At 36.6% G+C, this 72,089-nt stretch overlaps 1 protein-coding gene and 1 pseudogene across 1 annotated transcript; one reads left to right on the top strand and one right to left on the bottom strand.

Annotated features, from left to right (window-relative positions):
- Positions 1 to 5,591: 5,591 nt before the first annotated feature.
- On the bottom strand, positions 5,592 to 6,703 carry LOC123812645 (annotated as a pseudogene).
- Positions 6,704 to 17,213: 10,510 nt separating this feature from the next.
- On the top strand, positions 17,214 to 25,223 carry LOC123812899 (dol-P-Glc:Glc(2)Man(9)GlcNAc(2)-PP-Dol alpha-1,2-glucosyltransferase). Its single transcript, XM_045829808.1, has 3 exons — positions 17,214 to 17,532; positions 18,788 to 18,985; positions 20,665 to 25,223. Exons 1-3 carry the CDS (start codon positions 17,350 to 17,352, stop codon positions 21,718 to 21,720), a joined length of 1,437 nt encoding a protein of 478 aa, XP_045685764.1. The 5' UTR covers positions 17,214 to 17,349; the 3' UTR covers positions 21,721 to 25,223.
- The last annotated feature ends 46,866 nt before the right edge of the window (positions 25,224 to 72,089 follow it).

Raw genomic sequence — 72,089 nt, 5'->3', positions numbered from 1 at the left:
CAGCTTCTTCCACTTGCCACTCTTGCACTTTGTGATTTCTGTTTTGTAAAGTTGATTTATTTGTAAAAAAGTCAAGAATTTCCAGTATTAGCATAGGAGACTAATGGCGGATAATTCTCAGAGTACTCCCCTTTAGGAGTAACAACATTCTAAACTAGAATCTAGGTTCTCCAGTTTCTTTTCTATACCAAATGTATCTATTTTATGTTTTCTCCTGTTTTCTGATAGAAATGTAAGTGGATGCTGAGCCAGATTATGGGTCGGTTAAGCTAAATGCTTTCAAGGGATATTCAATCTATTAATTGAATATTAATGAATGGCCTATTCATTTATTGGCCATTAAACATTACTGGAAATGTAATGAGAGAGAAAAATACACTTACCAGTGATGTTCTAACTGTGTCTGAAGTTTGGTTGATTGGAATTCTTTCTCTGCCACTTAAACTGGCAAGAAGAGGGTGGGCTGAGAGGCATAAAAATGGGCCTTAAACTAATTTTAAGGATGCGATGTTCTGGATGTTCTGTAGGCATTGCTTGAATAAGCTGGGTGTATTGGTGTCCGAATTCTGCTGCAACAAATTGCCATAAGTTGTATGGCATAAAACAACATAAATATATTATTACTCTATAGTTTTGAAGGTCAGAAGTCTAAAATGGGTATCACTGGGCAGGATTTCATTCCTTCTGGGGACTTTAAAAAAGAATGTGTTCCCTTGATCTTTCCAGTTTCTAGAGTCCACATGCATTTCTTGGCTTGCTCTCCCTTTCTCACCTCATTCTGGCCTCTGCTTCCATCATCGCGCTTCCTCCTCTCACTCTGACCTTCCTACTTCCTTTGTACAAGGACCCTTGTGATTACATTGCACCTAATTGAGGACAGTCTCCCTATTTTAAAATCCCTAACTTATCACATCTGTAAAGTACCTTTCATCATGTAAAACAACATAGTCACAGGTCTCAGGGATTAGAAACTGGAGATTCTTGGGGGAGACATTATTCTGTCTATCACATCAGAGTATGCTGTTCTGGAGAAAAGGGTGTATACATTTATTGTTGAATCCACCATTTACTAACTATAGTGTTTGCAGTAGGATGCTGAAGTTACAGATTTCTGCTTCAAAGCTGTAAAAGTGCAGTCATAGTTAAATGTATCTACCTTATAGAATTGTTGTGAGGAAGAAAGAAACAACATACATAGAGCTAGCTGAATAGGCTTGACATCCTGACTACATGCAACTTGCTAGGCTAGTGCTTCTAAAATTTGAGTGATTAATGATGCCTTTTAAAGGAAAAAATGGTTTCTTCCATATTGATAAAATGTTTAAATTACATTGTCATTTAAATAAGTGCATCATAAAACTAGGTAAACTCCATTTGCTTATAGTCCTTCAAAATATATGAAGCAAATTTACAAATTAAATAATCAGTGTAAAAGGTCTATATAATTCGATTTATTGATATTAATTTAATTTGGGAGCTAATTTTATTTTGGAAAAAAGAATCACTGCTTTGAACTTGAATTGCATACTTGCTCCTATGCATTGGACCTTTTCAGTAAGGCATTTTTATTTACTTTCATCACCTTTCAATATTTAAACTATTTGGAAACCTTCATTATTAGGATGGGAGACCATATTCTGATTTGGGCTTCACATAGTTAAGCCTGATTATACACATAAAAACAAAGAAAAGTGCATAGTTGAAATGGCAGTGTTCAAGTCTGAGATCATTTAGAACTATGCTTCTCAGTGCAGTGGCCACTAGCCACATGTGAATATTTAACTTTAAATTTTAATTATTTTAAATGAAATTTAAAAAAATCTCAGTTCATCAGCCACACTTGCCCCAATTCAACATTTAATAACTGCCTGTATCTAGTGACTATCATTTTAGACAGCATAAAAAGTTTTCATTACCATAAAAACTTATACAGCAGTAGTTTAAAATATACTCACATTTATCTTTTTAGTAATAGTTAATGTAAAAAAGACAAAATTTTAAAAATTTTATAGAAAACTCTGTACCCTTAGAAGACATCCATGAACCCTCCGGGGCTGAAAAACAGCTGTGGTGCATAGTAAGAGACACTACAGTGGATGACAGGCCATGAGTAAATTAATTATTTATATCTTGTTAACTGTGTCCCCCCTAGTCTTAGTGCTTAATAAATACTTGTTATAAGATTGAATTGCTGAGTTAAAAAGAAAGCTGTGTATATAAGTTGTTTTATTTATTTGTTTATTTATTTCTATTGTTGTTCAAGTACAGTTGTCTCCATGTTCACCCCACCTTGGCCCCCCACCCCCCCCCCACCCATTCCTGCCTCCCACTCATGAACTACCCCCTTTGGCTTTGTCCATGTGTCCTTTATATATGTTCCCTTGATGGATCTTCCCCTATTTTCCCCAATTATCCCTCTCCCCACTCCCCTCTGGTTACTGTTAGTTTGTTCTTTAATTCAATGTTTCTGGTTATATTTTCCTTGCTTGTTTGTTATGTTTTAAAACAAAGAAGTTTTGTGGCAGAGTAAACATACCAGGGATAGGAGATTGAATTTATATTTTTTATTTATCAAACATTATATTAATATATTTAAGATAAATATTTTTGGCATAGCTCATTATTCTACCACTATGTCTACTGTAAATAACACTAAACTTGTAGTTAGAAAGCCTTCCCTATTGTGTAACTGAGTTAACTACTCCAAACTCCACTCTTCCCATCTACTACATTGACCTGCATATTATAGTTAAAAGGGACTGTACAAGAAATCACTATGTACATTTGAAAAGAAATCAAAATTTAACTATTGGTATGCTATGAATAATGAACATCAATTTTATTAAGTTTATTTTGATTTATTATCCTCACTGAGTGGACACTGTCACAGTAACAAATTTTATGGAATCTAGGATAGTACCAAGAATTTCAAACGTTTGCTATTAATGTTGATGTCTTACATGTCTACTGACCTCAGAGTCAAAGTGTTTTTACAATGTTATATACAAATTGAAATTTTAAAAATTAATCTTTTATTTAATTAAACCATGGTATCTATAATCTAAAGGAAATCTATCTGTATTTTGTTGTTGTAGTTTTGCTTTTACACAGTGAGATCATTATGTAGTTTGAAAACTTATCCCCATTTTTTTGTGTTGTAAATTCATGTTTTTAAAACTTTTATACCTAAGACTACAATCATTTGAGCATTTCACCTGTTATTACATAAACTTCCCATGCTGGCATTGAGAAAATCTTCCTGTGCCACAAACAACTCTGACAGATTATTGATGTCTTTTCAGGAAAAATGAAATGAGCTTATTAATGATGAAATAGGTGCATATACCCTACTTTATGGAAAATAAGGTATTTTATTACTTGGTTCTTTGATTTATAAAAATTAAAGATTTTATGGGAAGTCCCATAAATGTGCCTAGTGAAATAGAATGGAATACTTATATTTCTTTTGAGAATACTCTAATTTAATAAATTTTGATTTCTTTGAATTTGAAGGGACCAGCCTAAAACTGTGTGCTATCAAAATGCAAATGTAACATCATATTGCCAGGGCCCTACTGTCTTCAGGAAAAAATAAAAGCACAATAATTTAATTCATGCTGGAAAATTATCCCATCAGCACAGATTTACTTTCAAAAACAGAATAAAATGTTGACTTGGAAGTGATCTCAGTCCACATCTTTTAAAATATTAACTTTTCTTATTTAGGGTGCAAGTAACTTCTAAAAGGTGTATAAGAAATAGCTATATATCTCTTAACCACATCTTTTTCAGCCAGACACAGTTTGATGTGAATCATCTTGAAAGATCAGTAAAGTGGGCATGATTCTGGACAATAAAATGTGTAATATATAAGTACCTTGGAGAACAAATGACTCTTAAAGAGCTGGCATGCCTCTGACATATCTTGAAAACAGAAGTAATGTTCATGTCCTTGTTCAAGTGATCTATTAAAGCACGTGACTGACTGCCATGGGGATTTAAATGCCATATATATATGGGGGAGGGAGCGAGGGAATAAATGTATATTTATATATCTTTATAGTTTTCTTCTGAAAATTGAACTTCTTCCATCCTTTCACGGTTTTACATGTCCTCACTCTATCACGTGCCACAGTCCCCTAAGTGAAATGCTCTGCTTCTTCCCTCATTCTTTTTTGTTTTCCTTGACATCTAACTAAATTATAGTGTTCCTTATTGTAAGCCTGAACAGCTTTGGGAAGCTTTCTCTAACACTAGAACTAAATGAATCTGGTTTATGAGTGTTTTTCCAAGTACATCCATTTGCTCTAAAATATGTCAGACAAATGTTTTTTATCTTCTGTAGCTAATATATCAATCAACTATTTTATTACTGAAAGACTATGTATCAAACACTCTCAAAGATTCACATGAAGCTTTTCTTTCTTTTATTAAATGATAAAAGTGGATGTTCTATACTAATAAAGTGAGTAGTTGAAACTTGAACTCTGTGTTATATGTTTGCATTAATTCATTGTTTTAGAAAGCAAATATTGCAATGTTTTAGAATTTTTTATTAGCAGGCCAATCTTAAACTTTGAAAAACATTTATAAGAAGACCAAAATGCAGTTATATGGTCTCTTTATAATAATAGTCTTTGGTCCAGTTTGGTCTGTCAAGCTATTTTAGGCTTGGAACAATGATAGCATCTGGGACAATCTTCTAAGATATGAGCCCCAAAAATCTCATGCTACATTTTACTCTCCTTCCAAGATTTCATGTGTGAAATAATTGACATATTATCTGCCTACAGGATTGAAAAATATAGAATCAACTTTAACTCTTCTGGATGCAAATGACTGATTATATACACATAATTAATGTTGCTAAAAGAAAAAAGGCAGTTATTTGGACTCACATACTAGTGCTCTCATTTTCACTATGTATTTTCACATTTATCTTTACACACTAATAATATTAGTATCACCCAAAGCAAGATTTAATTACACTTCCCAAACAAGACAATAAATTTGTGAGCATAATTAAAACTATCATAAATAATTAAAGCTAAAATTTTTCTTCCCAATAAATAAATGAAGGAAATTTGTGTTGCTGTGACCTTGATTTAGTCACATGGAATTTTTTAATCACTCATTTTTGATCAAAGAAATATTAAAATCTTTGATGAATTATCCCTGGGTTCTAGTTTATTTTCTTATTTTAATAAGACAGGATACATTATTTCATGCCTTTTTTTAAAAAAATGGCATTGCAATCAACAGATATTTGTTAAATGTTTAGTAGCAGAATGTCAAGCACAAGACTTATTACTTAAGTTTTAGCAAACTGTTTTCTAGACTGAATTATTTACAGATTGTTGGGAAAATGGCATTTCATAGATTTACAGATTGTTGGGAAAATGGCATTTGACGTGGACAAGTGACTTCATAATGTTTCCTAGGACCCAATCTTCTCCCATCCCTCAAGCAGTCCCTGATGACTTTTTCATTTATTTTTGTGGTAGGCATGGTATACTTTATTAATGGTACACAATAAAAGGTAGGGCTCCCTAAGTCCCTCCCCTTTCTCAGGGGATCTGGGGTGGAAACTCTCAATGTTGAGGGTGAGAAGCTCTTAGTGTGGTTGGTGATAGAGTTGGGAAGAGTCCCAGAAGCTGAGGGTCTCTCTCTTCCTGCTGTGCTTTTTCTAAAGCTGGTGGTCCAGGGGGCTCCTTTTCCTTGGAGGCCATGTAGACCATAAGGTCTATCACCCTGTTCCTATAGCCAAATTCATTGTCATATGAGAAAATAAGCTTGACAAAGTGGTCATTGAGAGCAATGCCAGCACCAGCATCTAAGGTGGAAGAGTGGGAATCACTGTTAAAGTTACAGGAGACAACCTGGTCCGTGGTGTAGTCCATGATGCCCTTTAGGTGGTCTTAAGATGCCTGCTTCATCATCTTTTTGATGTCATTATATTTGATAGCTTTCTCTAAACAAGAGATCAGATCCATGGCAAACACATTGGGGGTGGGGACATAGAAGGCTATACCAGTGACTTTCTTATTCAGCTCAAGGATGACTTTTCCCATTGCCTTGGTGGCAGCAGTAGAAGCAGAGGTGATGTACAGAGCAGCCCCACGGCTATTGTGGTACAGCTTCCCAGAGGGTCCATCCAGTCTTCTTGGTGGCAGTGGTGGCATAGACTACAGTTATGAGATCCTCCACAATGCTAAAGTTATCACAGATGACCTTGACCAAGGGGGCCAAGCAATTGGTGGTACAGGAAGCATTGCTGACAATCTTAAGGGAGTTGTCATATTTCTCAGAGTTTATACTCATCAGGAACATGGGTCAACTGCAAAAGGGGCAGAGATTATGATCTTTTTGGATCCACCCTTCCAGTGAGCTCCAGCCTTCTCCAGGGTAGTGAAGACACCAGTGGGCTTAACATATTTAACACTAGCATCACCCCATTTGATGATGGCAGGGTCTTGCTCCTGGAAGGTGAAGATGAGTTTTACATTGATGACAAGCTTATAGTTCTCAGCCTTGACTGTGTCAAACTTGTCATGGATGGAATCATACTGGAACATGCAGATCATGTAGTTAAGGTCAATGAAGTGGTCACTGATGGCAACTAAATCTACTCACCAGAGTTAAGAGCAGCCCTGGTGAGCAGGTGCCCAATATAGACAAATTTAATTACTCCAACCTTCACCATCATGTCTCAGGTTACAGCTTGTCCTACACTGCACCGCACTGCACTGCATAAGAAGATGCAGTTGCCTGTTGAACAGTGAGGAGCAGTGAGCCCCAATGGCTAACTAGTTTTCTCCCTCTTGAACATCTTAAATGATATTGTATACTATGACATTTCTCTACTCTCTTCTGCTTATTTATTCATCCATTTATTCTTTCATTTAGTAATTATTGAGAGCACTGTGTTTGACACTGTGCAAGACATATGACCTGTTCCTATATCAAGTGTTTACCTGATAATTTTTCACTGATCATTTTAGCAACATGATAAATGCACTACTTTAGGTAGCTTTACAGCAGTAACAACAACAAACAGCATGCATTTCTTATTAATGTGTTTCATGTAGATAGTTGTGGGTTGGCTGTTGTGACTATGTGTTTTCCCATTCCAGAACCCAGGCTTAAAAAACAGATCTGAAATTCTCCTGGCAAAAGGAAAAGAGCAGGAGCTAATTGGTCAATGGCTTTGAATGGTTCTGCTCGAATGTGGTATACAGTTGATTCTCATTATTCATGGTAGTTATATTCTACAAAGTGACCACAAACACTGAATTAGCAAGTACTGAACTATTTCTCCAAGGGGACCTGCAAACCTTTATTCACAGCACTTTACTCAACCAAAATGCCATTTGAGTTAGTTTTGTTTGTCAAAGCCTTGTATAATAAGCCAGACTCAGCATCCTTGAAAACCTGCTCTTCCACATAGCCATCTTCTATATAACACTTAACAGGTATTTAAAAAAATTTCTTGCACATGTTCCTGGTCTGATGAACCTGTTTCACCTGCAAGTTTACTTTGCTGCTGTTTTAGGTTTTGAAACATTTCAACCAGGCAACACTAGCTGAAAAGGGTTTAACATTTTCCCCACTCTGGTTAACGTGCTCTTTAACAAGCAGTGCCTAATGGGGGGAAGTATTCCTACTGGAAAATGAGCCAAAAATGTATTCCAAAATCCCTATTTCTTACAGGTAACAGCTCTGTCTCTCTGTCCATAAAAAAAATATGCAGAGATTCAGTGACCCAGAGAAGCTTCTTCTCTAATGCAGAAGTGTCATTGAAGATTTATGAACAGATAAATTATTGGTGCCCCTAAACTATCTCTCAATAGATTCACCATCCTAAGGTAGCACAGTTATAGAGGTCTGCCTGAGATGAAGGAAAGAATATACATGTTTATGTTATCCCAGGTTATAAGTAGTAGCTAATTTTAGTTGAAATAATACTGTTGGTGAATACCCAGATATGTGGACTTTTGAATGTTTGCCCTGGTAATCTATTCTTAATATAACTGCTGCAAATTCTTTTTGACATTTTAATACAAGCCAATAGTAAAGTGAAAACCATTAAGTTTGTAAACAGTTGCTTATACCAGGGATTGTCAAACTATAATCTGTGTGGCAAATCCTGCCTGTGACTTGTTTTGTAAACAAACTTTTATTGGAATACAACCATGCTTTTTTTGTTTATGGATTGCCTATGACTGCTTTCACACTGCAAAAACAGAGCAGTTACCACAGAGACCATATGGCCCAAAAGGTTGAAAATATTTACATTCTGTATCTTCCCAGAAAAGGTCTGTCAACCTTGGCCTTATACTTGTGAAGGGAACGTTGAAAAAAAAGATAAATAATAGTGAAATTATGGCATTGACTGGAGTGACTCAGTGGATTGAGTGCTGGCCTGCAAACCAAAGGGTCACCAGTTGGATTCCCCATTCAGGCACGTGCCTGGGTTGCAGGCTGGTCCCCAGTTGGGGGTGTGTGAGAGGCAACCACACATTGATGTTTCTCTCCCTGTCTTTCTCCCTCCCTTCCCCTCTGTCCAAAAATAAATAAATACAATCTTTAAAAAAACCCAATAGTGAAATTATAAATAACAGGTGGAAAAACTAACACCTCTTCACAGAAGTTCTTATATTTCCAGAGCTTCTGCCTAGGTCAATGTCATTGGATGTAAACCCATTACAAAACCGTGCAAGCTATTCTCCGTATCTATGAGTCTGTTTTCAATTTTGTTTGTTAGTTTATTTTCAGCTATTAGAGGGGATGGGGGTTGGGCCCAGAAACAACACATTGGGAAGGAGGCTTCAGACCACATCAGGGCATGAACCAATAAGCTCCACAAGCAACACACCCAAAGGGGGATTTTGGCAGGCACAAGACCCAGCTGGGGTCAGCCTTGCATAGCAGCTCACATGCTGTGGGTGGAGTTAATAATCACAGTCAGCCAGTCTGAGGGTCAACACTACCCATGGCTGGACCAACAGCAATCAAGATCCAACTACAATAAGAGTGTTCACAAACCACACAAAATCCATTTCAGGAACACTTATCTCAGGTGATCAGAAAGACTGTGCCACTGAGCCCCACAAGACACTTCCTACGTAAGGCTACTATACCAAGATTAGAAGACATAAAAGACCTACCTAATACAAAGAAACAAATACAGAGAGGCAGCCAAAATGGGGAGACAAGTAATCATACAGCAAATGGAACCAAAGGGGAAATCCCAAGGGGAGGAAAAACTAAATGAAATGGAGGAAAGTCATCCATCAGACACAGAGTTCAAACAATGGTTACAAAGATGCTCAAGGAACTTGGGGGAAGAATAGATGAACTCAGGGAGAACATAAAGAAATAATAAATAAAGAAAAGGACACAGAAACCTTAAAAATGGACAAGTCATAAGTAAAGAATTCAATATCTGAAATGAAGAATACACTGGGGGGAATCAACCACAAGTTAAATGAAGCACAGGATAAAATCAGCAATTTGGAAGACATGGTTGCAGAAAAAAACCAATTAGGCCTGTAAAAAAATAAATAAATAAAAAAGGAGGATACTTTAAGAGACATCTGGGACAACATGAAGCATAACAACATTTGCATCATAGGGTTATCAGAAGAAAAAGAGAAAGAGCCCTATTGAAACAATAATGACCAAAAACTTTCCTAAATTGGTGGAAGAAAAAGACAGACAAGTGCAGAAAGCACAAAGAATTCTAAACAAGATGAATCTAAGGAGGCCCACACCAAGAAATATTATAATTAAAATGGCAAAAGTTAAAGACAAAAAGAGAATCTTAAAAGCAGTGAGAGAAAGGCAATTAGTTACCAACAAGGGAGCTCCCATAAGACTGTCAGATGATTTCTCAACAGAAACATTTTAGGTCAGAAGGACTGGCATAAAATATTCGAAGTGATAAAAAGCAAGGACCTACAACCAAGATTACTTTACCCAGCAAGGCTATCATTTAAAATTCAAAGAGAAATAAAGAACTTCCCAGATAAAAACAAGCTAAAGAAATTCATTATCACCAAACCAGTATTACAAGAAGCATTAAAGACACTTATTTCAGAAGAAAGAGAAAAAAAGGAACATAGTTATAAAGAATAAAATGGCAATAAATACATACCTATCAATAATTACTTCAAATGTAAATGGATTAAATGCTCCAATGAAAAGATAAAGTGTAGCTGAATAGATAAGAAAACAAGACCCATACTCTGTCTACAGGAAACCCATCTCAGAATGAAAGACACATACAGATTCAAAGAGTTGGAAAATGATATTTGTGCAAATGGAAAGGAACAAACAAACAAAGCTGAGGTAGCTATACTTATATCAGATAAGATAGACTTTAAAACAAAGGCTACAGTAACAAAGAAAGACCTTACATAATGATAAAGAAATTATTCCAACAAGAGAATATAATCCTTGTAAACATTTATGCACCCAGCATATGAGCATTTAAATATATAAAGCCAATTTTGATGAGAATAAAAAAAGAAACTGACAGTAATACTCTATCATAGTAGGGGATTTCAACACCTCATTGACATCAATGGACAGATCTTCCAGACAGAAAATCACAAAAATCATAAATAAACACTCTAAACTTACACCTAAAGAAACTTTAAAAAGAACAACAAACAAAGGTCAAAGTGAGTAGAAGGAAGAGAATAATAACAATCAGAGAGATAATAAATAAAATAGAGTCTGAAATACCAATACAAAAGATCAATGAAACTAAGAGCCAGTTCTTTGAAAAGATAAACAAAACTGATAAACTTCAACTAGACTCATCAAAAGAGAGAGAGGACCCAAATAAATAAAATCAGAAATGAGAGAGGAGAAGTAACAACTGACACCACAGAAATACAAAAGATCTTTTAAAAATATTACAAACAAATATATGCCAACAAATGAGGCAATCTGAAAGAAATGATAAATTCTTAAAAACATATATTCTTCCAAAACTGAATCAAGAAGACATAGAAAATCTAGAGACTGATTGCAACTTATGAAATTGAAGCAGTAATCAAAAACAAAACAAAACAAAACAAAACAAAAAAACCTCCCTACAAAGTCCTGAACTAGATGGCTGCACAGGTGAATTTTACCAAACATTCAAAGAACTAACATGTATCCTTCTCAAAATATTCCAAAAAATTCAAGAGAAAGGAAGACTCCCAAGCTTATGATAATAATTCCAAAACCAGATAAAGACACTACAAAGAAAGGAATTTATAGTCTAATATCCCTGGTGAACATAGATGCAAAAATCCTCTACAAAATATTAACAAATCGAATTCAACAATATATTAAAAAGATCACACACAATGATCAAGTGGGATTAATCTCTGGGATGCAAGGTTAAGGTTGGTACAATATCCACAAATCAATTGATGTGATAAACCACATTACAAAATGATAAACCACATAAACAAAATGAAGGATAAAAATTATACAATCATATCAGCAGATTCATGAAAAGCATTTGACAAAATCCAGCACTAATTTATGATAAAAACTCTCAGCAACATGGGAATAGAGGGACCAAATCTCAGTATAATAAAGGACATATATAACAGACCCAAAGCTAACATCGTACTCAATGGAGAAAAAAACATTTCCCTAAAGATCAGAAAGAAGACAGGGATGTCCACTTTTACTACTCTAATTCAGCATAATACCGGAATTTTTAGCCACAAAAGTCAAACAAGAAGAAGAAATAAAAGTCATCTAAATAGGAAAGGAAGAAGTAAAGCTCTCATTGTTTGTAGATGGCATGATACTATTTAGGGAGAATTCTAAAGATTCCACTGCAACAACTGGAGCTGATAAATAAAGTAGTGGGATACCAAATAAATATTCAGAAATTGGTTGAATTTTTATACAACAATAACAACTATCAAAAAGGGAAACTAACCACAATGAGATATCACGTCACACCTATCAAAATGGCTATCATCAATAAATCAACAAACAAATGTTGGTGAGGATGTGGGGTAAAGGGAGACCTCATGCACTGTTAGTGGGAATGCAGATTGGTATAGCCACTGTAGAAAGCAGTATGGAGTTACCTCAAAAAATTCAAAATGGAACTGCCTTATGACCCAGTGATTCCACTTTTGGGACTATATCCAAAGAAACCTGAAACACTAATTCAAAAGAATATATGCACCTCTATGTTCTTTGCAGTGTTATTCACAACAGTCAAAATTTAGAAGCAGCCCAAGTGCCTATCAGTAGATGAGTGGATAAAAAAGCTGTGGTACATTTACATAATGGAATGCTACTCAGCCATAAAAAGGAGGAAATCTTACTTTGGCAATAGAATGGATGGACATGGAGAGTATTATGCTAAGCAAAATCAGTCAGAGAAAGGCCAGTACTATATGATTGCACTTATATGTGGAATCTTATGAAAAAAAAACAAAATAGAAATAGACTCATAGATACAGAGAACAGACTGACAGCTGTCAGTGGGGAAAGGGGTTTGGGGGCTGATGGAAAAGATGAAGTGATTAAGTAAAGAAAAAACCTCATAGACGTAGACAACAGTATGGTGATTACTAGAGGAGAAGGGCATTGGAAGAGAAGAGGGTAAATTGGGATAAATGGTGATGGCAGGAGACTTTACTCATGGTGAGAGAGACAGAAAGAAAGAGAGAGAGAGAGAGAGAGAGAAGAGAGAAAGAAAGAAGAAAGACACTAAGAAAACAATTCCATTTACAATTGCCTCAAAAATATTTAATAATAAATTTAATCAAGGAGGCAAAAGATCTTTACTCAGAAAATTATAAGAAACTGAAGAAATTGAAGAAGATACAAATAAATGAAAGCATATATTATGCTCATGAATGGGAAGAATTAACATTATTAAAATGTCCACACTACCCAAAGCAATCTAAGATTCAGTGCAATTCTGAGCAAAATACCAGTAGCATATTTCACAAAACTAGAAAAAATATTCCAAAAATTTATATAGAACCACAAAAGATCCCAAACAGCCACAGAAGTCTTGAGAAAGAAGAACAAATTTGGAGGTATTATGCTGCCTGATATCATATTGTACTACAGGCTATACTAGCCAAAGCAGGGTGGTACTGGCATAAAAACAGTCATACAGATCAATGGGACATAATATAGAGACCAGAAATAAACCCACACTTATATAGGCAATTAATATTTGACAAAGGAGGGAAGAACATACAACAGGGTAAAGACAGTCTATTCTATAAATGGTGTTGGGAAAATTGGACACATTCATGCAAAAAAAAATTAAACTAGACCACCTCCTAAACTATATACAAGAATAAACTCAAAATTGATTGACAATTTAAGTGTAAGACTTAAAACCATAAAAATCCTAGAAGAAAATACAGGCAGTGAAATCTCTGAAATTTCTCTCAGCAAAATTTTTCTGACATAGCTACTTGGGCAAGGGAAACAAAAGAAAAAATAACAAGTGGGACTACATCAAACACAAGTTTTGCATAGAAAAGGAGACCATCAACAAAATGGAGGGCCCTGAAAAATTTCAAATGGTACTGCCTTATAGCCAGCAATTCCACTTCTGGGCATATATTCAAAGAAACACAAGTCACTAATTCTAAAGGATAAATGCACCCTCTATGTTCACTGCAGTATTATTTACAAGCCAAATATGGAAGCAACCCAAGAGCCCATAAATAGATGAGCAGATAAAAAAATGGAGGTACATATATATAATGGAATATTATTCAACACCAAAAAAGAATTTAATCTTAGCATTTGCAGTAGCATAGATGGACCTATAAGTCAGTCAGAAGATGACAAATACCATATGATTTCACTTGTAAGTGGAATCTAAAGAACAAAATAAATGAACAAACAAAATTGAAACAGATTCATAGATATAGAGAACAGATGGACTACTGCCAATGGGCAGGGAGCTGAAAGAGAAAGCAAAAAAAGTGAGGGGAGTAAGAAGTTCAAATTGTTAATTACAGGATAGTCACGAGGATATAAAGTGCGGTATAGGGAATATAATCAATAATATTGCTATAACTATATGTGGTGCGAGGTGGGTACTGGAAACATCTGGTGGTGGGGGGAGCACTTTGTAAAATACAGGATTATCTCACCACTGTACTGTACATATGAAACTAATATAAAATAATATTGAATGTAAACTGTAATTGAAAAATAAAATTTTAAATGTAAAACTTTAATATGTTACTTAAACCAACAAAGATTTATTTCTTGTGCACGCTATCTTTAGATCTTCAATAGAAATTGCCCATTTTTGCCATAACTTTTTTATATGTATCATGATTCAAGTAGGTAGCACAAAAAGAGAACTTAATTGATGTTCAATGATGATAAAATTGTCCATCTTAGTAATAAATGTTTTTCACAAAATAAACATCTATGGAAAACTGGGGTTGAAATACTTAATGGGATATATAAAGCAAGTATTAATGGTGATCCAGTTTTGAAAGATAGGCCTAATAAAATACAACTTTCTTCATTCAAAATCATTAGAGATAACTATTTTATTGTGAGGTCTTCATTTAATGGCAGACCTTGGAAGGCATTTTTAGGTTATTGGAGATGTGGTAATCCCAAAGTAGACAAGTGAAAACAACTTTACCAATTTGTATATAGTAAAAGTAGTTCACCAACAAACTGGTGGAGTATTCTGTGAAGACATTTTTTGGGCTGATGTGATTACTTAGCATCCTAAGGTACTATTTTTGTACTGATGGTTCCCAAATCTGAAGATTATTTTTGGTGGCTTAAGATGATTTCCTGGAATCTAGCTTCTTATAAAACTCCTCAGAAGATTTTGATACAATTAGTCTAAATATGGACATTTAAAGAAAAAAGAAACCTGTATTTTCAATTTGGTGGATGGAAACATAAAGGCATAGAATGTTAATATAAGGTTATTGGGACTACTGAAACATTAGTTCAGTGTAAATGGCAGATTATTTTAAATCAGAAAGTTATGGGATTATTTTATTACTCATGGTCTGATATTCTAATTTTTACCCATAGCTCTGCCACTAACTTCCTATGTGATTTCAGGTAAAACATTTTAACTTCAGCTTCTTTTAAGAAATAAAACTAGGTAGATTATTTATAAAGATCTCTCACAATCCTAAAACTCCTTATTTCCTTGAAACTTTCTTATGACCTTAAATGGATTAAGCTATTGGTGGCAATTATTATGAACAGATTGTGTAGCAGAAATGTCTGCCCTCATTCTACTACCTTCAAAAAATGCCCTGTATTTCCAGGGAAGGTCAGTAAACTGCAGGGTATTGATGGGGTGGGGGTTGAGGGCAACGTTCAGGGCATGCTAGACCAAAATATTGCACCTTGGCATATCAAATATTTCAAAACTAAAGAAACTTGAACATTAGGATGTGCAAGAAGGCTTCTCTGGTCTTTCCCTGAAGAAGGTCATAAAATCTTCATTTGGGAGGTGCCCTTCCTATATCCAGGGGAAAGAAGCATCCTTATTTCCGAAGTCAATGGAATAAGGAAGAATATGAATAAACAGGTCTTGCTAAGTTTCCTCCAGTTTACTACGCTAGCATATCCTTCCACAACTTTCCCATCTTCAACAAACCTAGCATAAAAACACTTGGGTTTAACTATTTCTTTGATTCTTTGCTCTTTTATGAAGGCTTCAGTGTCACATAAAATTATGTTTGGTAAATTTGTCTACCTTTCTTTTGTTGATTTTTGTTAAGGAGGTCCCAGCTGAAAATTTAGAAGGGTAGAGGAAAAAGATATCCCCCGCCCCCCAATAAGTATATCGCAACTGAGCAAGTCATGGGATCTGGGGCCAATTACTGATAGATCCTGTCAACCTCTTGAAGATTGAATCACAGGGGCATAATCTCAAACTGATCAGTACAACACATACTCAATGAAATAGGAGCTAATAAGGAAAACAAAGCTAAGAATCACATCAAAGTAGGATCCTGACGTGATTTTATTCCAATGGTTTAAATAAATTCCTGTCCCACCCCTAATTCACCTCTTACCCCTCTTGCTAATGAGGAAATAGCAGACTCAATAGAGAGGCAGTCAATTTAATTTGACAAACTTGCCTAAATTGGGAGAGTCTGAATTAGCTTTGACCCAGAGAAAGAGCTGAGATTTGCAACTCGAAACATATCCTGACTCCTTCTAGGATGTATTCTCGACAAACACTACCTGACTGAGGTTACCCAAGAGATCAGTTTTCTACAAAACATTGCCAACTATGCCCAAGGCAAAATTCCAAGGCATAATTTGTCTTCACTATTCTTCCAATATTTTCACCTTCTGCTCTCAAGCCCCAGTACAAGAAATATGCGAAGTCTAGACAGTCTGTAAAAGCCTACAGATTGAACTGCATAAAATGTGAAAGGCATTTTGGGGGCTAAAAATATGTCATACATAATTCCACCCATTAGGATGCTTCCACTTATTATTTAGTAGGAAAAATTGAATGCTTTAATAAAGTAACAAGAACAATCACAGGCACGAAGAAGCTTTCTGTATGGAAAACACCCCAAATTAAAAAATAATTGCTTTCCTCAACTCCCATAGAGTACGGTTATCTGGCTGTCAGAGTGTACTAGAATGGTGATTTAACTAATCCCCTTTGAGAGTATCGACGTCTTGAAATGCTTCTCTTTCAACTTAAACAATCCTCTAATTAGTTAAGTTCATTAGCAGTGAATAGTCTCCCCAGGCCTTCAGATTAGCTTCCACAACCCACGCTCCCCTCCCACTCTCCAGAATTGATGAAATCAAATGCCTTGGAATTGCACGTTTTAGTAATTCACTTCATTTAACAGAATACAGAAATAACTGGAGGGGACGAGGGGGTTGTGCAAATAGCTTAGAGACTGCAAAAGTAAGAAAATGGCGCCACCTCCCGGTTAAGCGATGGGAACAAGCAGGAAAGAAGCGGACCAACTTGCAGGATAAGAAGCCGCTAGCTTTTCAAAGCAGGAAGCAGCACTTCTCCGTCGCTAGCAAACTCTTCTGAGACCCGCCCTCCTGGAGGTTCTCACCACTCAGTGAGCCCCAATTAAAGTGATTGACAAGGCAACAGCCCGGTCCGTTACCTAAATTCGTCTCTCCGGAAACAGTGAACCGATGTTTCCGGAAACTCAGCATCCGCTCCCTCCCAGCGTCCTTTGCCTTCCGGCTATGTTCAGTAGGTCCGGCCAGTCCCGCCTAGCGCGCCCATTTCGAGCCCAAGTTTAAATTTCAGCTTTCCAGGCTCGAGGATCTGGCACAGATTTTCCAGAACTGGGTTCTTGGGCAGTGGCTATGGGGGCAGGAATGGCGCAGCTGGAGGGTTACTACTTCTCGGCTGCCCTGAGCTGTACCTTTTTAGTGTCCTGCCTCCTCTTCTCCGCCTTCAGCCGGGCGCTTCGAGAGCCCTACATGGACGAGATCTTCCACCTGCCGCAGGCACAGCGCTACTGTGAGGGCCACTTCTCCCTCTCGCAGGTGGGGTCCCCACTCCGTCCCCACCCGGAGACAAACCAAGGAGGACAGCCCCAGAGCTAGTCCTCCCATCCTTATACTTAGCTCCCTTTGCCCCACCCTCGCAGCCTTAAAGCATGAAAGGAACTGGGTAATCTTTTATTCCTTCTCTGATAATCTGTGAAATGTTTGTTAAAGGAATGAATAAACAGCAGAGCTGCCGTCTAGGAAGTCATGTTATGACATTAGAAAGCTGAGTTACTGCCCCTTTTCATGGCAACTCGTGATAGTTATCTCAGGTTTTCTTCCTCTATCTCTGTGTGAGGCCGTGGGCGGCTCCTAGGAAATAGAAGAAAACTTCACTTTAGCTCCTCTATCAGGCACCTCACTGTATATTGAGGATGGGATAGTGTGAGGAGAGGGTATCTTCAGCCACCAAGAAGTAACAAGTTGTCATAATTCGATCGTTAGTGTTTTTGAGACCCTTTTGTTAACTGGATAAAGTGTCAACTAGTGAAGTGGAATCATGTTTAACTATGTAAATATAGACGTAGAAATTTTAAAAATGAATTTTAGCAGGCCCTGGAGTAACTTTCTTTGTTCAAGTGCATTCTTTATAACCTTGATGAGACGTGGTAGGAACTAAACTCTTGGTAAAATTCATTTTGTTATGTGTTTCAAGTGAGGACTTACTGCAGGCATATCATTTTTCCTCCTCTGGTGAGGCAGTGTTGAGTAGTGGCTAGAAATATAAAGTCTAGTTAGAGAAAGACCTGAATTTAAATCTCAAGAGTTTATTGACTAGTTGTGTGGCCTTGTAGATTTCAGGTTATTCATCTGAAAATGACAAAAATAGTGTCTAGGGCATGCTGCAGGATGAAATGCAGAGAGTTTAGCACAATTCCTGGCTTAGTACATGTTACCTTTCATTATGGAGCCTCTGGCAACACTTCTTTCTCACCAAACTCATCAGAGTTCAAGCTGATGTTTCCACACCTGCCTTAATTGCTGAAATACAAGATTTCAGAAGAGTAGGTCTTCTGAAGAATAGAAACTGATTTTTTAAGTTCTTGTGTAGCAATTGGTGATACCTTAATCACAAAGCAAAATATAAGCAAAACTTTTTTTTAGAGGTGACATCTATCTGCCGAGGACTTATTTAATTGTGCCACAGAATAACTTCTAAAAATGCCTAATTCTTGGTAAAGATGTTTTTGACCTTCACATCTTTGTGTCAGTCCCCTTGCAGTTGCTTCATTGTCAGCCTTTCATTTTTAAGTGGGACCCCATGATTACTACGTTGCCTGGCTTATACCTGCTCTCAGTGGGAGTGGTCAAACCTGCCACTTGGATCTTTGGATGGTCTGAACATGTCGTCTGCTCCATCGGAATGCTCCGATTCGTGAATCTTCTCTTCAGTGTTGGCAACTTCTATTTACTGTATTTGCTTTTTCGCAAGGTACAACCCAGACACAAGGTATGTTTTCAAAGTAATTTGGTATAAGTTTACATGCAGTTAAGTTCACAGTTTTGATAAATTGATTTTATGACATTTGGTGGGAAATGTCTTTAATACTTAGTATTTGTGTATATTTTGTAAAGCTTAAAGCAAGACCCCTACTCCATTTTAGAAGAAATATATATTTAAATACTTGAATAACTTATATTTATAAAATCTAAAGTAAATGGTTGTTCATGAATCAAACCCATTGAGTTAATATTTATTGAACTAACTCCATGTGTAAGCACTAAAGCTAGAGCTAAATGAGGCAATTTTTTTTTTAAGTAAGTTACCTTTTCATTAGGGGAAATAGACTTTAACTGAGAGATTTTTGTGTGACGTAATGCAGGCCCTGGAGGTAAATTGCCTTGATTTGAATTCTATCCACTTACTAATTATCTCACTTTAGGCAAGTTATCCCCAGTGACTCTGTGTCTTCATCTTTGAAATGGGAATAATATAGAACCTACCTCATAGGACTGTTATGAACAGTAAAAGAGATTAATGAGGGAGGGTGCTTAAATAGTGCCTAATGTAATATTGTAGTAAGGACTCGTAAATATTCATTATAATACTACAATTATGTTTAACTGAAAAGATTATTTCAGTAGTGTAAATAATGAGAGGGAGGTAGGAGAAAGACACATGTAGATACAAAGAAGGAGCACAGCACTTACTGCAGGCTGTCTGCGAGTGAGAGGTGGGTGGCCATGGGTGAGGCTTCACAGAGAAGATGGTACCTGATCTGAATCTTGATGAACAGTTAGGGCTTTAGGGTGGGAATGAATCCTGGCAGGAGAAGCATAGGCACAAGTAGAAAGCAAGAGCAGCAGATGCAGGGAATTGGTGTTTGGACTAAGAGGATTGTAATAGTATAGAGATGTGAGGCTGGAGAAGTAGATAGGAGTGAAGTCACGAACATCGTTAAATGTTTTGCACTTGAAAGGTAATAAATAGCCCTTAATTTTAATCAAGGCCGGCTTTGATTTGGTGATTTAGATTAAATGAAAGCTACAATTCAAGGAAAAGAGAACACTGTCAAATTCTGAAATAATATGTCAGAAAGGCTAAGAAAAAATATTTAACTTCAGATTGAGCCTAATATTTTCAAGAAAATACCTGTAATTTCAAAATGAAATATTAAGATCATTGGATATGGTAGTGTATGTGCACTATACATATATTTACATAAAACTCTAGTGCAGAGTTTTAAAGGGAGATCCTTAAAAGAAATTGGTGATGCTGGCTAAGTGAATGCTTATTGAAGGTGCTGAAACAACCCCAAGGGAGTGGAACCACCTGCACTAGAGTTTCCCATTCGTCTTTTCATATTCTACATAGAATTTAATTCAATGTCTTGTACACAATAACTCCTTAAGTGTTGTGGAATGATTCAAAGTACTTTAGGTCATAGAAGTCATGGCACCAACATTTATTGTCTTATTGGCTTTCCAACTGATAAGTATAACTGGAAAGTGCCACAGTTCTTATAAATATGTTGTGTTTTTGCAAAGCCAGAAGTAAAATTAATATTAAATAATTTTATTTAAATTAGATTCATGTAGTTTTTTTTAAGTAGTCTCTTCATTAAATCAACAGAAAAGGCATATTTGTTTTATCATGAAAATGTTAACTGTGATTTCTCTTCCTCCTAGGCTGGCTCAAGTATCCAGAGAATCTTGTCAACGTTAACCTTAGCAGTATTTCCTACACTCTATTTTTTTAACTTCCTTTATTATACAGAAGCAGGATCCATGTTTTTTACTCTTTTTGCCTACGTGATGTGTCTTTATGGAAATCATAAAACGTCAGCCCTGCTTGGATTTTGTGGCTTCATGTTTCGTCAAACAAATATTGTCTGGGCTGCATTCTGCGCAGGAAACATCGTCGCACAGAAGTTAACCGAAGCTTGGAAAACGGAGCTACAGAAGAAGAAGGAAGAGAGGCTTCCCCTTATTAAAGGACCATTTTCAGAATTCAGGAGAATTTTTCAGTTTCTTTTGGTTTATTCCATGTCCTTTAAGAACTTGAGTATGCTTTTCCTTCTGACTTGGCCATACCTCCTTCTCATGTTTCTGTTCTGTGTGTTTGTCGTCGTCAATGGTGGGATTGTGGTTGGCGATCGGAGCAGTCACGAAGTCTGTCTCCATTTTCCCCAGCTATTCTACTTTTTCTCTTTCACCCTGTTTTTTTCTTTTCCTCACCTGCTGTCTCCTAGCAAAATGAAAGCTTTTCTTTGCTTAGTTTGGAAACGTAGAATTCAGTTTTTTGTGCTTACTTTAGTCTCTGTATTTCTAGTTTGGAAGTTCACTTATGTTCATAAATACTTGTTAGCAGATAATAGACATTATACATTCTATGTGTGGAAAAGAATTTTTCAAAGATATGAAATTATGAAATATTTGTTAGTTCCGGTCTATATATTTGCTGGTTGGAGTATAGCTGACTCATTGAAATCAAAGTCAGTTTTCTGGAACTTAATGTTTTTCATATGCTTATTTGCTGTAATAGTACCTCAGAAACTGCTAGAATTTCGTTATTTTATTTTACCTTATGTTATTTATAGGCTCAACATACCTCTGCCACCCATATCTAGACTTGTTTGTGAGCTGGGTTGCTACGCAGTTGTTAATTTCCTAACCTTTTATATCTTTCTGAACAAGACTTTTCAGTGGCCAAACAGTCAGGACACTCAGAGGTTTATGTGGTAATATCACAGATATCTTGCACTCTCAAAATAGATTTAGTGTTTGGCATTCCTACAGGAGCAACTGAGCAGGTAAAAATTATGGACTTTCTTTTAGGCACAGTGGTGATTCTCAGACCAATCAGATTTTATTTTTAAGCATTGGATATATGTGTTTTAGACATACATAACAAATCCAAGGGAGTGAAGTGGTAAAGAACCTAGAAAAGTTTAAGACTTGCTCCATAAACCTGAGTAATAATGGGAAAATCCAATTGTGTACGGTTGTCTCATGATACCTCTGGGACTGCTGGCTACTTAGCAGCTTGGAAACATTTTACAGATACAAGTTTAAGAAAACTGGGCATGTATCATACACGTATTTTGCCATGTATAATGTGCACTTTTTTTTGTCCAAATTTTTGAGGGAAAAATAAGGGTGTGCATTGTACATGGGTATAATGATTACATACCATGGGTACCATAATGTGTATAATAATTCCGTATATAATGCACACAAAAACCATGGGTACGCATTACATGCGGCAAAATACAGTAATACTGGAACTTATTATGTATTCTCTTCAGAAAGCAATAGACAAAATATTTGAAAAATATTTACAAATGATCAGGTAATCTTGATTGAAAAGTTGCTTAACATTTCGGTATAGTTTTAATCATGAGACAAAATAGACTCATCAATAGTAAATGTTAGAAATTTGAGGCTCACGTCTGTCCACCTAGGATTTAAACGATTGGTTCTTGATAATGGTGAAGCTCTTTCACTAATTCCTAATGTGAAATATGTGATGGCCAAAGATAAACTGTGTTGATGCTAATGCCTCTTAGAAGGTTTTGTTGTTGTTGTTTAATACGTTACTGTATTAGTTTTCTTTGGCTGCCATAACAAATTTCCACAAACTTAGTGGCTCAGAAAAAATTTGTCTCACCTTTTCGGGGCCATAAGTCTGAAGTGACGGTGTTGGCAGGCGTGGTTCCTCCTGGAGGCTCTGAGGGAGAATCGGTCACGTGCCTCTGTCCCAGCGTCAGGCGGCTATCTGCAGCCCTCGCTGGCCAGTGGTTTGAAGATGCTCATTCCGGTCTCTCTGCCCTTGTCTTCAGTGAGCTTCCCCTCTGTCTTATCTTTGTCTTACAAGGACAGTGTCGGGGATGTAAGGCCTGCCCTCACCCTGCGTGGTCTCGTGACCACATTAACTCAGAATTACCTGCAGAGACTCTTTCCAAATAGGGTCACGTTTACAGGTTCCAAGGAGACATATCTTTTTGTGGGACACTTTTCAACCCACTAAAGTTACCAAAGGAGACTTTAGGATAAATTTTATAAAAGTGTAGGAAATAATTTCTTTGCTGAGATAGTTTAAATACAATTTTATCTTTACTGAGGTTAAAACAACTGACTTTCAAGGTCACATAAATACAAAACTAAAGGTAACTGGTATTTGATTCCATTGTACAAGAAAAGTTAGAATTGAGAGGAAGTTTAGAAATCATTTGATCTAGTCTTATTTTGTATATTAGGGAAAAACTTCTTGGGTAGGAGTTTTGTGTGTTGGTTTTTGCATTCTGTGTCTGCTATTTTGAGTACATTCATTGGGTTGTCATTCCACTACAGAACAGTGCTATTTGGATGTGTTAACTTTGATATGTAAACTTAGAACTGTGAATAGAATTCATGGTTTAACCTCATTTTATGTTAGTAAACTATTTTATATAGCTGTGTGAACAAATTTGTCTTTGGTGTTGAATAATGTTTTCTCTGGGTTTTAAATAATGAGTGGACTTAGAAAGTATTCTTCACTGGCAAATATGAAATTGTGTACAGGTGAAAGTTACAAGTGCGGTTGAGTAATAAATACACAGCAACCTTTTGTTGTGCTCTACTCAGTCCTTAGAAAGTAGGTTGACTGTTTGGTTATAACAGTGATTGCAGGACAGATATTTGTACCCAAACTTTTTAAAAATTTGACAAGAAAGCACACTCAAAGAACGTATTATTTATAATGGCAGTCTGAATTACAGGAAGTCAAAATTGAAAAAAAAATATGTGTGATTTAGGAAAACTGGCTTTCTTGTCTGATATAAAAGGCTTTTTTATGTTTAGGAATATGTCTGATGGGAAAACTTCCTGTCTAATCCAGTTGTGCAAAAATGAAACCATTCCACCCTGTAGATGGCGGGAAGCACTGTCTGGTTAAGTAGTTTTTTAATCCTTCCCTGAGGGTGTTTTCAGAGAGGAAAGGAGAGAGGTGGGTAGGAAAGGGGGAGAGAGACATCGATGGGTTCCCTACCTGGCCAGGGCTGTTACAGTTAATTTTTAAGTTCCTATTATGTTAGGAGATGTTTTGGAGAAAAATCTGCAGTCAGAGAAAATAGGTTAATCTTAGATGTTTTCTATAAAGTACATAAAATACAGTACTTAACATTTTAGTAAAGAATGCTGTGAATTACAAGGTGCTATAGAGCATTGCTTTGAGACATATCCTAAGTGTTCTTTGTGTTTAAACATTTTTAAAGAGTTACTACCAAATAGATATTTTCAATATGAAGTTTTAACAAAAATTAGAATTAATTTCTTGATTGAAAGGTGATTATAAAACAAGTATTGATAAGCTAGAGGGCCTGTGGAGCCTTGCAATTATATTAAAGTGCGTAAGTAGGGTTATATTAAAGGATGTCAGAAAGACTTAGTCCATACATGTTTAGGCCCAATAATAAACCTGGGCGAACTTTTTTTCCTTACATTACATTTCATAGATACTGTGTACATACTGTCTTTATATAGCATTAGTAAGGTTCAAGTATGCTGTGTTTCCTCACATATTATTTATATTTTCTCTTAGTGGGTGCCCAGAAAGCTTTTCCAGTGCATCTGACTGTGTATTTAAATTATTTGGATATGTAGTACTCCTAAGGTTAAACATAGCATGTCATTTGGCAAGAGAAATTACTTTGTTAGCGCTCTGGCCTCTGGAATATGCTTAGTCTGTCATAAAGTACCTTAATAGGGAGAGTGGGATGCAGTTGATTTCTAACAAGTCAGTAGCGTACGGTGGTGCGTTGTGAGTTTGACTGACAAGGGGCTTGACTCCAATGGCAGTTGAACGGCCACTTTCCATTTTTTTCTTTGCAATCGAAGGGAAGACAAGAGATCCTCAATTTTTATTTATACCCTCTAAATAGGAAGCTATTATATTAGATGCACTTTATTTTTTTAATTTTTAAATTACAGTTGATTACATTATTATGTTAGTTTCAGGTGTACAACTCCATGATCAGACATTTATATAACTTACCCGATAAATCTAGTACCCATTTGGCACCATACATAGTTACTATAATGTTGGCTATATTCTATATGCTGTACTTTACATCCCTGTGACTATTCTGTAAGTACCAATTTGTATACTTTACTTCCTTGCCTTTTTCATCCATTTCCCCGAACCCCTACCTGGCAACTGTCAAAATGTTCTCTGTATCTATCTGTGTAGACTCAATTCTCAATAAAATGTTCATATAAAGAATTAAATTCATGTTCATTAAGTTAGCATTTATTTCTTTAAAGCAATCACCATTTCATTAAAAAGTGAAACAAAATGTATCATGCTAATAACATGAAAAAAAATTAATGGAAATCTAAACATGACTTAGGAATTTAATATGGCAGTTCAGACTTTCTCTATTTGATTATAGCTTTGGTTTCAATAAGGCAAATGGTTTCATATCTGGTCCTCATTTCAAATGAGGATAGCGTTTGTCATAACCATTCAGCACCTGGCACATTGCTAGCCTTATTTCTAAAAGAATTTAGCCCCTGCCATATTTCTAAAAAGTTCACAAATATGTAATGAATATTGAGTAAGTGTATACTGAATGAAGTTTCTGGTATACAAAGAAGTAAATATCCTAGAAAAAGTTTACTGTATAACCATTAGCTAGTTTTAGGAAATAAATCACGTATTTTATAATGAGAGCCATCCTAAACATCTTATGCTTAAATTTCCTGATCTAGTTTTAAATGTTTTTAATTTACTATAGTGCCTAATACTTACATGTTTCTTACAAACATTACATGTTTATAATAGGATACGATTTAAAAATTATTGCTGTTTAAGAAAAGTAACTTTTGACCATTAAATTATAATACAATTGATGGTTATTAAGAATTTTCAACCAATTATATATATTTTGTGTTTTAGGCTGAATTTTACTACTTTAGGGATAATTGTTAATTATCTTTCATTTAGGGTACTTTTATGTATATATTGGCAAGACAAACATTTTTAACATATTAAAACTTGTATACCTGAGAAAATTATTATAAAAAGGGATATATTGAAGTTACATTTAAAAAAAAAAAACAAAGTCATGAATCCAGCACTAAATTCTTTGACATTTGGAAATCATTTCTAGGGTAAGAGATTTTGCTACAGTGAAGTAATCCAAGAATATATTGCGCTTTATAAAAAATGAGCATTCAACGAATTTAGTATTAGTTTGAGATCAGTGTATCACCATCTGACCAAAAGAAATATGGTATTTTTTAATGATGAAATATTAAATACTGTACTGAATTTTCACACTGATTAGGAAACTTACATCAGTCGAGCCATATATGTGTGTGTGTGTGTGGCACATGCAAGATCACTGCTGTCATTTTTAGAGCACCTGCAGTGTGCTGAGTGTGATGCCACTGGCTGATTTACAGTCACTGGCACATTGGATTGCACTCACACCCCTCAGGCAGACGTTGATTGGTTTCCTGGAGAAACTAGATCAACAGATAAGGTAACTTGCAGCAGTCACTGCTGTCACTTCATAGCTTGGTCTGATTCCCAAGACTTCCTGACAGCTACTCTGCCCTCACTGAGAGTTTTTCATTAAGAGAACAGAATATGGAAAGAAAGGTGGTAATCCTATCTTCACTCTGCATTAGCCAGACTGTTCATGGCATATTATTTGTGTACTGGTTGTAGTCATTTTTAGAAGTGCTAGAAACTGTTTAAAGAAGCATGAACAGATGGTGAGTGTTTTATGTTGCAAGAGAAATGGCTAAAAGAATAAATATGTGGGATGTTTAACTTGGAGAAGCCGATATAACTTGATAACCTGTCCTCATAATTGAATAATTATTTGGAAGGAGATTTGGAATATTCTATATTCCCTAAAGTATAAGTGAAGGACCAGCAGATTTCAACTTACGAAAAACCCACATTCTCTATTCACTTAGTCTCTGTGGGAAAAGGGACCCAGAGAAAAGTCTGCTTGCTCAGTGGAGGCAAGATTGCTGTTGTCAGGGACGCTTCAGAAGTTCAGATGGTAAGTAGGTAAAATTAATAGGTTTTTTAAGATGCCTCAAAATCCTATGATTTGAAATGTATAAGTTTGTTACAGCTAATTTTTTTTGCATAAATTGGTAAGTCATGGTGAAATAGTTGGTGACTTGCATGCTGTCTATGATATACTTTAAATTTCTGAACAAAAACTGTTAACCTTGTTTTAGAAACAAAGTTGAGAAGTACAACTTAGAAGATATTTTTAGCTGTAGTATTTGAGTGTGCTGCTAATGTAGTATTTCATTTGTTTCCTATCATTTTAATTTCCCTTACATTAGTGAAGAGAATGTGCTTCTTTTGAAAAGGTTTCCCCCGCCAAGATGAATAGGGTATACAGTCTCTACAAAATTGTTTCAAATGCACTACCCACCAGGTGGTGATATTGAGCTATGTTTCCAAGTATTATAAACTCTTAATGTCTGAATTAACTTTTTCAGTTTTCAATTTTGAACTACAAAGTAATTTTTAGCATCTATGTTTATTATAATTTCATTCAAAATGTTTTAATTGTATTAAGCTAAGGCAAATATTAAAAAATCATTTGTGTTTTATAATCATGTATTGGGTGATTTAACCTAATATATTATTTTTTACTTCTTATGACATAGTCAAGATCTTTTGTCATAGTGATAACAGTGACAAATTTGAAAATTCATGTAGTATTGTATCAGCCACTGTTTTAAGTGGCTGTTTTAGCCACATAATTTATGCCTTGTAATAATCCTCTGGGATCAGTAATATTTTAAATTTATCTACTCTGTATTGACATGAGGATCTATACTGACATTAAAGCAATTTAAGTATTTTTCCAGAGATTCCAAAATAACTGGCTGAGCTGGTATTCAAACCCAGGCAGGCTGACTCAGAATCCACATTATCTACTCTCAGTTTGGGGGTGGGGAACACAATCTACCTTCAAGTTTGTAACATTTTAGAAAGAAAAATGATTATGGAGAATGTGGCTATACTCCCTATTTGTATAGTCGGGAATGTGAGGCCCACACTCACTTGGGGTCTTCCAGAGGCAGATAATCTTCTGCTTGTCGTTGTGTCTTCCATTCTCATCTTTGTGATGGTGTCTCAAAGTGAGGAGCGTGTACATATGAAAATAAGGGAGAAAAAAACCCCTCTAAATTGGATTTTTAGCCATATTAATTTCCATTGAAATAAATACTTTGTTTTAATGAGAATGATTTGGGCTACAAAGTGGAGGAGCAGAGTTGTTTGAAAATTAATACTTAGTTTCTCCAAAGAGACTCCTATTTTAAGTGAATTGTCAGTTAAGCATGGCATACAGTGGAATTTTAAAAAATTTTAACTGGAAAAGCTTAATCTTTAAAACATATGTTCTAGATGCTTTTAAGTTTTATATTTTGTTAGATACTGTTCTGGAAAATAGAGGCATTTATTTGACTTCTAAAATTGTGTTGTGGTTAATGTCACTTAAACTTGATTTTTAAGTAAATCTATCCTGTATAAGAGTAACAGACTTTCCTTATTTAAAAGTTTGTTCAAATATCATGGTTTCATTTTGTTTGGAAATAAATTCATGGTTTTTTAAAAGACTTTATTTATTTATTTTTAGAGAGAGGGGAAGGGAGGGAGAAAGAGAGAGAAAGAAACATCAATGTGTGGTTGCCTCTCATGTGGCTCCCACTGGGGACCTAGTCTGCAATCCAGGCATGTGCCCTGACTGGGAATCAAACCAGCGGCCCTTCGGTTCACAGCCCGCACTCAATCCACTGAGCTACACCAACCAGGGCTCATGCTTTATAATATTTTATAATTTATTGTATCTAACACATCCTTTAATTCTGAACTGGGTGCTAGTAACTTTTTCTTTCACTCTGTAATAGTAGACATTGTCCCCTGTCTCCTACCCACAAATTCTGTGCTTCATTAGTCTTCTTGAAATAATAGAACTGATATTTTTAAGTGCCCATCACCAGCCTGTATGACTGTATTTTATTCTCATCTGATTAGAAGGCCTTTAGATGACTGGCTGATCACTTTGAACTTGTGGACGCTTGGGTTTCTTTGTCAGTCCATGTCGATAGAAAGCCCAATGTGTTTTCCAAACACCTTTAACTGAGCAGGACTCAAACCCCAAATTTTGATCTCTGTGCTAAGGAGAAGAGATCCCTGTTTTGCATCCTCAGACTTCCATGCTTTCTTCTGGGCTGCAGCTCAGCGATCAGCCCAGGACTTATACACAGATGCAGGGCTTCTTCCTCGTGACCCTCCCTTCTGGGATTTTCCTTCTTTATTTATACCCACTCTGGCATCCTAACCTCCATACTCTCTCATCCTAAGCCAATGATATTGCAGCTGTCTGAATAGGGTGTGTCAGGGGAGAGGTCACCCGGTGAGATGTTCCAGGCAAGTGCTATCTAGTCCCTGCCTGCTTTAGTTGGGTCTTCAATGCCTTTAAAAATGTTTATTTTTTCCTTTTTAGTCAGTCTGCAGAAGAGTTAATACAATTAAAGTTCTTCTGCAAATCACCCGCCCAGCAGCCTTGTTTTGATTATAGTTGTCACTTTCTACTTACGTATAAGGAAGTTGAGTTGTTACTTTTGCTTTAAAGAACTAAACAGGAGAGTCCTGAAAGTAGTTTCAGTGGGATCAGTAAGTTTTTGGAATGTTGACTTCTAATATGGTCCCCTAATATAGTAAATTATAATATTTGTAATTAAATCTAATGTTTATTTGAGGGTCCCTTCCGTGAAAATGTTATCAAGAAACAAAAATAACTGTGGCCTTCAGGCCAGAGGCATTCACATTCTAATCGGGGGCTAACTAATGCAGAGTATAATACGATGACCACCAAAGAGGTGTGTAAGAGCTAGGGGGTTACATGGAAATAGGAATTACTTGGCCGGAGGGGCAACAAAGTATGTTGTGGGAAAAGTGACATCTGAGATTATACTTGGAGACCTGTCCAGACGTGAAAAACATTCCAGGCAGGATGAAGGGGCATGAACAGTAAAACTATCATACTCTTGAGCAGCAGGTGACAACAACAGTGGCTAAATTCTGGAGTGCTTGCTATATGCTAAGCACTTAGTGTAAATATTCCATATGAATTAATTAAGCCTCATAATATCTCTGTAAGGCAAGTACTAGACTTAGCATTGTATTGTGAGGAAAATGAGGCACGGCGAATATGGAAAGCGTTTGCAGTCTCAGGAAGTGTGGCTTCAGAACCTGCCCTCTTAAGCAGGGCTCCATACTGACTCCCTCTGAACGTGCAGATAGTCTGACAGCCTACGCTTCAAAGCTGCTGAGGTTGTCGTTAGGCAGAAAATAGAAAACAATAACAGTGTTCTGCTGCACGCAGTGAGGAGCCAGAACACACATCCCACACACAGACCGCGCGCACACACATACTGTGATAATGGAATTGTAGAAAAGTAGCTATTATTTGGGAGAGGATGACCAGGTTTCCATTAAAACACAAAGATGAAAGGAATTTCGCTGTGGCCCCTCCTGCACATAAACCCTGTTAGAGGTGGTTCAGGGACCAGGGAGAAGGGCATTTCTAATAAGAAACATTAAAGGTTTGGGGGAGCTACTCTAAAACCTTTGGCCTGAAGGGTTTTGAAGCCAGGAGGAGAGGATGTAGTCTTCACTGGAGAAACATTTTTTGAGAGGAAGCAGGAACTATACTGGTCTTTCTCAGTAGGTGCATTTTTATAGTGTCTTTTACAACCCATCAGTTTCTAAAATTATGGTGAAAGAACTATATAGAAATGAATAAACCTAGCCTGACTTGGCATGTTAACTTGGAATGTTAAGGTGATTCTTCTCATGCATTTGGTCTTGTGACTGGATCACCAAATATATTCCAAAGGAAGGAGGCCCTGGCCTAGGGGTCACCCTCCTTATCTAAGATAGTAATTCTAATTAACCCACCTTGAAATCTGTTTTGGTCATAGGATTTTGTCCCTTTTGAAATTAGGGAAAAGCAACACATTAAGGCTAATCAGGCATTACTATTTTAGTACCATATGAGAAAATCTGTGTGTTCCCTCCAACCCTCCAACCAGCCCACCCCACCCCCAACCCCATCACTGCCTACCCAAATAAGTTCATGTATGCTGGAGATGATGGGTGTGAGAACTTGAGGAACACTGCAAGGAAAAGAAGGAAGGAAGAGAAGGAGCAGTAGCAAGACTGAAGACAAAGGGCCAATGAGAAGAAAGCCTGGAGAAAGACATTTCTTCGTGTCTCAACGGCTCTCAGACCCTCTTCATTAAAAATATTTTGTTCAGGAGGCTAATTTCTTATAGAATGTGTACAAAATACTGATATGAGAAGAAAGAGGAATAAGATATGGGTTGAAAAATCATGCCAATCCCTCTGCTTGTACAAGAAAAATAATGTTATTTTTTTTTTGTAAGGATAGCTGTGTTGGGCAATTTTTAACCCCCCTCCCTGTTTTTTTGCTAATTTTGTTTTCAAAATGCATTATCCTAAATTTCATCAAGGTGGCAATCTTAGATATCTTTTCCAGTTGTTGGTCTGACAGAAACTTTATACCACTTTATTTACCCTCATGTCACAAGTACTAATGACTTTTTATTTGGAAAGACTTTCTTTGAACATGTTTAGTGTTTAGCAATATATTTGCTTATTTTTGTTATGGAGCATTTTGAAAACATATGACCAGTGGAATCTTCAATCAGATCATTTCAACTGTATCACATTCCCCACTAGTAAGAATACATGGAAAAAATCATATGTTTTCTTCATTTCCCCACCTGGATACCAGCCAAACCTGGAATGTATAAATGCAGTTTTAATTCATGTGGAAATAAATACACAAACACAAATTGTTCTAAAAAGCTTCACTGACTGGGAAATTCTTGTTTCCCTCCTATCTGACCATTAGACAAGAAGTCAGCCTTCTCCAAAACTGTGCTGTAGGGTAGTTTAATTGATAAGGAGGGGAAGCAAAGTAATTTTATTTGTAGTGCTATGTGAGTGATACAGAAAGTAAATTTTTAAAACAGTCACCCATTTTTAGCTAAAATAAATGAAATTTGGAAGTTTCTGCAAGTCTCCAACTGTTTTTTTTTCAGTTAGGCACAAGGGTGGATAAATTGTTCCTATGGGCAAAGACATGCAGGTTATGTTTATTACAACAGCTTCATTAACTCAGTATTTCGTGTACTCACAACTGTAAACCTACTTTTGCCAACCCCTTTATTATGTAACTTGCTATACAGCTTTTGATGTGTTCGAATTCTGTATACCTAGAAAGCAGAAAGTTGGTAGACTATTTATGGATCTTTTGTCTTTTATACTGTTTGATACTGTAGTGCCTCTTAATTTCATGTATACATTATTTAGTTTGAGCAATCATAAAGGTATTTGCATGGAGTCTATGGATCTCTATAGGCACTTTGTTATTTTCTTCATAATCTCAGTTAAATGTTTATCATTAAAATGTAAGGATTAGTAAAATTTCACTTTCTTCCTAACCCAGTTTTCTTCTATCAGGAACAAACTTTTATCAAATTGAAATAATGGTAATTTTGGAAGTAAAGTAGCTAATTATGAAAAATAATTGGAAAGCATCTAAGAAGAAAATTCTGATAAAATTTGGCTTTTATATTTCTTAATGATTTTTCATTTAAAATAGACATTCTTATACCTAATGAAAAAGTTCTTGTGCTTTCTAAAAAAGGTAATTTAAGTTGTAGTAATTTAACTCATGCATTATTTGTTGTAATAGGAAGCTATAATTCTTGCTGAGCAATTCTATAGAATTTTACATTTATAATCAGTACCTTTTTTACTCCTATAGATCATAAATAAAGTCATAATGGTTAAAGTGACCAGTTATTTAGCTCATTATTCTGGCAGGTCAACAACGTGCACTGGACTCAGCTGGGTGCTTTTCTGCTTGTCTCAACTAGATCCACAAGTTTCACTGGACCATGTTGCCCAGGCAGGTACTCACTGTTGACGGGTAGTTGAAATGACTCAACATGTGCCTTTGGCAGGCTGACCTGGGCTCCTTCACATGGTGTCACTGTCAGGACTCTCAAGAGCAGCAAGAGTGGGCAAGCCACGATGCATAAAGCAATTATCAAGTCTCTGTTTTATTTTTATTTTTTATTTTTCTTCTTTTTAATAATTTTTTATCTTTTCAATTAGAGCTGATGCACAATATTATATTATTTTCAGGTGTACAATCCAATGATTAGACATTTATACAACTTATGTAGTGGTCATCCTGATAAATCTAGTACCTCTCTGACACCATACACAGTTGTTACAGTGTCATTGGCTGGGTTGCTTATGCTGTGCTTTACATCCTCATGATTATTTGGTAATGACCCATTTGTACATTTTAATCCCTTCACCTTTTTCATCCATCCCTCTAGTCCCCCTCCTCTCTGGCAACCATCAAAATGTTCTCTGTATTTGAGTCTATTCCTGATCTTCTTCTTTATTTATCTTATTTTATAGATCCCACATTTAAGTGAAATCATCTGGCATTTGTCTTTCTCTGACTTATTTCACTCAGCATAATACCCTCTAGGCCCATCCATGTTGTTGGAGATGACAAGATTTCATTCTTTTTTATGGCTGAGTCATATTCCATTGTATATTTGTACCACTTCTTTATCCATTCATTTATTTATGGACACTTAGATTGCTTCCATATTTTGACTATTGTAAATATTGTTGCAATGAACATGTGGATAATAGATACATATTTATTGTCATTTTATTATACATATTTTTGATATTTTCTTCTTTTTAAAGAAAACCCTTTAATATTTCTTGTAATGTAATGTGATGAACTCCTTTAGCTTTCTCTTGTCTGGGAATCTCTTTATTTGTCCTTTGATTCTAAATGATGCTTTGCTGCTTAAAGAAATATTGGTTGTAGATCCTGCTTTTCATCACTTTGAATATTTTGTGCCATTCCCTTCAGGGCTGCAAAATTTCTGTTAAGAAGTCACCTAACAGTATTATGGGAGCTCCCTTGTAGGTAACTAACTGCTTTTATCTTGCTGCTTTTAAGACTCTGTCTTTAACCTTTAGCATTTTAACTATGTGATTTTAATGATGTGTCTTGGTGTGAACCTCTTCACACAGTCAAACCAAAATCACTATGGAAGAGTACTGCCAAACAGCTTGGATAAAGGGAAGGAAAGAATTTCTGATAACTTTTAAATCAATCACAGATGAATTTTTGTAACACTGATTTATATACAGGCATGCCTTAGAGATAAGGTGGGTTTAGTTCCAGACTACTGCAATAAAGCAAATGTTCCAATAAAGTGAGTCACATTTTTTCATTTCACAGTGCATATAAAAGTTATGATTATACTATAATGTAGTCTATTGAGTGTGTAATAGCATTATGTATAAAAACATTGTATATACCTTAATTAAGCAACACTTTATTGCTAAAAAATGCTAACCATCATCTGAGCCTTCAGGGAGTCATAAATTTTTTGTTGGTACAGGGTTTTGCCTTGATGTTGAGAGCTGCTGACTGATCATGGTGGTGGGTGTTGAAGATCGGGGTGGGTGGAGCAATTTCTTAAAATAAAACAACAATGGAGTTGGCTGTATTGATTGACTCTTTCTGTCATGAACTATTTTCCTGTAGTATGTGATGATGTGCAGTACCATTTTATCCACAGCAGAACTTCTTTCAAAATTGGAGTCAGTCTTCTCAAACCCTATTCCGGCTTTACCCAGTAAGTTTGTGTAATTTTCCAAATTCTTTGTTGTCATTTCAAGAATCTTTATAGCATCTTCTCCAGGAGTAGGTTTTATATCAAGAAACCACTTTCTTTGTTCATTCCCAAGAAGGAACTCCTCATCCATTAAGGTTTAGCCATGAGGTTGCAGAAATTCATTCACATCTTCACCTCCACTTCTAATTCTAGTTCTCTTGCTATTTCCACGACATCTGAAGTTGCTTTCTCCTCTAAAGTCTTGAACCCCACAAAGTCATCCATGAGTGTTGGAATCAGCTTCTTTCAAACTCAACTTCTTCTAAAATATCAACTGTTACTTCCAAAATATTAACTGTTAGTGTTCATATTTTGACCTCTTCCCATGAATCATGAATATTTTTATTGGTATCTAAGACAGTAAATTCTTTCCAGGTTTTCAATTTACTTTGGCCAGACTCATCAGAGAAATCACATCTGTGGCAGATACAGACTTACAAAAATGTATTTCTTAAGTTATAAGACTTAAAGTTGAATTATTTCTTGATTCATAGGCTGCAGAATAGCTGTAGTGTTAGCAGGCAGGAAAACACATGAATTTCATACATCTCCATTAGAGTTCTTGAGGACCAGGAGCATTGCCAATGAGCAATAATATTTTGAAACCAATCTTTATTTTTTCTTAACAGTGGGCTTAAAATACTAAGTAAACCATGTTGTAGATGGATGTGCTGTCATCTAGGCTTTGTTGTTCCATTTATAGAGCACAGGCAGAACAAGCTCAATGTCATTCTTAAGAGCCTTGGGATTTTCAGAATGGTAAATGAGCATTGGCTTTAACTAAAGGTTGCCGGCTGCATTAGCCCCTAACAGGAGAGTCAGGCTGTCCTTTTAAGCTTTGAAGACAGGCATTACCTTCTCTTCTCTAGCTACAAAAGGTATAGATGGCTTCTTCCTCCAAAATAAGGCTGTTTTGTCTTCATTGAAAACCTGTTGTTTAGTGTAGTTACCTTCATTAATTTTCTTAGCTAGATCTTCTGACTAACTTACTGTAGCTTCTACATCAGCACTTGCTGCTTCATCTTACATTTTTATGTTACAGTAATGGTTGCTTTTCTTAAACCTCATGAACCAACCTCTACTAGCTTCAGACTTCTGCAGGTTTCTAACCTCTCTCAGTCTTCACAGTATTGAAGAGAAGTAGGGCCTTGCTCTGGATTACTTTGGTTTAAGGAATTGCCATGGCTGGTTTTATCTTCTCTCCAGATCACTAAAACTGTCTCCATATCAGTAATAAAAAGTTATTTCTCTTTTGATCATTTCTCTGTTCCCTGGAGCAGCACTTTGAATTTCCGTCAAGAACTTTTTCTTTGCTTTGATAACTGATGCAAGAGGGTTTAGCTTTCAGCATATCTCGGCTTTCAACATGGCTTCCTCACTGAGCTAAATCATTGCTCATTTTTTATTTAAAGTGAGAGACACATGACTCTTCCTTTCATTTGAACAATTAGAGGCCTTTGTAGGGTTAATTGGCCTAATTTCAATATTGTTTTGTCTCAGGGAAAGGAAGACTCAAGGTCAGGGAGAGAAACAAGGGAATAGTCTGTCAGTGAAGCAGTCAGAAGACACATAACATTCATTAAGTTAGTCTTATATGGACACAGTTTGTGGATGCCCCAAACAATTGTGATGACATCAAAGATCACTGATCACCATAACAAATACAATAATAATGTAAAAGTCTGGAATACAGCCGGAATGAACGAAATATGACACAGAAACACGAAGTGAGGAAATGTTGGAGAGTGGTGCTGATAGACTTGTCCAACACAGGGCTCTCACAAAACTTTAATTTGTAAAAAAATGCAATATATGCAGCCCTGGCTGGCGTAGCTCAGTGGATTGAGCACAGGCTTGCGAACCAAAGTGTTGCAGGTTTGATTCCCAGCCAGGGTACATGCCTGGGTTGCAGGCCATAACCCCCAGCAACCCAACTGCACGTTGATGTTTCTCTTTCTCTCTCTATCTCCTTCCCTTCTCTTTCCAAACATGAATAAATAAAATCTTTAAAAAAATAGCAACTGTATTTAAAATAAATGCAATATATGCAAAACACAATAAAGTGAAGCACAATAAAACAAGGTATGCCTGCACTCCTACATTACTGTTTTTAGGAAGTATTAATTTATTTGTAATTACAATTGATTTTAAACATTGAGTTGTTGGTGGGTTAATCAACAAATGTTTCTGCTCTCTTGTGCTTCCAAATCTGGCAATTCAGCTCACCCCCATGTTAAATACTTTATTTTTATAATATATAAGCGTATTCTGACACTTTTATTAGCAATTTATGTACTATTTTTTTGTTCACAGACCAATAACTCATTAGACATTTTCAGACATTTGGCTCAAATGGCGCTATGTAACCTTGAATTATGTTATCCTAAATCCGTCCAGTATAAGAAATGTAATCATATCAACAATAAGTCTTGCACTTTGTTCTAAAAGAATACATTGCAACTGCCACCAGAGTGCCAGTTTCCCTCTTGGGATTATTTTAATGATTCAATACATATTGACCATCTTAATAAACAGCTGATATTTTATATCTAAATATCCAAAATAGTCCCCTTGTGGGTATACCTTCATTGAAATGATTAATCTATATTCTAGCTATTTTGGAGTTCTCGTCCTTGGAATTATTTTTAGAATTCTTTTTTTTTTAAACGTGAGTACTCCTTTTTTTAAGATTTTATTTATTTATTTTTAGAGAGGGAAGGGAGGGAGATAGAGAGAGAAAAAAACATCAATGTGCGGTTGCTGGGGGTTATGGCCTGCAACCCAGGCATGTACCCTGGCTGGGAATCAAACCTGCGACACTTTGGTTCACAGCCTACGCTCAATCCACTGAGCTACGCTAGCCAGGGCTTATTTTTAGAATTCTTAACTCACACATTAAAAATAAAAGTTTTTCTTTATCACAGAAGCCATAGACTAGCTCTTTGTTTTTCTTTGGTTCTTTCTCTTCCTACTTCACTTCCCTGAGCTCATTCAAATGCTGTCCTTCTGTCCCTAAAACCAGTGTGAAAGGATCCTGAGCAAAAGGCCCGGTGGAAATGACTGGAGATGGACTGACATTTAAGAGCCTAACAAGACTTGAACGACTGTGTGATATTTGTGACAGCTTCATTGGATGTTGTTTCATTAGCCCCAGGTTCTAGTAAGAGCCTATTAGCTGTAAAGTATGGAAAAACCATCACAACCTGAACTTAAACAATAGCAAACTAAAAAGAAAAAGGAACTTATTAAAAGATCAAAGAAAGAGTTATAAGAATCTCAACCCTTTTATGAACGTCTCAAAACTTTTATGAATGTTTAAGAATTACAGCTGGACATCAAAATTCCAACTCCCCCATCTTGGTCTCTTGTATCTGTTTCTCTTTGCCATTGACTAATTTTCTCCTCCTGCAGCCAGATTTCTCTACTCAGTCAGAAGAATGACCAGCAGAAGCAATCAGCTTAGTAATCATAAAGGAAGGAAATATTTGGACCGGCATTTCTTTCATTCATTACCTTTGATTACTCTGGCTCCAGAGCTGGAAAAGCGTGTTATTATCATTAAATATAAACTATTGAATTTTACTGCCTACCAGGTACTTTTCTATGAGCTCTCCATGATTAACTAATTTAATCCTCACAGGACCTCTTGGAGACAATCATATGAAGTAGGTATAATTCCATATTATGTGCATTTTTCAGATGAAAAAATTGAAGAACACCAAAAAAAAATAGCTTTTCCAAAGTTGCACAGCTAGTCAGTGGCACAGCCACGATTCAGTACTCAGAAGTCTGCTCTGGGGGTGACGAGCTAGTCAGTCTGCCGTGGTTTGGAGGTTTTGTGCAAATCATGGTCAAATATTTTCTAAATTTCTACATTGACCTCTCCCAGGAAATGATAGTTCATGCTCTAAAATCATCCCATGTAACTAACAATGATCCTCTTTTAAAAGACTAAATTTAAAATACATTTATAGGAGGGTTTTATTATTTGGGGGGGCAATATGTAATTCAGACCTCTTAGAGTTGAAAAAACAATAACTTCAGACTTAACTGGGTAGCTGGGGAATAAAAGGACTCAATGTCCTTTTCACTGGAGAGTAAATGACCATGTGAAGCAAAGACCTGTCACAAAATCTTTTGTTAGATATTCCACTTTTATTATGATTAGCTCAGCTCTGTTTGAGCTCAGTATTAGTTCTCATTTTTATGTGAATATTATCATCTTTATAAAAAAATTTGTTTAACTGTAACTTTATTTAAAATAGCACAAGTACTTTTATACTATTGGATATAAATAAAACATATTTAAGCAGTGAAATGACATATAGTAATTTAGAAATCAAAATCCCCATATTTCAGGATAAATTCTTTGAATGATAAAGCAATGGGGACTGTAACTTTTGAAATCTGGTGTTGTGGAGCAAGCTAAATTCCCTAAATAATGGAGTTTTTCTGTCAACTCCTTTTTACCTTTGATTCTTTGTCAGCTGATATACAGCTTCTCTATTTTATCTGAACCCTTTAGAACATCCCAAGCTCCTCATTCTGAAAACTCTCGTTATCTGTGAAGAGGCTGGAAAGAGGTGGGTAGGTTAACGACTCTGTCTCGCTCATCTCTTGGGCTATTTCATCAAGTCCAGGAGCAATTCATTTTCTTTCTTTCTTTTTTTTTTCACCACTGCCCTTAGCAAAAGCAAAAAGAAAAGCCCTTTAGAAACTAGTCATTTCTCTCAAGACTCCATAAACAGTGATAAAAAAAAGCAAACTGATATCCTGAGGTGATTTTTTTACTGAAAACCTTACTTGTCTGTAACCTCTTGAGACATTATTATCCACCTCTATTTAGAGATGGTATTTACTGTGAATGCCATATGCATTCACATTCAGAAGAGAACATTATTTTGTGTGTGTGAACTAAAATAGCCACACATGCAGGTTTATACCAATCAAAATTAATACAAGATATCAAAGGACATGTTTCTAGGATGTTACACTACAGAAGTCTTTCCCGTATATCCCCAAATTATGTTTTGATTACATGCTATATGCTCTTACCCATGTTAAATATGGGCCCTGCCCATATTTCTCCCTCAGGAAGAAGGAGAAAACTAACATTTCATGAATTATGTAGGCTATTGTCATTCATTCATTCAACGCATTTGTTTTTCAGAGCCGAGGACAGACCAGTGAACTAGTTAGTTGAAATCCCTGGTTTTAAGAAGGTTCCATGACATTAGAAGAGGCAGGTCATAATCAAGGAAATAAGATAATTTCAGATAATAGTAAGTGCTATGAAGAAAATTTTGAAAGGGTGATGTGATAGGGCCAAGGAAGGCTAAGAAAGGGGACCCTTGAAATAGATAAGGGCATTTCTGAGAAGAAAATATTTGGTTTGAACCCTGAATATTAAGAAGAAAACAGCCCTGACTGGTGTAGCTCAGTGGGTTGGGTGTCATTACACAAAGGGAGAGGTCACCAGTTCCATTCTGCTCAGGGTGCTTGCCTGGGTAGTGGGCCGGGCTCCCAGCTGGAGGCGCTCGAGGGGCAATAGATGGATATTTCCCATGTTGATATTTCTATCCCTCTCTTTCCCTCTCTAAACATAAATAAGTAAAACCTTTTTAAAAAAGAAAAAGGAAACAGCTAAGGGAAGTGTAAGGAGAGTATTCCAATAAGAGAGAATAGTTAATGCAAAAGCCCTGAGTTCTATGTACGTACCATCATCTTTCATCCTCACCATGTTTCTGTGAAGCAAGTAGTAGCAGCTTAACTTTATAGATGGCAAAAGAGTAATGTATGTAAGGTCACAGAAGTAACGTATGCAAAGTCACTCAGCTACTGTGCAGGATGCCGTGACCTGAGCTCCGATGATCTTGACCTTTCTACTACCCACACTGCTTCATTGGATTTAAAGCACAAACACATGTAACAGGAAGAAATTCCAGAGAAAGAGAGGTTCCTGTTCTAAACATAGGAAATTATTTTAGATGGTCCTGATTCCTCATTTTCTTTCTACTATGAAACATACAACAGAGCCTTATATTTTTCCATTTTTTAATTAATTCATTCAGGAGTGTCTACAGTGTAACTGCAACAATTGTGTTAAGAGTTTGGGATACAGTATGATGAATGAATGACTTTCCTTCAGGGAGTTGAAAGTATTTTTTTTCTTTTTTATATCACTTGGAAATTCTAGCAGTATAATCTGTTCTGCCAAAAGTTACATGGGCTATAGGTTCCTGTTAAAGGTGAAATCATATGGTATTTGTCTTTCACTGCCTGGCTGACAGTGACCAGAGGGGAGAGGAGAGGGAATTTCAGGGGAGAATGGGAAGGGTTTACAGGAACAAATATAAAGGACACATGGACAAAAACTAGGGGGTGTGGAAATGGGAGGGAGGTGGGGAGGGAGGGGTGGGTGGGCTGGAATGGGAGTAAAGGACAGAAAACTGTACTTGAACAATGATTAAAATAAAATTGGGAAAAAGAAAAAAAAGAAAAGAAAAAAAGAAACAGTACATCAAGTTTCCCAGGGAACACAAAATCTCTCCTTTTAATCACATGTTCAGTTAAAAACCTCAGTGCTTCACAGGCATTCTTTATGCACAACAAATAAGTTGATTTTTCACCCAAAAAAAGTTACATGGGAAGATATAAATAATTAGAATCTCAGAGTCTTCTCATCAGTTGGCTGGAAATTATCTCTGACATTCAGTATTTGGAAACAAATGAAATCAAGCACCCCTTTTATCCATCCCTCCTTCGGGTGTGATGAGAAAGGTATAGTTGGAATCTTTTCATGGGTTTGTCAGAGACTATTAATACTGAGATTGTCTCGGAACTCTGAATCCTGAAGGAAAGACTCAAACATCTTCAATTCAGCCTTGTCTATATACTATTTTCAATGATCAGTTCTTTCTTCTGTGGTTTCTGGCTTATTCTCTTATTAGCTAATAGTTAGATAGGACAATAGTACAGCAGAGATAATGAAAATATATATTCCTCCTGTTCATTTCTCTTAAATGAATGCCCTTGTGGAAGGAAGTCTATGGTTATTTGAGACACAGCCTGCACTTAGTGTTTAATCATGGCTGTTCTCATACCTGGAGTCTAAAGAAATAACAGCAGCCATCTGTCTGTACACACTAAGTACTTAACATTTCTCAGTGGAAAGATACATACACCTGTTACTCTAAATTTTATAGTCTTTGATATCTAACATTATGATATATTTCAACTTACTGTGTGGTTACACTGAGAAGTAAGGGAGCTAAATCACATAGGCCTAGTGGTATGGTAAAGACTTTGGCTTTTATTCAAAGGGAAAAAGAAACTGTTAGAGGGTTTTGAGCATAAGTGCCCTGCCCTGACCTATGTTTTTAACAGAACAAGCCTGGCTGCTATTTTCAGTAGAGGCTAAAGGGTGGATGGATAGAAGCAAGGGGATGAGATAGCACGGATAGCAATAATCTGGATGAACGATGATTGTGGCTGTGTATGGGGGTGATAGAATGATCCAGAGACAAGAATATAGTCATCAAGCTGGTGTGAACTTAGACCCAGAACCTGGAGTCATTTTTTTGAGTACGGAAGGAACTCAATAATTCTTGTTGAATGAATGGATGGATGGATAAATGGAAAAACAGACATTCATTTTTATGGCTTCCATCTTCTCCCCAACTGTTTATTAGTTAGTTTTAAGATCTAAGCTACATTAAAGTAAAAGGGGAACAAAAGCAAAGTAGCCAAGTTTCTTTTTAAATTTAATTGAATTCAACAAGTTTTTTTTAAGTGCTTTTATGTGATCACTTCTTTGGGATATTAAGGACATCAAATGCCAACAGAATGTTCCAAGACAGTAAGATGAGATTATTGCTTAGGGTCAGGGCTATGCCACAGCACCAGAATTACTTTAAAATTAAAATTGCGACATAAGATTTAATTTCCTCCTCAGCAAGGCAATAACCTTTCAGTGAATCAGGCTTGGCTTTTCTGCTTACTATAAATGGGACTGTGTGACTATGACTTTACGAAGTGCCTAAACAGCAGACAATATTAGAAAAGTTTAAGGACGAGAGGCACAAGAGTGTATTTAGTATGTGACTGTTGTGTAAAAAGCAGGGCGACAAGCAGACACGTGTGCTCACACAGATAATTGATTAGATATACACATGGAGACACTGACTACGTAAGCAGCTAATGCCCAGTTGTCTATGGAAGGCCCAGGATAAGCTGGAGAGACAGGACCAAGCTTTTTAATAGATGGCTTTTGTATCATTTTGAAAACTGATTATGTGAATTATTACCTAGGCAATGAATAAAGGAATAAAAAGCACCTTTTAAAAAATGTTGGGTAGAAAGAAGAGCCTAGGGAAATGTTAAATAAAACAGGAAATTGCTTCAGAAGTGTTCAGTTTTGTCTCTTTCCCAGTCTTTGTAAACTGCATCTGAGCTCCGAGTTCTCAGAGCGTGAAGTGTATGTGTGGAAACATTGGTAAATAATAACCGATCATGTCATGTTTTTCTGTTTCCCTTAAAGAATGAAAAAGTTCTGGTCGAGGAGGCTGCTGATGCTTGAAGGGCGAGAAAGGCCAGACAAAGAAAGTCAATCTGCGTGGAGGCCTGGGAGTTCTTTCGTCCTTTCAGAGGCTAAAAGAAGTAAAATGCTGCTATGGAAATTATTTGCTTTCAAGAAGGAGTTATAAGAATCTGAGGTTTAGGCCTATCCCATCCCTCGCCCTGTATGGGCTGCTGCAGAGTCCTGCGGGCATCCCGCACATCACACCTGGCCGCGTCCCTTCTGACAGAAGAGTGTGGAGTTCCTCTCCTGCCAGGCTCAGCCCGAAGCAGCAAGTACACTCACCACGGACTTTCCGCACTTGCCTGAAACAGTTGTGAAATCTGCCTCTGGTCTCTTCTTTAGGTAAGAAATTTCATCAATCAGAATAACACCTGACCCTTACAAAGACTTGTATATTTTTCAAAATGTTTTTTACCCATGTTATTTCATCTTATGAATTCATAGGAACTCAAACCTGGGAGATCTCAGATGCTATGACCCCAGTATAACAGAGGAAGAAATTGAATGCAAGAGAAGTGACTGCTATTTAGCAGCAAAGCAGAAACCAATACTGAGTTCTGCTGACCCCTTACTCAGTGACTTCTCTCTATTACGTGGCAGCCTCAGGTGTTTCCCTCCGACTCCTCCATCTTTTTATTTATATTTTATTTTCCCTCTTGGGCCATCTATTTTAATATTCTTATGCATTAAAGGTGACCTATTTACATACAAATTTAATGATATCTTATTTTTGTTGAGGCATTCAAAAATTGCCTAAAAACTGACTTTTTTTTGCCAACAGGAACTTACATATTCATCTTTAGTTTCCATGTTTTACATGCTAAAATGTTAGGCATAAATAGAAATGTCCATTAGAGTTGCTTATCTCATCAGTGCTATCCTTTTTACTGGACTTATTCCTGTTAGATTAACTACAACTAGAATCTTTTAAGCAAGGACTCCTTTCATACTTACTGTCTATCAGTTAGCAAACACTAATGAATGACTGTCAAAAATCTGGCAAGAAAATGTTTCTTCCAGTCATAGCTGATGCCAAAAACTAACTACATCAGGTTTTCTCTTCCATGAAAAAAAAATTATACTTCCAGTCAAGATGGTGGCACAGGCAGATATGGCTCGCCTCTTCACACAACCACATCAAAATTACAACAAAAATATAGATCAACCATCACTCAGGACTGTCAGAAATTGACCTGAATGGAAATCTCACAAGTACGGAATTAGAGAAACCACATCCATCCAGACTGGTAGGATGGGCACAGACATGGAATGGGCTGGTCCCACACTTAACATGGCTAAAAATTCAGGAGGAATATCCTGGGACCAAGGAGTCCCAGACCCACAGCAGGCCCCCAGCCCAGAATTCCAGTGCCAGGAAGATAAGTCCCCACAACTTCTGGCTGCAGAAACTAGCGGGGACTGAGTCGGTGGAAGAAACTTCTGAAGCCCCAAGCAGTTCCTCTTACAGAACCCACACACAGACTCACCTACTCAAACTCATGCCCTCTGAGCTCCAGCACCAGGTTAGCAGCTTGAAAGGCACAAGTGGTGTACAGGGAGAGACTGAAGTGACTGGCATCAAGATGAGCAAAGGCCGTTGTCCCTTTGCTAAATCCTACCCCTACAGAGCCAGCAAGCTGGTGCCATATCTAAGACTCCATCAACCTGGTTAACACTGTTTGATCCACCCTGGAGTTCCCCAGAAGCTCTGCCCCACCCAGTTTACGGACCCCACAAGTTGCTTTTCCAGGAGAATGGCTGGTCTTGTGTCCTAAATCCCATGAAACAAACAACAGCTGATTTCAGTGGGCCCTAGCAGCAGCCAGAGTAGATTCACAGCTTGGCTTCACCTGGGAATCACCAAGCCCAGCACAAGCAGCAGCCATCTCAGATTTCTTTACAGCTCAGGCAGGATGCTCCAGGCAAAACACAGGTGGGGGCTGACCATGGCCTGCACCACCCAGGAAACCCCAGGGCCAGCATACCCAGTAGATAGCCACAGGCCATGCTAGAGCACCACCACCCAGCCCCTGCACAGCTGATCCTCCACAGAGGGCAAAGGATGATGGTAAGTGTTCACAGCCTGTCCTTGCTGCTGACTGACCTGATTAAATCCTTCCATTGATCTGCCAAGAGCAACCAAGGCTCAAATACATGAGGAGGGTGTGCTCAGCCCACACAAAGGGTGCACCTTGAGTACCCAGCTTGGGTGATAGGGGAGGCTATTGCACTGGTCCCTACAGGATACCTACTATGTTAGGTCACACTACGAACACACGGAGTCAAAGCAGCTCCACCTAATACATAGAAACAAACACAGGGAAGCTGCTAAAATGAGGAGACAAAGAAAGATGACACAAATGAAAGCATAGATCAAAACTCCAGAAAAAGACTTAAAAAGGGAGAAATAAGCAATCTATCAGATGCAGAGTTCAAAACATTGATTATTAGGATGCTCAAGGAAATCAGTAAGAACTTCTATAGCATAAAAAAGACCCAGTCAAAAACAAAGGATATACTAATTGAAATAAAGAACAATTTACAAAGAAACAGAAGTAGAGTGGATGAAGCCAAGAATCAAATCAATGATTTGGAATATAAGGAATCAAAAAACAACCACACAGAACAACAACAACAACAACAACAACAAAACAATCCAAAAAAATGAGGATAGTACTAACAGCCTCTGGGACAATTTCAAGAGGTCCAACATTCTCTTCATAGGGGTGCCAGAAGGAGAAGAGAAAGAGCAAGAAATTGAAAATCTGTCTGAAAAAACACTTCCCTAATTTAGTGAAGTCAATAGACATGCAAGTCCAGGAAGCACAGAGAGTCCCAGTTATGATGGATGCAAAAAGACCCACTCCAAGACACATTATAATTAAAAGGCCAGAGGTTAAGGATAAAGAGAGACTCTTAAAAGCAGAAAGAGAAAAGTTAGTTACCGGATGTTTGCCATATGGGAGGGGGAAGGGGGAAGACGGGTGAAGAGGTGAAGGGATTAAAAAGTACAAATAGGTAGTTACACAATAGCCATGGGGATGTACAGTACAGTACAGGAAGTGGAGTAGCTGAAGAACTTATACACATGATCCATGGACATGAACAATGGTGGGGGGATTGCCTGAGGGAGTGGGGGGTGCTGAGTGGAGGGGAGCAAAGGGGGAAACTTAGGGCAACTATAATAGCATAATCAATAAAATGTAATTAAGAAAAAATTATGTCTAAATTCAATTTAGTAAAAGAAAAAGTATCCAGGTCAAGCTCCAATTCAGTGAGGTTTAAATAAGTTGAGATATTATATATTTAAAACTCAGTGCTTGGTAAGCTTAACACTCAGAGAGGTGCTCAGTAGGTTAAATAGCATTGAACAGAGTCAGTATGTTTTCACTTTGCAAAGGTGTGTATCCTCCAAAATAGGGATTCTATTCTGACTGCTTTTCTCACTCAACATTTGTAGATTCCACAATTACCAAACCTGCTGTGGCGATTACATAAGCTCTGGCTACTAAAAGAAGACTGCTGAAAAGTATACTTCAGAGATATCCTCTTGGTTGATCAAAGACATACAATTTTCTTCCTTTGCCCATAATCCTACTCCATGTTTCTAAAATTATAGCAATTTTCTGCATGGCCTCTTATTTGAAAAATGCTATAGTAGGAATTAGAAATCTGATATTTTTCCTGGCTCACTGGCAAATTTACCCTTAATACTTTTGTTTGTTGTTGTTGTTTTTTCTTAAACTGGAGAGAAATTATTGTTTAAACCACCAGCTAACTTATGTGCATTTAGTGAAACTTTTTTCTAATTAAAATTTTTTGTAACGTAACTGACATCAAAAGTGATGATCAGAATGAGAAGAAAGTAATGTGAGAGAAGCTATAAGTAAATATAAATGTGTGAGAGGTAGTATTTGGCAATTCGATGTCATTAACAACTTGGGAAGAATGAGTCAAAAACTGTAAAATATGGGAAAGTTGTGGGAGGAACAAATCTTGGAAGCAAAAATAGTGACAGGTTTACGTTTTGACCAAGTGCATCTCTAGAATGGCATTGTAGAACTGTGGAAACATAGAAAGACCATCAAGGGATGTTTGGACTTCGCTCTCTAGGAATGACAGCAGGAAGAGAATGGAGAACTAAAGGAGAAGATGAATGAGGTTATAGTATATAATTTCCTATAGTTTTTTTTTGGAATGAAATTAAACTGTTTTCATAGTGAAGGGCTTTTTATGAAGGTTCATACAAGATACTTTTTACATATTAAATTATTTAGAATAAATATCAAAGCATTTTAATGAGCATTTAAGAGTTTTTTAAAATAACAATTTCTCTTTTATTTAGATCTTTCTTTAATCATTTAACTTCCGCTGTGCTGATGGAACCCGAGCTACAGTAGCTGGCATGACCTGATACTGATTTTTAAAAATGTTCCCCTGGCTACTGTGTGAAGAATAAATTGCAGTGGCTATAAGATGATATGCTGAAAATGGATACAGTAGTACAGGTGAGAGATGATGGCAGTTTATGTCTGAAATGGCATCAGTGGGGATGTACAGAAGTGGGTGGGTTATGGGATAAATTGTGCGCCACCAGATTCGTGTTGAAATCCTAACCTCCAGTAGCTCAGAATGTGACTGTATTTGGAGACAGGGCCTTTAAAGGGGCAATTAACTTAAAATGAGGTAATATGGGTTGGCCCTAATTCAATGTGACTGATATCCCTACAAGAAAAGGAGATGAAGATTCAGAGGTGTGGAAGAAAGACCAGGGGAAGGCAAACAGGCAAGGAGATCATCTTCAAGCCAAGGAGAGAGAGGTCGCAGAATGAATCTAACCCTGTTGACACCTTGATCTTGGACTTCCAGAACTGTGAGAAAAATATATTTCTCTTGTTTAAACCAGTCTGTGGTAGTTTGTTTATGGCATCCCTAATGAATATATACAGAATGGATTCAAAATGTATTTTGAATACAGAATTGCTAAGATCTGGATGGTGAAGAGGATGAATTTAAGGAATATATGTTAACAGTAAGTTTCATGGTTTGAGCGATTGCCTAAACCTTATTGTAATTCTTATACCTTTAAACTTAGATATATCTTCTCAAATTCCCTCAGCTAGGAAAGGATGGGAACTGGGACTGTCAGACTCCAAAGTTACAATCTTAAGCTCTATATTGCTATAGTCCTCTCATTTTTAAAATATTTTGATGAGAGCTGCAAATTTTTAAAGCAAAAATGAGCTGCAAGCATCATTTAACTTTGCCATTTCATTCTATAGTTAGAAAAATGAACCCAGAGAAAAAGTGACAGACTTCTTCATTTGAAAGAATAATTTCATCTATCTTTGTATGATAGAGGAAATGCAATAAACATTCTACCTATGGTCTACAGGAACAGAACAAATTTTCTGTGCTGATTAAGGGTACCCCTTTGAATAGGGAAAATCAAAATCATTAGCATTTCAAATAATAGATGACTAAACTTATCTTTATCTGTTGATTTTTATTTGATGAAATATAACAAGGCATGAAACTATGCATGATTAGTATTAGAGGAATTTAACTATAAGTCATGACTTATTTATTTCATTATAGAAACTGTGACTTAGACTATTGGTTCCCATGATTATGCTTTTTTCTTCCTAATGCAACAGCACTCCCTTCCCTGCATAACCTCTTTCTGATTTTCAGAATTTTCTTTATCTGCACTCCTACAGATCACACACACACACACACACACACACACACACACACACACACACAAGCAGTTCAAGCTCTGTGTCTTGAAAATGACTGCCATACCAAAGTCCTGTTTGGAACTCTGTCAGCCCAGGTGAAGATTAGAGAAAATCTTAAATCCTAGTGAAAAAGGCACTGCACTGAGAGGAACAAAAAAGAATGACTACATCCCCTCTCCTCTCCTCCCCATTACCAATCACATCATCACTACCACCACCTGCACATCTTCTACCACAAGAAAACCAGATACATCAGTCTTGCAATTCCAGTCCTTGGGCCTTATTGTAGGCACCAAGAGAGCGTGTGAGACACAGCACATAGGGTTAGTGGAAAACATCCTTATGTTATTTCTAGTAGAAATCCCATTGGGCTGTTAGTCTGGAAATCAGAAATTTAGTAATGAAAAACATTAATCAAACATTTGCTTTAGTATGTTCATAATTATCTCTAATCCTCAAATCTCTTATCTATAAAATAAGAGAAGTTATTTCTAAGGGATACAGCACAGTATATTGGGGGAAACCCAGCCGTTAGAGTTAAACAGGTTTGACTCAAATCCCAGCTCTGCTAGTGGTACCTACTTACAATCTGAACTTGTTTTGTCATCTATAAAGTAAGCTTTACATTGTTTAAATAAAACTTCATGGAAGCATTATGTGGAATAACACATATATTGGTACAGTTTCAATAGTATTTGTTCTATCAAATTCTCCCCTAATTGTATGAACTTAAATCAGTTTTGAATGAACCATCAGGAGCTATCCTGGAAGATTAATGCAAAGAGAGAGGTAGTCTTGCCTGTTTTGTTTCAGTATTGCTGGTGATGGTGATAATCATGGTAAAACTTCCTGGCTGATTGAGAAAACAATTACTGAGTGCTGGACATTTTGCTTGGCACCAATATACAAAGATGCCCGTTACACAGTTTGTACTCACAGGGAACTCACACTCTACTCAAGCAGATGAATACAAAACAAACATTATAAAGAAATGTGGTAAAGTCAATGGTAAGTTCAATAATGAATATTACAGGCACATCAAGGAGACACGTAGCCCAACCTGGGGTGGGTTCCATGCACATGAATCTCTAATCTCTTCTTACCAGCATCTTGATATGGGGACTAACTCTCTGGTAAGCTGTTACGTGTTGAATGTTGAGGAACCCAGCAATCATCTCAATTTGCATAGGATATTCTTGGGATGTTCTGATGCTTAGCTCTGCTTTTGGAACTCTGTAATTGTCAAAGATTTTATTTTCATTTTTTAGAAGGTCTTCTTAAAGACCACATTACATCACTGCACAAATTCCCTCAATAAAGCTCCATTGCACCCAGTAAAAATGGCTTCAGTTATTATTGTACTGCAAAGAAAGGGGCTCTTGGGCTGACTGAAGGAAAGGGAAAGTGGAAAGCCTTCCACCTTTACATAATAATAAGGGATGCTATTGTCATACAGGGGCATAGCACTGAGATTCATTTAAGCCATGAGAGATCCATGGTTTCTTCCCTGGAGGTCTTTTCATTTTAAAATTTCTCTGTCTGTTCAGAAGCAATACATCCCTGAGACAATAGCTGTGTTCTTTCTCCTTGATCTTCCCCATTCTGAAAAGGGAGAGACTGAAAAGAAAATAAAAATCTTTTTCCTAGCCTGTGCTACAGGATATGGGAATTTTCAGAAAAAAAATAAAATATCTAGGCTGGTTAATTAGGCAAATAAATACCATGACATACTGTGGTTGTTCAACTGGAAACCCGAGAGTTATAGAATATGTCATGGTGAAAAAAAATAATGAAACATTTGAGTGGATGCATTCATGTAGAAAAAAACTGTCAGAATATACTGGGGCTATTTTTATTTAAAGTGACACAAAATTCCTAAGGAGATAAGACTCTCCTAACAAAAAAATCTGTGAACACGTATAACAGGAATATATTGAAGTTTTTATGTCATAGTACTTTTTAGTCCAATTTGAATAAAAAACAAATCTGTCATTTTTTTAGAGAGAGAGAGAAAAGAAATTACTCTGTTTTTGGTTATTTAGTGCCAACCACAGGAGCTCCACAGTAAAGAGAGAATCAATAGGAAATGCCCACCATCAGGTGGATTCCCCAGGGTGGATTGATTTTTGATGTGAAGTGATAAGAGATGCAACCTTAAGCTTTTAGCATCCAGTATTGAAGCCTCTGCCAAAGGCTTCATAGAATACCCATCTCTTCGGAGATTAAGCAGAGCCTACAGAGCCTTATGTCTGGCATAAGGACCAAATGCCAGACAGACCACGTTGTATGGAGTGAGGGGCAGGGACAGAGGGTGTCTCACACCTTTCCTTTTAAGACTTATAACATACATTAACACCAGATATGATTTGTCTCTCAAGTTTATTTTTTTTCCAGTTTAATGAATGTTACATTTCCTATAGCTATGTGTGGAAAATAGGTCCCACTTTTCAAGTGCATGGTAAAGGAGATTAGCAGATCTTCCACACAGAAAATCGTAATCCTGAAAGTTTGTGAAACCCTGTATAAAACAAAGGCAAGCAGATGGACTTACTGCCAGGATTCTCAAAGCTATAAACGTGCATAACCAGACTACGAAGTGGCAGGGAAGGGAGTTCAGGGCTTCTCATTTTTAGTTGACTATAAAATCAGTAGCAAAATAAAAAAAAATAGAGACTAGTATCTAGCAGCTACCCCTGATTCTCCTTAAAACAAAAGGTACTTGCTGCCTTCCTCTTGGCAATCAGTTCAAGTGCATTTGGCTAAGGGAAGTCGAGATTGTTGAGTGCAAGGATGTTTTAGACCATTATAGCTTTGGCACTATCTATTACTTTCGGAGGCCCCATTTTATATCTTATGAAAATTGTGTAAATGTATTCAAATGCATATTAAATAAAATATTTTGTTGTAAAAATAATTGGAAAGCATTTTAGAAGGTTGTTTTTCTGACTGCAACATGACAAAGTTAACAAAAAAACAAGGACAATGCAATGCAAAACCTGAAAAGTGATGAGCCTATCTATCATAGAGGGAGTTGGCCATGAGTGGAAACGTTTAAAAAGAAAGTGTCAAGGGAAAATAGATTGTCAGTGCAGACTAAAATACCATTTTGGAAAAAAGGTTTCCATCATGTAAATGGTAGTTGCTAAAACCATGCTACATTGCAATGCTGTCTCTGCGTGATGCAGGAACAGACCTGTCCTGTTTAGGAGGCAGGTGGATTTGTGAAAATGAGCACATCCTCCTGTCAAAACAGAAGGCCTTGAAGCACTGCAATCAAAGCACCGGCAACCTCTGCTCTGATTCCAGGATCACTAAGCAATCTTTTGATTATAATTTGACTTCCCATGCAGCATCCTGTAAGAAAGAATATAAGGGTCAGAGAAATGAGTACCTGCTCCCCTAGACAATTATTTTTCTTATTGTAAGTTAAGTCAGTGCTCTGGTGTTACCCATTAGTCCACCATAATCTTTGTTACTATGAACAAACATCCCCAAGTTCAATCCAGTTTAAGAGGCAGATGAGACCAAATTTTGAGTTCGAAAATATGGAGCTGGTGTGATTTTGCAAAATAGTACAATTTTGTGGTGCTTCTTAAGGACAGTCAGTGGGACAAAGTGGGCATTTTGTTATGCTCAAACACCTATGCATATGAACTTATATTTGGGTGAAATCTTGAGTAATAATTACTAAACTATTTTCAAGCAGAATCTGAGAAATAAAGAAAATTGATAAAGGAAAGAAAATTAATATTAATTGTGCAAAGATTCTTTAATTACATAATTTCATTTAAATCTCAAAACCTTGTGAGGTAAGTTATTGTTATCCACAATTTGAAGAAGAGACAACGAATGCACAGTGAGATTCCTGTCTGTCTAAGGGCATGCTGCAAATGACAGGAGCCAGCACTGGGTCACAGAACTATTGGCTTTTAATGGCACACATGCACTACAACATCCTGTAAGTAAAGTAATAGATGGGATTGACTGGCATAACTGACTAGAGAATGGGGAAATATCTGAAACAGAGTTGTTTCAGATCTGTGTATCTGTGTATAATGTACACTTTGTTGCCCAAATTTTTGAGGGAAAAATAAGGATGTGCATTATACATGGGTAGTACTAATTCGTTACCATTACATAAAATTTCTTGTACCTTGTATCTGTTCTTATGTTTTGTAATTCCTTGTTACATAAAATTTCTTGTGCCATAATATGTTAAAAATGAATGCTAAAATTCCTTTACAATACAAAAAAGTATCTAAATATAAATAAATAAAAAGTTGAATTAAAAAAATTAAAACAAAAGATTTTTTCCTGAAAGTTTGGGCCAAAAATGTAGGTGCGCATTATACATGGCAAAGTACGGTATTCATAAAACTAGAGTTTACTGAGGAGGAGATTGATATAATTAGTAAGGACCTTAGACTATGCTAGTGAATGACAGTAAATGGTGAATGCTGTTAATAAAAATAATGTCCTCCTCCAAGAAGTCAGGAAGTGTGCAATGACTACTTCATTTAATGGATATTTGCTACAACTTGAATTAGATTGTTTGTATATTTAGCCGCCCTTTGGGCTTATCTATTTCCTACTAAATAATCTGTTACTTCTAGATAGCTGAAGCACAGCATAGTTAGTTATACAACTCATTCAAAATCATACAGCCAGTTAAAGTAGATCCAAACTCAGGCAAGAGAGCTGAGCTCCAACACAGGTAAGTTGCCTCCAGAGCCCATGCTTTTGACTCCCTGATATCATACTACACCCTAGTTTACTTTTGTCTCTATGTGATGCAGGAACAGACCTGTAAGAGAAGCTTACAGCCATAGTTGCTGATGTGACTACTTTTTCCAACTTCTGCTTCTTGAAACCAATGGGAAAATTTCAAGTTTATGTTTTTTGGCCATGTGTAGCCTTTGGTACATTATTTTCTCCTAGTTTTTTTTTAATTTTTTTATGATTTTATTTATTAATTTTTAGAGAGAGGGGAAGGGAGGGAGAAAGAGAGGGAGAGAAACATCAATGTGTGGTTGCCTCTCATGAGCCCCCCACTGGGAACCTGGCCTGCAGCCCAGGCATGTGCCCTGACTGGGAATCCAACCAGTGACCCTTTGGTTTGCAGGCTGGCACTCAATCCACTGAGCCACACTAGCCAGGGATCTCCTAGTTTTTTCTTTATTGTGTCCCATTTCTTTTATTACCTCCTCTTCCTCTATGGATGTGGCTCCTTTTCAGTTTACATCTTCCTGCTGAATAATTTCATTCATTTTCATTGCTTTTTTCCAAATACAGATAGGGTAGCAATTGCCAACTCTAAATCTCCATCACAGATTTGTATCCCCCTCAGTTCACATATCTGACTATATACTAAATATTTTTATCTACACAGACACTGTGAATATTTGGTTTTCATAATGAAACTCAACATCTTTCTGAAGTTGACTATTTACCTAGTTTCTCAAGCTAAAAAACTGAGTCACTCTGGTTTTCTCACTCTTTTTACCTCTTACAATCCATGAACCAGAAAATCCTGTGGGTTAAATGTTATCATTTCTTCTATTACCTTGCTTTTATCTTTTTACTATTCTCTTAATTCAAGGTCTTATAATTCCACACTCATATTTATTGCAAAATCTCTCAACTAATCTCCCATTTACAGTCTCATTTTTTATTTTTTTATTCTCACCTGAGGACATGTGTATTAATTAACTTTAGAGGGAGGGCCAAGGAGGGAGAGGGAGAGTGAGAAACATCAAAGTGAGAGAGAAACATTAACTGGTTGCCTCTCTTACGGACCCTGACTGGGTACCAAACCCGCAACCTAGGCATGCATCCTAATCAGGAATTGAACCTGCAACTCTTTGGTTTATAGGATGATGCTCCAACCAGCTGAGCCACCAGCCAGGACAATCTCATTTCCTTTTAATCTACTCTACCTCTTGAATGATTTTTCTAAAACTCATATCAATCATAGGGACCCCTCTCTTTGAAAACCTTCAAAAACTTGACTTATTTATTTATTTATTTATTTTCAGTCTAGGACCAGATCCATTAATATTATCATGACATATTAAGGTCCTTTTGAGTCAAACCCTGTTTTTATTCTTACTGGGGGTTCTTCTTATAACACACGCTCTATGGCAAATAATTCATAGCTTTTCATACCATGAACTTATTTTCTATTTTGTTTTCATACATGCTGTTCTCTCTGCCTAAAATATTTAGTAGTAAACTAGATGTTCTGCTATTTAATATTTCTATTATAGAGCTTGAATGAAATGTTTCCATAATCTACTATCACCCCTTCCTGAACTTCATATAAACTTACACATTTCATGATAGATAATAATGAGATCATACTTATCTTCTTTTTTCCTACCTGTAAAATCATTTGAAGTGTTTTGAGCTTGTGAATTTTCTTTCCATTTTTTCCCCAGTAGTGAGAAATTTTAGATCCCCAAGGGTCTTAATAGTTTTACAATTCAATAGGTCAAAATACATTTGTGGTATTATTCTCTTTTTATCAGAGAAGGGTGAAGAAACTTTCTTAGGAAGGCATTATTTTTGTGAAAGTCTGACATATGTGTGCTAACTTGGATTTTCTATGATCTAATTGGTCTCTCACCAAAACTGATGTCACCTCCAAGGTGACATCACTTGGGTGGATCATTTGGCAGAGACAGTGTACCTAGCGTAGGCCATGCCCACAATGGACATTCGGTTTGAGTGATGGACTTCACGCAATGTATGTGTCTTCCCCACGGTTCCCACAGAGCCACTTCGATCCACTCAGGTCACCCTGCACACTGAACGCGCTGAGAATCAGGGCGATGTAACCTCAATCTTTTGCTCCAGATCCCTCAGTCCTGGGCAACAAGCCCTAAAAAATTACAGTTTTTAGATGCATTTGAGCACATCAGAACACTGGCTTACAAAATGGACTATTTTTTTTTCTCCAAAGTGGATGTTTTAAAACTATGATGATGACAAAAGTGAGGATAAAATAGCTACTTCATGGAATAATGAGAATGTTTTTAAAAAGTTCAGTGTGTGCACAGAAATATAAAATAGACCATAGAAGTTGATTTTTTTCTTTTTAAGTAGCTACTAGTAAAGTGTTCCATTTAGTTTGACTGAAAGAGCTGAGTTTTAAACAGCACAACGGTTATTATTCATGAGATCCTATTTTTTTTTCTCTTCTGAAGTTGACTCCTGAGTCCAAGTTCAATTTAGTAATCTTCTCTTCCTATCAAGTCATTCCTATCAATTTAGTAATATGTTCAATTTAGTAATCTAATTTAGTAATCAATTTAGTAATCTTCTCTTCCTATCAAGTCATTAGGATCATATCATTAGGATCATTAGGATTATATCATTAGGATCATTAGCATCAAGTCATTATACATATTTGAGTTTGATATTTTGGGGAAATTCTATAGTAATACAGAAATATATAGCACATTAACCAAGATACATTTTCAGGAAATAAAATTTCAAAATGCATATGGTCCTGCCTTTTTAAGATAAAGTACATACACATTTCCTTTCAACCCTGCCCTGTCACGCTTCTCCTTCCTTTAGGCATTTATCTAATTCTAGAGTATTCAAGATGAGATCATGTTTCTACTTATTTTGAAGTGATCTCTGTCTCCATTATTTCCTTGTTTGTTTTGTCTATCTCCTCAGAAATAATATTAATATAACTTTCTTGTGAGAACTTTAGGCTTCTAGGGAGACTTAGCAAAAGGAGAGACAATGTTGCAATTCAATCATCATGGAAGGGGATGTCCAACCTTTTGGCGTCTCTGGGTCATACTGGAAGAAGAAAAGTTGCCTGGGGCCACACATGTTATACATTGTGACACATAATCACAAAAAATCTCATAATGTTTTAAATAAATTTATGATTTTGTGGTGGGCTGCGTTCATAGCCATGCTGGGATGCATGCAGCCACCAGGCCACAGGTTGGACAGACACCACTGGAGCAGTGCTCTATAGAAATTTCCATATCATTCATTTTAAAAGCGTTCAGAATGTTGTTTTATTAAGGGAATACTATTGTTTTAATCACTAATTCATTCAATTCATAGCTTTGAATGCCTTGTCCTCTAAATACTAGGCCCTGGGCCTAAATTTGCTTAGTTATTATTTTCACATTTCCTTCTATTATCACTCTGATGTTGATAGGACCTTTTAATTTTACATTGAAAATGAGTTTAAAAGAGATAATTACTCTGCTTTAGTATATAAAATATGTTGCAAAACATGCAAACAATCCCAGTTAAAAAAATTTGCACAGGATCTGTATAGACATTTATCCAAAGAAGAAAACACATGGAAAGGTAGTCAACATCACTAATTATCAGGGCAGTGCAAATCAAAATCACAATGAGATATCATTTTATACCTGTTAGAATGTCTATTCTTTAAACCACTGAGAAGTAACAGATGCTGGGGAGAATGTGGAAAAGAGAGAGTTTTTGTACACTGTTGAAAGAAATGTAAACTGGTACAGCCATTGTGGAAAACAGTATGGAGGATCCTCAAAAATTAGGAGTAGAACCACCATCTGGTCCAGCCCCCCACTGTTGGATATATACCCAAAGGAAATAAAGAAGGGATATTAAAGAGATATGTGCACTGCCATGTTTATTGTAGCATTATTCATAATAGCCAAGGTATGGAAACAATCTAAGTTTACATCAGTGGATGAGTAAAGAAGTTGTGAGATTATATACATACATATATACATATATATATATATATATATATATATATTTCTTTAAAAAAAGGAAATCTTGCCATTTGGAACAGCATGGGTGGACCTTGGGGGTGTTATACTGAGCAAGATGCAGAGAACAGACTGGTGGTTGTCAGAGGCAGAGAGTAGGTGGGGCAAGGGTGAAATGGGAGAAGGGGGTCAAAAGGTACAAACTTTAGTTATAAAATAAGTTATGTGGCTGTAATGTACAACATGGTTACTATAGTTGATTACACTGAATTACACATGTGAAAGTTGTGCTGCAGTTGGGTTGCAGGCCATAACCCCCAGCAACCCCACATTGATGTTTCTCTCTCTCTATCTCTCCCTTCCCTCTCTAAAAATAAATAAAATCTTTAAAAAAAAATCTTTCTAAAAAAAAAAAGAAAGTTGTTAAGAGAGTAGATCTTAAAAAATTTTTTTGTAAATATGTATGGTGACAGATGTTTACTAGACTTACTGTGGTGATTATTCAACAACATATACCGATATCTAATCATTATGTCGTTGTACACCTGAAGTGAATATAATGTCATATGTCAATTACATTTCAATTTTAAAGTGTCAATGCTAATATATTTTCATTACTATTGCCAAGTAACTCCTTTATATCCTTGATGCACACTTGCAAAAAACTTTCAAATCCCTCCACATTTTCTTTACTATTAAAATCTTTGTATTGACTCAAAGGCAAAATGACCATCTCTCTTATTATGGGGTCAAATTTGGACACAGTTAAAAGAGATGGCTAGTGAGAATTGTTTTATCTATCCATTCAGCATTAAAAGAAAGAGACCAAATTTCTGAAACTTCCAGGCCACAGGGACATTTTTCAATAGGCTTACCAAGTACTGATCAGAAGCATTCACTCATGGCTTTCTTTCATTTTTCATGTCTCAGAAAGTTTTCAATGTCCAATGAATTCCCAATTATCTTTTAGTTCCTTTATTGGAAAAGTAAGGCTCTCTATTAGAATATCTCCAAAACTTTCAAGTCTGGAGCTCTATAATTTTATGATTCCTGGATATATTATCATTGAAAAAAAGTTTTTTCAGTTCCTTACTGATAGTCAATTAGCATATTTCATTTCGTATTTGAATAAATACAAGTTGCTCTCTGGTAATACACTCACTTTCCTGATGTGAAAGGAGGAAGGAAGAGCTCAAGTCTGTTTTATACATCTATGCTTTGCACTCATCTCAGAGGTGATACAGTGCATTTCTGAAGAAAAAGATAATGGATGCCGTGAGGACAGGGCAATGCACCTGGGCAGTAAAATCTTGAAAGCATGGTTAAAATCTTTCAAATACGTATACTTCTAAGCTTACTAGTTAACAAACACCCGAAATCCTAATCTAACTATTTTAAAATCATTTGCCATTTTATTTATTCTTAACCATTGGTTCTTTTCATTAACATAATTAATCAAGAACCACCATAGATATAGTCATTGAAAAATGAGGGATGCTTCTAATATTTACAAACCCATTAATAAATAAAATGCCCTGAAACATAGAATCGTCCTTTGAATGCAAATTCAGCTGATTTTATCCTTTAATAAATTTGAAGATGATAAAACATTATTTATGGGATCCTAGAAACTTTTCCTTCCATTCAATGTCATCCTGAAAGTTTCAATAATTAGATATTTGTATAAGTTATTATATTCATTTACACACACACTCAGAATGTATTTATTAAGTATTTACTAAACACAAAGACAATGGCCCTGAAGGTATTTTAGTCTCTGTCACATATGACACCATGTCATAATCTACCATATCAAGTCTACCATAATCAGTCTTTCCAGCACATATATGTCAAAGCAGTCTAGCTATCCCAACACTTAAGGGCAAGTTTTTAAATAGGAAATAGAGAAAGCATGAAGACAAGGGATGGTGAAAGGACATAAGAAAATGAAATTCTGAGTGCTAGAACACATAATTTAATTACATCAAAATTTTGTTGAGTGCAATTCCTGCTGAGAAGACAATAAACAAGATATGTTAATATAATTTGAGAGTTCAATTGTGGATACTAGTTATTTCATAAGTAGGGCAATACCAATGACAAAAGATGCCACATCAAGGAATAACATAAAGCAAAGAATAAGCAAACCTTTCATGAAATGTTTTATGATAGTCTAATTGAAATTTTGGCAATATAGAACTATGAGGAGGTACCCCCAAAACAGGATTTATTTATAAAAAATTGTGTATTTATTCTTATATGTTTAAACTTCAGTCATATTCAAAGTACTCTCCTTTTGATATAATACACCTATCAAGACCTTTTCCACTGCTCAAAAAGTGTTTGAACTCATTGATTTTTGATGTCTTTTAGTGCTTGTGCTGTTTTGTTTGTTTGTTTGTTTGTTTGTTTGTTTCTCCTTTTACACATCAGCAAAATGTTTCCCTTTGAGGACTCTTTTCATCGAAGGAAACAAAGATAGTTGCTCAGGGTGAGGTAGGGTGGGTAGAGGGGGCCATGCCGATTTTGGTCAAAAATAAATGATCAGTTTGAAAATGAGTCAAAAATCACTCATTGTGAAATAGGCAAACACATGGAAAGAGACTTAAAAAAATCACAGATGCAGAATGCAGTCTCTCACAACAGTGCCAGCTAGTAAACTGACACGGATTGGTTCCTAGAACACTCACCCAGCTGGGGAAGCCTGTGCTACAAGAGGCCTGCCCTCCAGAAGATAATTCCCTATTTTTAGGTACCCCTTCATCCATCTACTCAAGAGGAGGCCATACAGTGCCATTGAATCACAGCTCCTGGCATACATACTGACTTTGATTTCTCAAAGTTGAATCTTTAAAGTTTTATTTTGTTGTTGTAGTTGTTAGTGTTTTTTGGTAGAATCCAAAATAAACATATAATATTAAAAATTTAAATAGAAACCAATAGTATGAGTCAGAATGATGATATGTCTTAGCTACTATTTCTCCTTTGGTCTGATTATTTTTAAGATGAATATTTGGGTGCCTGAAAGTTATTTTCAAAACCTAATATATGTTTGAAGGTACCTACAGAGTTGTTTGTTTGACCATATGTTGGACTGATCGGGGCCCTGAGAGGAGAACATTATGGACATAAATGAAGACAACTCAAAGGAGAAAACACAGAGGCTATTAGTGAATCAGCTGCCACCACTTGAATTTGGTGACATCTCACAGGCAGAACAGGTAGCAGAAAAACTTTATAGTGAAAAAAGGAAAGGTTTCAGGTGTGTCCGGGTTGGACGTTGTTATAATGAGGAAGCAGGTGGCAGGCTAAAGCGAAGTGGGACATCCTACCTACCTGATTAGGGGAGCATTTTCGTTTTTCTCTGGTTGCTTCTGAGTAGGAGGGAGGAGCAAAGATGAAGACAGCTGTCAGTATTGACTAAGTCCTGACTGTCCTGGATTGGTGGCTGCAGACGTGGCGTTTGGCTTTCTGGACGTCCTGCTACAGAGCTTTCAGGTTGGAGTTCTGTTGTCATATAAGCTGGCCATTGTTTGTGTCTGTATGGAGCCTCACAGCTTTTAATAAGATAGCTCAATAGATGTATATTTCAATGTGTACCACGTATTATCTGAGTCCCTGTGCCACACTCTGTTTTCATTGCTGAAGGAGAAAGGAAATGTCAGTTCAGTGAACAGTCCTGAAAAGGATTATACAACATTTACTTTGATGACGACAATGTTGAATGCCTCATAGGGTGACACTTTTAAATTTTGTATGCTGGGGAAAAAAGCAGGAAAGGGCAGAAGTTCACGATTCTCTAATTTAAAAATGTGCTTTGATATTGACACCAAGAGGAGTCTTTGATTTCCAGGCTGAAGACTGAGGATATTTCAAAAGCCTAAGCTAATAAATGTCAGTAGAATAAAGGAACGTGAGGCATGGGGGCATATATCCTGCTGCTTACACACCAGTGATTACTAGTGCCCATCTGGACTTCTGAAATTTGCAAGATCAGGTAGGTACATAGTGCCAATATTGTGAATGATTCCCTGGTAAACGTGGGCTGCTTTCTTGCTCCCAGATAAGCAGAAATCTAAAGAAACATAGTTTTGCTGTAGTTGTTTTGTTTTTGTAAGTGAAATCTACTCCCACCCCCCAAACACACCCCCAGGGCACACCTACCTGGCAGCAGAAGTTGTGCCTGTGTGGCTTCTGAGCTCTTTTCTGCCTGTTTTGAGAGCTGCTGAGCACAGTGATACCTCTGAGTCTGCTTTCAGAAAGCCATGATCACCCAGGCTCCCCTGAACTGAAACTGACCATTGTTCCCAATGATGGCAACAAGGGAAACAACAAAGTATTGTGCAAGCAAATGTTTCACAAAATGATAAGCGAAAAAAAAGAGTTGCTTAATACTGATATAAAAATACAATGGTACTGTGGGGAAGAAGTTAATTGTTTTTCCTTTTGGAAACCCTATTCATTTTTATTATGCCAGCAGATCTCCAAAATCTACATAATAAAGGGGAAGCCTCGTGGTCAGTAGTGAGAGAGAAGCTACTTCTGCTTCTCTGAAGGATGTACGGAGAAGCCACTCTCTTGGGATGTGTGTGTCCCCGGACTCCACCGTGATCCAGTGTAACACAGCACGTGTTTTCTGAACCACAACGTGCAGGCTGAGAATTGTGTGCCCGAGACCTTGAAGGAGAGAGCTGCCGAGAGAGGAAGGCGACTCTGAAACCCACTAGTGCACTTTCCAGTGGGGATGGAGGACTGTTTGTGCAGCTGGATTAAGACCAGATAAGGATATGGGGAACTTCTGGGCATGGTTTTGGCTTGTAGCCTTTTGGAGAGCGAGGGAAGTGCTGGTTCTCTCGGGAGAGGAGGGCTCAGAGCAGGAGTGCTCTCACACTGCCCCACAAGTTGGAACCCTGTTAATAAAAACCTGTTACCTTCAACACTAATAGTTGGGTCATGTGTCAAGGTGCTATGTGGCCAAGCCCCAGTTTGCTCAGTTACATGTCCTGATACAAAAACTATTTTAAATTTTTTGGTCATAGACCAACGATAAATGAAAGGGAAGAAACTGAAGATGTCCACTGGGCAACAGAGAGAATTCTAACTGGGATGAAAATGTACACCACCTTCTTCGTACTTTCTTCTGTTACTCTCAGTAAGGATGCTTTTTGTGCTCTATTCCAAGATCACCAAACATGTTATGACTTCCCTCAATCTGACCCCATGCCTTTGCTTATACTCTTCCTCTTCTGGTTCAATTCAAAGCCCATCTCTTCTGCAAAAGACTCTCATGGCCACAGCCTCTTCTGAGCTTCTATTCCACCCCAGTGGTAAAAAAGAAAACTTTTTAAAGGTATAGCTTTATCCTTCTTAACAATTTTAAATTCTTTGACTAAAAGGACTGTTCCCATATGCAGGATTTTATTTAAAGTCCCTTATACATTATTTTATTCCAAAAATGTATTTTTTAAATTCACTAATAGATGAGCTCCTTTTGGAAAACTGATAACTGTTAAAATTTTGCTGCTAAAAAAAGATTTAGGCATATATAAAAGAAGACTCAAACCTCTATTAAATATTTGGTTGTATAAAGTACGTTTCTGGGTCCCAGATAAATGGAATTACACATAAATTATAGGAAATTTATCTTTATGTTGTTTTTTTTAAAGATGTGGAGCTCTTGGAACATGTCATTAAACATTTTAAAACACCTTTTAACATGCACTTCATCTTTCTCTTTTCTCATCCAAATAGTACAGATTTTAAGAACTGGAAGCAACCTAAGTGCCCATTAGTAAATGAGTGGATCAAAAAACTGTGGTACATTTACACAATGGAATTCTATGCAGCAGAAAGAAGGAGCTCCTTCCCTTCTTGGCAGCATGGATGGAACTGGGGAGCATCATGCTAAGTGGAATAAGCCATCCTTAAAGAGAACTTCCTTTACTCTGATACTGTGAAGAGTGAGATTAAAATAGTTTGATGTAAGATATTCCTAGTGATAATATTTTTACAGCTTCAGAAAATGTTGAAGAGATTAAAGGAGGTATTTGGAAGAAATAATTGGAAGATATAAATTGCTACATACAATAGTATAAGAAAAAAGAAGCAGTTTAAGGAAGGATTTGGTTGCAATGCCTCACTCCAAATTGCCTGGGATGGATAAATTTACAAAACCAGGTTAGGCATTGCTGCGGCAAAATATATCAGATTTTGATTTAGATTGTGGCTACTCAAAATGTTTTATGAAAACAATGGAGTGGGTGATTCTATCCAGCGTGTCACTTAACTGGAGCCCATCACACAGCAATGACATTCCATGTGGCTCTCCAAGATACACTATTCACTGTCAATTCATAATGGTGAACAGAATGGAAATGTGACCCTACTAAACCTACTTGTGTAAAAAGTGGTATAAATATAAATGTGTGTAGTATATACATTTATATATGTGTTTTTCCCCCTGGACAGAGACACAAGTACATGGTAACTTAGAAGTAGAACCAATGTTTGGTACTGGGTGAGCTGTTGTCATTGCTACGAGTCTCCAAAGTGATTTTTAATAAATAGCAGGTTTCTTCTACTCTGCCAAAGCCATCAGCAATTTGAGAAACAAAATAGTAATGAAGGAGAAAACCTCTCATTTTCATACAGGTTTAGGTCGCTGTGGAGTAAGTTGCAGGGCCTGAGACTCAAATAGACCTGCTAAGTAAACCTTCAGATGGAGCTGATTTTCTGACAGGTGAATGTCTTCCTCATCCCGGTTTCTTACCAGCTGCAGGAGCAACCACCCTGGAGAACCAGTGGTCGTAATGCACCTTTGGAAAGAGCCCAAGCGGAATGAGGCGAGTAGAAGTCGAGCATGCCTTTTCACGTTTGTCAAATTTACCAACATGGTAATTTACCATTACAACGTTTACCAGCATATTTCTTTAGAAGCAGAGTGAGTAAAGGCAAAAACAGAATCAGAATTTGCTCATAGGGCAAATCTTTCCTTATATAGGTCAAGAGTGAGGAAAGACCCCCTTTGGCAGTCATTTGATGCCTTTCTGTCATGTTTTAATTTTTACCACGTGCAGATTTTACTTTGCTAACAAAGCTCATTGAATGTTATTTAATGTATATTCTTACTTTTTAAATTTCATAACCTTAAATAAAAATTAGAACGGCCTAAAAATGGAAAAAATACCTTATAATTTATTCTTTCATTGACTTACTATATGTCAGATACTTTTTAGTTATTAGAGATACCGGGCTATTTGGCAGCTCTGAATAGATTAGATTGTAAAGGGAGAACAGAAATGGAGAGGCAAAAATTGTGTTCCCCTTCATTGGAGCTGTCATAAAATTAGAATATTTGGTAGAAGATTTGGGAAGACTTTCAGACCTGAAAATTACCTGAACTTTGAGGCCTCAATGAAAGCAAAGCCCTTTGTAGTAAAATTTGAAGTCTGGGAGTATGATATGTCCAGCTTCATTCTTTTTTGTTAGTTTTTTTTTTTTTTTGGCTATTCAGGGTCTTTTCTTCTATTCTTGTTCTATTTCTTTAAAAAATACCATTGGTTTTTTGATGGGGGTTGCATTAAATCTGTACATTTCTTAGGGTAATATAAACATTTTAACTATATTGATTCTTCCAATCCATGAACATGGTAGATCTTTCTGTTATGGTAGGATGAGTAGCTGGAGGGGAAATAAAGGCAGCGCCCTTACCATTGCAATCTAACAAACAATTTAACACAGGAGGCTGAAAGCAAAGGCTCATCAGTTGATCCAATAATCCTGAGCCTATTCTGATAAGGCTACCAGGCATTCTGAACAAGATAAGTAAACTATGACAGTGCAGGTGGGGGGAAGCCCTTGAAAGTCTGTGTGTATCATCTCCACTAGCTGGGAAAAGGAAAACCTAGAGACTCTGTATTCATCCCAAGGCCTGGAAAGGAGAAGAGGAGGGGGACTACAGTGCCCAGAGAAAAGCCCATACAACAACTTCAATTAACTGCCTGCCTTCTGTTACATATACAAAATGAGAGAATTGAGTCTGGAGCAACAAAAGGATTTGGGATAACAGACTTCCAAAGTTATGTTTGGGTAGTCATATCTCACTGGGAAAGCGGGCACCACTTTTATCCTTTAATCAATATGTAACTTCTTCACCCCCACCTCACCAACTATATAAGTCCTCAAAACAAAGAACTCAATCTCTTGGCTATTTTTACCACACAGAGGGTCCCTGGCAACCCAGTCTCTGGCCACCTGTCCTCTGGTCACCTGGATGCTTGTCACCCAGCCTCTGGTTGCCCTGCTTATGCAACCCCTACTCTAGCAATGCTTGCTTGTGCTTACCCATTAGAACTTAGCACTAATAAATTTTGCTTGCTCACTAGCAGACAGTCTGATCTGTAATTTTTTATTGTGTTGGCAAGAAGAATTGAGTTTCTGGGAGTTTCTCCTGTAACATTTCCATCTCATTGTGTCTTTTTCAATCTCTCTTAATAATGCTTTGTCGTTTTCAGTGTATAAGTCCTTCACATCCTTTGTTAAGGTGATTTATAATTATTTTATTCTTATTGCTCCATTTGCAAAAAAGGAATTGTTTTTCTCTTTCTTTAACTGAAATTTCATTGCTAGTAGATAAGAATGATGTGGATTTTTATACCAAGCTAAATAAAAAATTGTGCAACTCAAAACAAAAGATCCAGTTAAAAATGGGAAGAGGATCTGAACAGACATGTCTCCTAAGAAGACATACAAATGGCTAACAGCTATATAATGAACCCATGCTCAACTTCACGAGCTATTGTGGAAATGCAAATAAAAACTATAAAATAAGACCATCTCACAACTGTTAGAATGGCTATTACCAACAAGGCAAGTAGTAACAAGTGTTGGAGAGGTTCTGGAGAAAAAGGAACCCTCATTCACTGCTAATGGGAATGTAAACCGGTACAGCACTATGGAAAACAGTATGGAGGCATCTCAAAAATTAAGAATAGACATAGAAACCCCTTTTCTGGGTATCTACCCAAAAGAATTGAAACCATTTATTCACAAAGATATATGCACCCCTATGTTCACTGCAGCATTATTCTCAGTAGCCAAGACATGCAAACAACAGCAGTGTCCTTCGGTAGATGATTGGATAAAGAAGATGTGGTGCATACACACAATGAAGTGGAATACTATTCAGTCATAAGAACAAATGGAATATAGCCACTTGCAACAATGTGGCTATATCTTGAGACTATCATGCTAAGAGAAATAAGTCAGACAGAAAAAGTTAAGAACCATATGATTCTACTCATATGTGAGATATAAAACTAAAAGCAACAGATAATTAAACAAGAAAACCAAACAAAAACTTAGAGACACTGACAACAGTATGGCAGTTACCAGAGGGATGGGAGGTGGGGGAGTAGAAAAGGGGAAAGGGGGTGAAATATATGGTGAGGGAAGGAGCTGGACATTGGTTGGTAGGCACACAATGCAACATACAGATGATGTATACATCATCTGTATTAACCACTGTCACCCCCATAAATTCAATAAATTAAAAAACAGGAAAAAAAGAAAGCAAAGTGCGTACATGGAACACGTAGCCCGGGTCAGAGTACGGAAGGTAGTGAGGTACAGACTAGGTATGTGACGAAATAGGGACTGTGCACTCTGTATGCTGGCTGTACTCCCATGGGGAGTAGAGTCATAGAATCATAGTGATAGGAGAACACTTCTAAGGTAGTTAAACATGTTTAAAAAGATGTTTTGTATTTTAAAATATTAATAAATTAAGTTTAATTAAGGGTAGAAAAGGATTTTCAACAATTACTAGATATTTACTTTTGGTTAGAGACCATACTAACCACTCTCCGATGCTAAATGAATACACAGAACCATTCACTCATGACCTTATAATATCTTGGGAGACATAATATAGCTATGTGAATAATTATAACACAGCAATGTATTTAATAACTACCTTTAAAATATCTCACAAGTACTTGTTTACATATTGTAAACTCCCTAATAAAACTAAGACCTCTTTGAGGGAAGGTCTGTGCTATCTTCCTCGTTGTATCCCTGGAGCTTAACAAGTATTTGGCAGGCAGAGGTCCACAGGAAAAGGAAATGCAATCAAAACATCTGTAAGTACTGAATCTGACCTCTTTCAAATGCTATCATTCACCATTAATCATGCTTAAATGGCAGCAACGAGTACGACAAACACAATAAATAGCACAGAAAATACCAGTGACAAACCTGCTCTCAGCCCCTCTACAGAGTGTGTGGGGGAAAGCTGCCTAAACAGATCTAGGGCATGGGAAAGTAATCTGAGTTTATACAGTTGAAAAATTTGCATAAGATTGCCAGGTGAAAAGCAAATCAATGAGCAACATTTTGCATAAATAGAAGTGGCGTTCTCCCTAATTTCAAATAAAATGAAAAAGTAAAAATAGTGGCTATATAGGCATAAAGCTGGTCTAGAAAATGTACCCTTGAGGTTTAAATGAATGATTTGGAATACTATACAAATTATTATCTAGGGAATTCCAAATGATATAGAAAAGATATAATTAGCAGGAAGTAGCTCCTTATGAACGAGTAAAGATTAGGAGTCACAGATGTGTGCTGCATTTTCCCCACTGCGAAGAGTAAGGGATTGTGTTTGACTTGGAAAAATAACACTTTCTGTTCCTAAAAAGTAAAATTAGACAGCAAAAAATTTAATATTTGATTATTCACTTATTTAGGTTTCAAGATAAATTGGGCCTACAGTGAAAAAATTCAAATATCAAAGGAAGTTCCATCATCTTGAGACAATATCCACGTGGTTAACTTACCCAAAATAATCTGGGATCTATGCTTTTTGACCTCTGGAATTCTGGCTAACTTTTTACATTCTTTCAGTTCTAGCCATTCAGTTTTATGGACATACCAAAGAGGATCACTTTTAAAATATTAAACTATAATTAAGATCCTGACTACTAACTTCTCTTTCTCTGGGTCTTTCCCTTCTTTCCCATGGCCATATCAACCCTTTTACCTCATGGGGTTCCTCTAATCCTAGATACCCCATTTCTCCAAATCTTTAAACAATATCAAATTTAAATATAATATCTTAACACGTGGCAACATTTTATAACCTACCTTCTTTTTTTCCTCCCTTCCTTCTTTTTACAACATACTTTATTTTTTTTAGAGCAGTGTTTACACAAAATTTGAGAAGGTACACAAGTTTCTCATATATTTCCTGCTCCGAAACCTTCATAGCTTCCCTTATTATCAAAGTTCCCCTCCAGGGTAGAATATTTGTTAAAACTGATGAACCTGCACTGACATATCATAAACCACTCAATATTCATAGTAACCTTAGGGTTTACTCGGTGTTGTTCATCCTACGAGTTTGGACAAATGTACAATGAGATATATCCAATATTATAATAACTTACGAAGTATTTTCCCTGCCTCTCAAATCTCCTGTGCTCTACCTAGTCAACTCTCCCTTTCCCCAGTCCTCGCAACCACTTATCCTCTCACTGCCTCCATGGATTTGCCTTTCTCAGAATGTCACGGACTGCTGACTCTTGAACGACGTGGGGGTCAGGGGTGCCAACACCTGTGAAGTTGAAAATCTGAATATAACTTGACTCCCCCAAAATTTAGTAGTCCCTCAGTATCCATGGGGAATTGGTTCTGAGGGTGCTCAAGCTCCCTTCATAAACTGGTATAGACCAAAGCATACAGTCGACCCTCCACATCAGCAGACTCCCACCATGGACCCAAAACAGTACAAGGATTTACTGCAAAAAAATCATGAATAAGTGGTTGCACAGTTCAAATTCATGTTTTTTAAGGGTCACTACACTTGGTGTCATAACAATATTCAGCCTTTTCAGATTGATTTCTTTCATTAGCAAAATGCATTTAATATTCCTGCCCTGGCTGGTGTGGCTCAGTGGATTGAGAGCTACCCTGCAAACTAAAAGACTGCTGGTTTGATTCCCAGTCAGGGCACGTGCCTGGGTTGTGAGCTGGGTCCCCAGCTGGGGGCATGTGAGAGGCAACCAATCAATGTGTCTCTCAATGTTTCTCTCCCTCTCTTTCTTCCTCCCTTCCCCTCTCTCTAAAAGTAAATAAATAAGAATTTTCAAAAAAAGATTGTCTAGTCATGGCCTGATTATCTCATCTCTTTTTAGTGGTAAATATTATTTTATTGTCTAAATTTACCACATTTTACTTATCCACTCACCTACTGAGGAACATCTTGATTACTTTCAAATTCTGGCAGTGATGAATAAAGCTACTAGAACATCTGCATGCAGGTTTTGTGTGGGCATAGATTTGCAGTTGCTCTGGGTAAATACCAAGGAGTGTGATTGCTGGATCATATGGAGCCCATTCTTTTCAGGATAATATATTCTTAGTCTTTAAAATTTCACTTATCGGTACATCTGAATTGTGCTGTGTTCTATTAAGTTGAATATTTAAGAAGTCAAATGACAGGTATCTAATATTACCTTTCAAGTGCTGGTTGTCTTAAAAACTGAGAGACACAGACACCAGTATGGTGGTTACCAGAGGGAAGGTGGGTGAGGGGCGTAGTAAGAGGTAAAGGGTGTCAAATATATAGGGACAAAAGATTATTTGACTTTGGGTGGTGGGCATATAATGCCATATACAGATCATGCATCATAGAAATGTACACTTGAAACCTATATAATCTTATTAACCCATGTCACCCAATAAATTTGATTTTAAAAAATTGTTGGGCATCTTGCATAAAACACAGATAGGGAAAATGTATTTGTCTTTGCAAAAGTATTTTCCACACAAATATTTGCAAGTATTCTTTTGTTATTCATGCTAATTAAGACTACAAAAATCACCAGATTATCAATTTACTATGATTACTGTATCTATTTGACTATTCTTTATGTAATATTTGACAGGTTTTATAATGATGCACTTATGTTTTTCTTTCTTCCAAAGTCAGACAATCACTGAAACTGTATCTATCATTCCACAGAATGTCCAATGGGATACAGAGACAGTCTTGGCTCAGTTACATGAAACTAGTGCTTGATTATCTATGCTATTGAGGAACAACAGCATAGAAAAGTGAAATCATTTTAGCAAATCAGTGTAACCACCTCTACCCTAATTAATTCTTTTAGCTGATATGCTTAGAAGGTAGCCAACAGACTCATTTAAATTTCATTTCCTTTATTATTCTGTTTTTAGACACTTGTTACCGAGTAAATGCTAATGAGCAAGGAAGCAGCCAAAAGGTAAGAAGCAAAAGGGAGGAGAGAGAGAAGCGATGGGAGTGAATAGTCTCCAGCCTAGAAAATCAGTTCCTGACTAATCACAGGTTGTGATGGCCCCATTGCTGTTAAGAATGTAAACTCCCATTATATTCTCATATTGGGAAAAAATAGAGATCTTATTTTTCAAATATGTAAATGTGCTAACGGAAATGTTCCATCGAATTAGTTTGTGTCTATTGTCAGGCTGTAATTGAGCATATGTTCTATTTCTAAAAATATTTTTTATTTTTCCTTCAAGATTTTATACATTGTATTTTATGTCTGAGCATTTTCCCCATTTCTTTCCTTTTATTAAGTTGATTATGATAGGCACATTGAATTTGGTCCAGTCTTGCTAAACCTGTTTACTGCCAAGAAAAAGGTGAACTATTTGAATGTGCTCACTTTGATTATTAAGCTTTGGGAAAGAGCTGTCACTGGAGGATTCTCGCCATCCCCATTTCTTGAGTACAGTGTGTTGGTGTTCATGTTGAAATCCTTCCCATCTTCCTTACTGCCTGCAACAGGATAACAGCACATAATGAGAGCCCCTAACTGAATACAAATATAATTTTATTGCAGGAATTAATGACCTTAATTTTGTTATTTATAGACTAATTTCTAGCTAGCAAGATGAAATTTGTTATGCAAGATGGTTACTAATTGTGGAAATACCAAGAGACATTTTATCTCAATGTAAACTTTGTTGACCAGAAATGTAATATAAAAAAGTCAACATTATATTTATATTTAGTGAGCACGCCTATTCCTCAATAAATACACATCATTTTCTTGCTTTCAAGTTTCATTCGAGTAAACAAGTTTAGTAGAGTCCAACTCTATTTTTTTTTGACTGCTGATAACTTTCTAAGTCTCACTCCTCCCTCATTCTTTTCTGCTCTGCATATGACAATCAGATAAA

The sequence above is a fragment of the Phyllostomus hastatus genome, unplaced genomic scaffold (genome assembly GCF_019186645.2).
Source record: "Phyllostomus hastatus isolate PE091 unplaced genomic scaffold, TTU_PhHast_1.1 phas_scaffold_93, whole genome shotgun sequence".
Lineage (NCBI taxonomy): Eukaryota > Metazoa > Chordata > Mammalia > Chiroptera > Phyllostomidae > Phyllostomus > Phyllostomus hastatus.
This window is presented reverse-complemented; position numbering and strand designations above follow the sequence as displayed.

Bases quoted from the DNA above. Each gene is read 5' to 3' on its own strand.
- LOC123812899 (XM_045829808.1), top strand. From the start codon at position 17,350: ATGGGGGCAGGAATGGCGCAGCTGGAGGGTTACTACTTCTCGGCTGCC. The intron at 17,533-18,787 runs GTGGGGTCCCCA...TTCATTTTTAAG, and splicing joins GCCACTTCTCCCTCTCGCAG to TGGGACCCCATGATTACTAC. The intron at 18,986-20,664 runs GTATGTTTTCAA...TCTTCCTCCTAG, and splicing joins AGGTACAACCCAGACACAAG to GCTGGCTCAAGTATCCAGAG.